The 72,089-nt window shown below is 37.5% G+C and overlaps 3 protein-coding genes and 1 long non-coding RNA gene across 6 annotated transcripts; 1 reads left to right on the plus strand and 3 right to left on the minus strand.

The window, feature by feature from the left end:
- Positions 1-2,133: 2,133 nt before the first annotated feature.
- On the minus strand, positions 2,134-2,758 carry LOC104227229 (uncharacterized). Its single transcript, XR_711063.2, has 3 exons — positions 2,708-2,758; positions 2,449-2,612; positions 2,134-2,367 (listed from the first exon to the last, which is right to left on the minus strand). It is a non-coding gene; the product is annotated as an uncharacterized lncRNA (long non-coding RNA).
- A 14,578-nt stretch (positions 2,759-17,336) lies between these two features.
- LOC104227228 (uncharacterized) lies at positions 17,337-19,173 on the plus strand. Of its 3 annotated transcripts, none has more exons than XM_070164995.1 (4): positions 17,337-17,420; positions 18,073-18,368; positions 18,462-18,602; positions 18,683-19,173. In XM_070164995.1, exons 2-4 carry the CDS (start codon positions 18,129-18,131, stop codon positions 18,785-18,787), a joined length of 486 nt encoding a protein of 161 aa, XP_070021096.1. In that variant the 5' UTR covers positions 17,337-17,420; positions 18,073-18,128; the 3' UTR covers positions 18,788-19,173. The 3 variants fall into 3 exon arrangements, with proteins under 3 accessions (XP_070021096.1, XP_009777733.1, XP_009777734.1); XM_009779431.2 differs by lacking the exon at positions 17,337-17,420 and adding an exon at positions 17,600-17,668; XM_009779432.2 differs by lacking the exon at positions 17,337-17,420 and having other exon boundaries at positions 18,716-19,173.
- A 1,201-nt stretch (positions 19,174-20,374) lies between these two features.
- LOC104227226 (metacaspase-9) lies at positions 20,375-22,454 on the minus strand. Its single transcript, XM_009779428.2, has 2 exons — positions 22,045-22,454; positions 20,375-21,075 (listed from the first exon to the last, which is right to left on the minus strand). Exons 1-2 carry the CDS (start codon positions 22,379-22,381, stop codon positions 20,471-20,473), a joined length of 942 nt encoding a protein of 313 aa, XP_009777730.1. The 5' UTR covers positions 22,382-22,454; the 3' UTR covers positions 20,375-20,470.
- Positions 22,455-24,420: 1,966 nt separating this feature from the next.
- LOC104227225 (14 kDa zinc-binding protein) lies at positions 24,421-28,669 on the minus strand. Its single transcript, XM_009779427.2, has 5 exons — positions 28,475-28,669; positions 28,311-28,368; positions 27,004-27,093; positions 24,819-24,939; positions 24,421-24,736 (listed from the first exon to the last, which is right to left on the minus strand). Exons 1-5 carry the CDS (start codon positions 28,666-28,668, stop codon positions 24,669-24,671), a joined length of 531 nt encoding a protein of 176 aa, XP_009777729.2. The 5' UTR covers position 28,669; the 3' UTR covers positions 24,421-24,668.
- Positions 28,670-72,089: the final 43,420 nt, after the last annotated feature.

Raw genomic sequence — 72,089 nt, forward strand, 5'->3', positions numbered from 1 at the left:
TGGGATCGTGTGGCACGCCGTCCACTTATATATGATATTATGGAATCGTGTGGCACGCCGTCCACTTATATATGATACTATGGGATCGTGTGGCATGCCATCCACTTATATATGATATTATGGGATCGTGTGGCACGTCGTCCACTTATATATGATATTATGGGATCGTGTGGCACGACATCCACTTATATACGATATTATGGGATCGTGTGGCACGCCGTCCACTTATATATGATATTATGGGATCGTGTGGCACGCCGTCCACGTATGATTTTACGAAATGGGATCGAGTGGTACGCCTACCACAAATTAGAGTGATTATTGGTTATTGGCCTCCGTTGCAGGTGACATATTGCGCACTGTGATAAAGATGAAATGGGAACGAGTGGTACGCCTACCACGTAGTATATGAAAGTTGGGATCGTGTGGCACGCTGTCCACTTATATATGATATTATGGGATCGTGTGGCACGTCGTCCACTATATATATATATATATATATATATATATATATATATATATATATATATATCATGGGAACCGGAGTTTCTTCTGTTTATTTCTGATATTTTATTTTTATCTGTTACTCCCCGATAGCATGTCCCCTTCTAGCTTTACTTTGTATTATCTTGTCATTGTTTTCTTGCACTTGTATATATATCTGTACAGGTTAATTATGGTAGGTCCTGTCTAGCCTCATCACTACTTCGTCGGGGTTAGGCCACGCACTTACCAGCACATGGGGTCGGTTGTGCTGATGCTACACTCTGTGCATTTTTGTGCACAGATCAGGGAGCAGCTTACGGACCACAGTAGTAGGACTTATGGGAGCTATCTTCAGTACAGGTACTCTCAAGGTAGCCTAGCTGGCGTTCGTAGGCCGAAGTCCCTTTCCATGTTTTTCGTTTGTTCATCTTGTATCAGACAAACATGATGTATTTCCTTTCAGACATTGTTTGTAGTATTCTGTAGTAGTCCGTGAGCTAGTGACACCAGACCTTGGGTAGTGATGTGTTTTAAACTTTCGCACTTTTGGTTTTCAGTTGCTTTAGATTTAAAGTCTTCCGCTTAAATTTTGTCTCGTTTATTATATTATTTGAAAGAAAGCAGGATAGGTGTTTTAAATATTTGGCTTGCCTAGCTCTGATAGTAGGCGCCATCACGACACCCGATGGTGGGAAATCCGGGTCGTGACAGTCTCAAATGGCTTAGTTAGTGCACCATTAATCATGATTGTATATGTGACAATTTCCATACAGTTCATGATCCATCTTATAAACTGCTCTAGGAATGCTAATGCATGTAATATATGCTCCGTAAAAGCCCATTCTATTGAATCATAGGATTTTTGCATATCCAATTTCATCATACATCTAGGTGATACCCTTTTTCTCCCATATCCTTTCACAAGCTCATGACTCAGAATAATATTATTTGTGATTACTCTGCCAGGAACAAAAGGATCAGCTGATGTTACTGGTGATATTGGTTTCAAACCCATAAGTAGACTGAAGTGGAAAGGAAAACAAGCAATTACAACAAGAAGACTTCAAGAAATTAGTGACAAGTCAAGGAATCCTGGTTCACAGCCCCAAGAACCATGGAAATTATAGTGTTGATAGGGCCTTATGTGTTGTTATGAAGCTGCTGGAACTTTTGTTGTTATTAATGCCTGGATCTTGGCATACTTGTACTTGTTAAAAACTAATGTTTTATTCCTAGAAATGGTACTCAAAGTGTTATGTTGGAAACGCTTGTTTTGTTATTATATTATTGGTATTCAAATGTACTATTGAAGTGATTTGTTGGAAATTATAATAGTTTTCTTCATATGCAATTGGTTTGGATGTTCTGAAGTCGTGGGCAGTGTTGCTAATACAATACCAAAATGATGTTTCATTTTAATACAATACCAAAATGATGTTTCATTATAATACCAATATGAAGTACACAACCAAACCACATCTAACTTACCCTATCTGACATCAATACCAAAATGATCTTATATTACGACAATAACTAAAATGATCTTATATTACTACAACAACTAGCTACTATGGCAACTCTATTTAATTTTTCTTCAAGTTGCCAACTTGGATTAAGCTGCTAACAAACACAACAACTACCAAAACCATAATACACCAAATGATTTTTCCACACAAGTTCTTTCTATTTTTTTTCCTTCATACTCTTCTCTTTCAAATTAGCATTATGTTTTGAATCTTCAAGCTCATCCAAATGCAGTTTAAGACGGTCGTAATTTTCTTCTAACTCTTTGATTTTGTTTACCAATCTTGGAAGAATAAACTTTGATCTTTCATCAACTATTTCGTTGTCTCTCCATTTGAAAAACTTGCAATTTGTGGCCTGAAATTTAAAGAATTCAATAACGACCCAATTAACATTAATTTTCAAGTTAATCGATAGGCTTAGAACATGAACACATACCTCACAGTGAGGACAAGACCAAAATCGTCTTCCGGAATTCCGATCTGACCAAGAAGTTTGCATTTGCAGCAAAATACCATGTTTGCATCGCACTTCAGCATTGAGCATTGGATCATCTTCGTCCATGCACAATTTATTCAACTTGGTGTTTGCCATTCCTAACCCTAAGATTTTATAGACCGAAATTGGGGAAGAAATTAAAAAATCCTTAATAGAAAAAAGAGTCAAACGGAGGAATTTACACAAAAAATTAACTTACCTCTTCAAACCAAAGAAAATTGGAAGTCAAAACCCACCTTCAAAGGTCTTGAAAATGGTTGGTATAATGGGGAAGAAGAACGTTTTATGTTTAGAAGAAGGGGTCTTCCAAATCAGCTTTGAGAACGACATGTATCCATTTTTTATAGGCTAAAGCCTTTTTATTTAATTTACTACGCGCTTGGGGAAGGTGTGTTCACGTTCCAGTCCAGCTCAGCACAAAAGGTCCAAGATATTAAGGTAAAAAATAGTTTAGGAGGGTACTAGGATTCCCGTAAAGAAAAAGTGTGTAGTTGGAACTTTGGGTATAGGTTAGGGGGGTAATTATGCATTTTCCCTTTTTGTTTTGTTTATAATGTAGTTATCTTACAAAATATAGTATCAATATTTGTATTGGTTTCTCTTTTTCTTTCTTTTTGTATGTAGTGTAGTTATCTTACAAAACATAATAAGAAATATTAATATTTATATTGGTAAAAAAATTCAAGTTAATTAAGATGTTGGCCACGTATTTACAATGCATTACCTTGAATCTTACTATAAAAAATATTATTTACCAATTTAAAATTTGAGTAGCTTAATTCAAAGTTCTAAAATATTTCTATTATTAAAAACTAGATAATCTTTCTTTCTACTTTTGTAAGGAGTTTGTACCTTTTTTTTATTTTATAAACATCAATATTGTCTAAGTGAAAATAAAATTAAAAATTCATAATAAAAATATTGTTGGGGCTCCAAAATTTAGGGCCCCCCCTGGGGCCACCCCTATTTACAGCCCCAATGTATAACCCTCCTCATCTCATTTTGCAATAACAAACAAAAAAGATACCAAAGGATGTGGGTATATACTATTACCGATTTTTGGAGTTTTTCAAATTTTTGAAATTTTTTGAAATTCAACTTCAAGTGAAATTTAAAATTTTCTTGGCCAAACACTAATTACGAAAAAAGTGAATTTTTTTTGAAAAAAAAGTAAAAAAAATTAATGGCCAAACAGGCCCTAAGTCTTTGGAAACATAGTAAGAGCAAAAAGGTGTGAGTTTTGAACAAACTAGAGAGAAAACAAAAGTGGATTTGTTTTTTCTCAAATCAATGCAAACTATTTCCTTTGAAAAATAATATCTTGGCAGAAAAATGAAGGGATATTATCATTTTATCCGCGCCAGAAACTATTTATATCTGATAGCCGAAAAAGTATTTAAAATTATATATATATATACAAAATGTACAAATTTTATATATTTTATCGACTATTATTTTTACAGCGGCTATATAGTATCGTTTTTCAAAAAATGAATGAAAAAAATATATACTTCATTAGCGAACAAAGGAATGTGTTTTTAAGTTGAGTATAATAGGGGCGGCACAACGATATTGGTGGCCCAAAGCCAAACCTCAATAAAATACCTCAAATTTATTTAATAAAATTTAATATATAATTTTTCTTTTTTATTTTTGTAAGGATGGTATATTTGTCATCTTGTACGTATCTTGATCAAATATTCATTTATCTGCTGCTCTCACCATTATAAATATTTTTGTAACTCTAATCACTAAGGCTTAGATAATATTTTTACAAAAAATATATATGACGGTTAAGATAATATTATTAGAAATTTTCACAATCTAACAATCACAATTTTATACCACATTTCATACATGTAAAATAGTTTAAGTCTATTTTGAAGTGACAAAAGGTTAACCGAAATACACAAGATTAGTTCTTCAATTGTCGTAGTCGACATCAAATTATTTACTTCATATATTTCATATTTATAACATTCGAGTTATTTATTTGAATAACCTCTACCACATTCTAAAAAAAGAAGTATAAATCTAGTATCTATTACTAATAATTTTATAATATATAATAATATGGTTTTCCCCTAGAGCCGACACTGAAGTATAGATGCGTATAGTGAGCTTATGAAACCATAGGTACCTGCTGGAATTTAAAGTTTTCGTTCTCTTTTGGGAAGTTTTCTTAACTTTGTAACGTGTTGTGGTTTTGAAAATAGTGGACAGAGCTAAGAAAATCTTTCACAAAGAAAGATGGTAAGTTTTTTGTAGTACGAACTTTTCACTACTTAATTAATGCAGGTTTAAATATTGAAGTAAAAATCACTAAAATCTTACATTTATTTGATAATTAGAAGACTATTGGAAAAAAAATTCAAATTTACCCTTGAAGAGTTCGATTTTCCTATATCTACCCTCCATTGATCTTTTATCTATAAAACCCTTAATTTTGTCCTATATTTTTTCTTCTCTGAAACGGTTGTCTACCTTGGCCCTGAAATTTCTCGTGTGAAGGAAAATATTTTATTATAAATCTCTGAAAGCTCTCTAAAATTCTCACAAATCTCTACAAATTTTCTCATATGAAATAAGCTACTAATACCCTATTTATAATAGTACGAAACATATTTCAACTAGGAACCTAAAAACTTATTTCTATATAATTCTGAATACAAATCTAGCTTTTAGAGATTTTATAATAAAATATTTTCCTTCATATTGGTATCAGAGCCAGCAATCTCCACCACCAAGTGACGTGAGACATTTTTTCCTGATATAACATCAAATACGTTTCCTTTGGCTTCTCCTCTCATGTTCACAGGAGATAACTATCAATTATGGCTGTGACGATGAAGACCTATTTACAATCTTTTGATTTGTGGAAAGCAGTTGAAGAAGATGATGAGATATCACCATTGCCGGCCAAACCAACTACAGCGTAAATCAAGAATTACAATGAGTAAAAGGTCAAAAAGTTCAAAGCAATTGCTTTAGTAGCTTTCCTCTAGAGCCGGCACTGAAGTATAGATGGGCATAGTGAGCTTCTGAAACCATGGGTACCTGCTGGAGTTAAAGTTTTCGCTCTCTTTTGAGAAGTTTTCTTAGCTTAGTAGCGTGTTTTGGTTTTGAAAATAATGGACACGGCTAAGAAAATCTTTCACAAAGAAAGACAGTAAGCTTTTTGTAGTACGAACTTTTCACTACTTAATTAATTCACGTTTAAATAGTAAGGTAGAAATCATTAAAATCTTACTTTTATTTGATAATTAGAAGATTATTGGGAGGAAAATTCAAATTCATCCCTGAAGAGTTTGATTTTTCCTATATCTGCCATTTATTAATCTTTTATCCATAAAATCCTTAATTTTGTCCCATATTTTTTCTTCTCAGAAATGATTATCTACCTTGGCTCTGAAATTTCTCGCAGGGAGATATATCGATAAACAAATGAAGAAAAGTATTTTATTATAAAATCTTTGACAGCTCTCTGCAGTTCTCACAAATCTCTACAAATTTTCTTATATAAAATAAGCTACTAATACCCCGACAACTCTAGCTTTCAGAAATTTTATAATAAAATATTTTTCTTCATATTGGTATCAGAGCCAGCAATCTCCACCACCAAGTGAAGTGAGACATTTTTTCCTGATATAGCATCAAATACGTTTTCTTTGGCTTCTCCTTCCATGTTCACAGGAGATAACTATCAATTATGGTTGTGATGATGAAGACATATTTACAATCTTCTGATTTGTGGAAAGTAGTTGAAGAAGATGATGAAACATCACCATTGTCGGTCAGTCCAATTTGTGCGTAAATCAAGAATTACAATGAGAAAAATGTTAAAAAGTTCAAATCAATTGCTTTAGTTGCTTTCTCTAGAGTCGGCTCTGAAGTATAGATGGGCATAGTGAGCTTCTCAAACCATGGTTACCTGCTAGAGTTAAAGTTTTCGCTCTCTTTTGGGAAGTTTTCTTAGCTTAGTGGCGTGTTGTGGTTTTGAAAATAGTGGACACGACTAAGAAAATCTTTCACAAAAAAAGGTGGTAAGCTTTTTTTAGTACGAACTTTTCACTACTTAATTAATGCACATTTAAATATTAAAGTAGAAATCATTAAAATCTTACTTTTATTTGATAATTAGAAGTTTATTGGGAAAAAATTCAAATTTACCCCTGAAGAGTTCGATTGCCCTATATCTTCCCTCCATTAATCTTTTATCCATAAAACCCTAAATTTTGTCCCATATTTTTGCTTCCTAAAAAATGGTTGTCTATCTTTGCTCTGAAATTTCTCGCATGGAGACATATCGATAAACAAATGAAGAAAAATATTTTATTATAAAATCTTTGAAAACTCTCTACAATTTTCACAAATCTCTACAAATTTTCTTATATAAAATAAGCTACTAATACCCCTATTTATAATAGTATAAAACCTATTTAAACTAGGAACCTGAAAACTTAATCCTATATAATTTTGACTATAAATCTAGCATTCAGAGATTTTACAATAAAGTATTTTCCTTCATATTGGTATCAGAGCCAGCAATCTATACCATCAAGTGACGTAAGACAATTTTACCTGGTATAGCACCAAATATGTTTCCTTTGGCTTCTCCTCCCATATTCACAAGAGATAACTATCAATTTTGGCTGTGAAGATAAATGTCTATTTACAATCTTTTGATTTGTGAAAAGCAGTTGAAGAAGATAATAAAGTGTCACCATTGCCGGTCAGTCCAACTTTGGCGTAAATCAAGAATTATAATGAGAAAAAGGCCAAAAAGTTCAAAACAATAAATTCTTTGTATTCCTCTGTTTCAGAAGCAATTATACAAAAATTATGACATGTGAACAAAGGAAATATGAATTTTTTTACAAAATGAATACTTGGGCAATGATCAATCAATATTGATGCAAGTTTTAAATCTTAAAGGAGAATTTGAGATTTAAAAGATGAGAGAATTGGAAGGGATTAAAGATTATGTCCATAGACTCACAACAATTGCCAATAAAAGTAGACTATTTGGTGAAAAAGTTTCCAGACAGTAGAATTATTGAAAAAGTTCTTGTGAATTTTCCTGCGAAATTTGAATCTAAGATTTCTTAACTTGAGGATTCTAAAAATGTCTCAAAAATTTCGGTTAATAATTTAGTCAATGCTTTGCAAGCTGTTGAGTAAAGGAGGGCAAATAGAGATGAAAAAATAACTGAACAAGCTTTTGTTGCGAAGATACCAAGTGAATAAACCAAAATATTAAAATTTTCACCCTGCAGCATCTATAAGAAAAACAATCATGCTGAGAAGGATTATTGGTTTAAAGGTAAACTCAAGTGATTTAAATGTTAAAGGCTCAAATATAAGCAAAAAGATTGCAAGCTTAAAGAAGTGCAAGCAAATATGGTACAAGAGGAAGATGCTCTTCTGTCAGTTGAAGACAGGTGCTTCAAAAAAATTGAGTACTGATGACAAAGTGCATCAACGAAGTTGGAGACAGGTACTTCAACAAAATTGGATGGCGGTGACAAAGTGCATCAACGAGGGTTAGAGACATGTGCTTCAATAAAAGTGGAAGTTCGAGAGAAATTCTCCAATACAACAATAACAAAAAAAGTCAGACGTATACAACAACATTGAATTACGAGAGAATATTGGAAAACTAATTCAAAGTTGTAGTAGGAAACCTTAATTGTTTAGAATTTGATATTTGCAAGTTTATTTAATTCATGTCTAAATAAGATTTGTAACCAGAATTATATATGAATAAGTTTTCATGTTCCTAGTTGAAATATGTTTCATACTATTATAAATACGTGTTTTAGTAGCTTATTTTATGTGAGAAAATTTGCGGAGATTTGTGAGAACTGTAGAGAACTTTCGGAGATTTTATAATAAAAATTTTCTTCAACAAAAAATTCAAATTTATGTCTAAACTATCAAACTGGTTTATATATAAACTATGTTATACTTTTGTATCAGAAAAGAAAAATCAGTTTCCACGTTGAATTAGACAGTAAGTTTTGATATTATTGAATTCATCTTTATAATGTTTTCACTCTCCTAAGAAAATCTTATGGAAATGTGAGCCAATACTTTCTTTTTGGGGATATTTTCCATTAATTACCATGTTTTAGTTTTTACTAGAAAGAAATGAGCCACGTACTATTTTAGAAAACAAATTAAATTAAAATATGTTTCTTTGTTTCAATCTTAACTAGCAATTCTGTACCCTCTTATGAATTAATTCAGCTTGACACTAAATGAGTTATCAATGACTACGATAACTAACTACTGTTGTGGCCAATTCTTTTCTTTTTCATTTTTGTTCATTTTAATAAGTAAAATTTTCGGCATTTATATGGCATCTTATATATCATTTGATATTAATTATATTGTTCTTAACTAAGATACTAATAACATTCAACACATGATTTAAGTAAATAAAAAAGGGACAAACCTATATATAATCTACTAAAATGTATCAATGTAACAAAAAACTTGGTGATACACGATAAATTATTTCATTTCATTAATCTGAACTAACAACAATCTTTTCAAGGAAAACCATATTTCGTCAATGAAATAAAACATACAATGACTCATAAAAAACTTAGATATGGAATGTAATATAAAATTCTATATGAAACCAAAACAATGATATGCTCCATTTACCTTCAAAGTTTACCGATAGAACGTCTATTCAAAGTCGAAAAGACATATAAGTGGCCTAGTATTGAACTAAATTACTTCTTAGGACTGCTAGAGTCTTGCTAAGCTGCTAACTGCTAATTGCAGAAGTTCGAGGATAATACTATTTTTTTCAAGAAAACGAGAAATAAATACTTCAGTGCACTTGTCCCATCCATAAAAGAGTATAACACTTCGCTATCCATTACGAAACATCTGAGATCAACATGTGTATAAGCATTCAGTATGGGCACGTGCAGAGGCAGATCTAGGATTTAAAGGTGGCGGGTGCCAAAATTTCCTTTAATGTACACCTTATAATAACTACTAATATATAGTTTGTTCGGAACGCTTGTCCGGTTCATTTTTTTTTAGTTTATTTGGACAATTCAATAAGCACTTTATTTGCAAATATAAAAATTACAAAAATTTTCCAAACCTTACTTATGGAATTTTATTGGGTATATATGTTATTATTGTCGTATGAAAATTACATCTCAGACATTAAGAAGCAAATATAATTAACATTTTAAAGAAGGAATCACACTTTTATTATTAATAATACAAGTAAAATCAATATTTTCATCAGGGAACTATATTTTTTTTGTATGCTAAAATAAATTTGCACAACTAAAATAAAATCTTTAATAAGGGAACTCCACCGATCAGAATAAGGAAAAAAAAAATATCTTCACTAGATAAATTATACCCCATAAATAAATGCAAAATTAGATAAACTATAAGATCTCAAAACTTAAAATCATAAATCTAATGCTTGCGAAATATTCATCATAATTTATTACTAAAGAGATTTAAATTGTATTTAACAATCATAGAATAACACAAATTTTCATGTTATAATAAAATAATAAATTATAAATTAATTTTGATCTCAATCTAAATATCAAGACCCAAGTTTTTTGATTTTGAAAGAAGAAAACTAAAAGATTTGAGATTAAGAGAAATGCTTATATTATGAAATTTTAAATTTTGGAGGCTCTTTTTTGAGTGTTCTTGCTAAATATCACAGATAAAGTAATAGAATAGAGGGAAAAAATAAAAATAATAAACGACAAATAGGAAACTGGGAGGTAGCCAAAAAGGAAAATGACTAGGATAAAAGAATAAAAAGCACAACAAAAAAGGAAAGTCAGACAAGGTTCAAGATAAATTCGAACTTGAATTTTACACACGAGAAAAGCTTTCAAAAAGGTCTACCAGTCATGGCACCTTTGTCTAGTTTGCGGATGGGGGTGGCAAAATCATATATTTAACCTAATTTAATTTTTTTTATACATAAATATATGATAATATTACCAACCGAGCGGGTGCCATACCATCCCACCCATAAGGGTGGATCCGCCCCTGGTCATGTGTAGTTTTTTGTCATATTGTAGTGTATTTTGTAGAATCTGCACCAAGTACTCATGCTCATGTCGATGCGATGCCAGGATTTGAAGTTTGTAAATTTTGAACTTGCTAATGAACTCATAGCTCATCTTAGTTACTAGGTTCAATTGAGATATGATTTTTTTGTCTTTGAAAACTCTACAGTTTATTTGGGAAAATAATGAAGTGATATTGATATCTCTCATTCCAGAGCATGATATTGATTTGTTACCAAAAAAATTTAAGATGAGAAGGATTAACATGTTGAAGTTTAAACACATTTCTAGAGTTACAGGCTGAGGTAATGACCAAAATAGTCCCTTATCGATGGGTGTAGATTCATTTTGGTCCTCATTATATACCATTGAATATAAATAATCTTACCTGTTTGTAAAAAGTGAATACTTTTGGTCCAAAGCAGGAAGAGAAGACCTAAAACTAACAGAAAATTGTGCTTTTTAATGGAACAACATTAGCAAAACACTTTTCCTCTTCAAATGACTCTATCCTCCCTGAGTTAAAGCTTCCTCTACTATGGGCTTAATCCATAGAGGAAGTGTTCTCTGGCTATGGGTTAGTGGCGGAGCCAGAATTTTCATTAAGAGGTGTCAAAATATATAAATGTAAACATACAAAAGAAAAATCAAGGGGAGTCAACATATAGTATATATGCATATAAAAAAAATTAAACCTATCTACACAATATATTTTTTCCACGAAGTGGTGTCAACTGACACCCCTTGCTATAACATGGCTCAGCCGCTATGGAGGGTGCACAGTATGCAACCTTCTCCTTGCATTTCTGAAAGTTTCCAAGCCTAATGCTCCAACTTCTGTCCAACTTCATGCAGAGAACCACAAAATCCAATAAACAAGCTTGTCAAATATAAAACAATTAAAAGAGAAATTCTATTGCTCCTTTTGTCTTTCCTACATTTACCCCTTATCTATTAACTTGGAGTGAATGAGAAGTGAGAACACACAAAATCTGAGGAATTTTCCAAGTTGAGAGAATTCAGATTCACATTGCTGAAAGGAAACAAAATAGAGAAAAAGAGAGCAAAAGCTAGAAAACACGGGAACTTTAGAAGATTGATTGTAGTGTCAAAGCAACAAGAAAAGCTTGGAGAATATCAATGTTATCTTTCAAATTGTATGGAGAAGAAGAGTCGTCTCTCTCTTTTTCTAATCCTTGATTTTGTTTTGTTTTCTTGTTAAGAATAGATTTAACATTTAAAAATTAGGTGACGTTAGTTGTAGGTTCTCTCTCCTTCGACCAAAGGCATTCACTTTTCCCAAACATTAAGGGCTACTTATGTTCAGTGGTATATATTACAACAACATACTCAGTGAAATCCCACGAGTGGGAGGAAAGGGCTACCCTTCATTTTCCCTCTCTATGTGCCACTAGTGAAGGTTGCGAAGGCGCCTATTAGGGATACAGCATGAGTTACTGACCCTTTTTTAAGTTACAAGCTTCAAGCTTCAGGAGAGAAGAAAGAAATGGCATAACATATCTTTGCTTACTTCGTCTGTCTTTTCTATCTTAAATGCTATTACGGTCAATAGTTGAAATCCAAATGATGAGCATATTATTTCACAAAGGTTTCAAGAATTCAATTTCATAGAGATACTAAAACACAATAGTTTTGCCTGTTAAAGAATGCATAAACTCCTAGATTCTGCAAGATTGGTTCTTCGATTTTATAAGTTTATTTCTTCTGTCTAAAATCCAATTGCCACTGAAATTGTGAAGGTTATATTATATAACTTGATATACCAAGTCTTTAGGCTCCATTTGACAAACGGATGAGATAATCGTTATTTCCTCTATGGATTATATAATAAGCGCTACACCTAAAACACTGCCTGCATTAGGGGCAGAGCTATTTCGGCGGAAGGGGTTCCACCCCTTCGCTAAGAAATTAGTATTTGGGTCAAGAACTTTTGTTATGTATGTCAAAACTTTTGAATCCCTTTTGCACAAGGGAAGCTTCTATTGTACTGGTAAATGAAATTCAAAAAATGTTATTTGATTGCGGGCTTGATGCGTAGGTGTCACGCTTTAGCATATTTTCTAATCCTTTTAGTGATATTTCTGCCTCCATCACTGCCTGTATAACAGACTAGATGTAAGCAATGTGAAGTTATAATGTAAATGAGCAACTGTTTTCTTTGTCCTTAATGTGATTAAGTTGCTCGGCTTGCTTCTGACCTCAAACCATTTCTACAAGAACCTAAAAAGACAGGATTACCAATCAAAACATGACAGTGCAACAACAACCACCCAGTAAAATCCCACACATGTGGTCTAAGGAGGTAGTGTTTATGCAGACCTTACCCCTACTCGAGGTTGTTCAAAACATGACTGTGCAGATCAAGGAAATGGCATACGAGAGAGACTCTCATTACCAGAGCTGCCTTGAGTTAAAATCATAAGTCAAATACCAGCAAACATGTTTTTGCTTAAAATAAAATTTTGTAGTATAAATTACAGTTAACGGATTCCCTCAAGAATCAAGGTTATTAATTGTAAACCTTCATTTCCATTACTGTTACAATTTACATCCATAATGAAGAGGGAAAGGTGAAAACCTTTTTAAAAACATAGGATTCGAATTTTTGAGCCTCATGGATTCTACTTACTTTTTTTTTCTTCAATTTAACCATCTACAAGTAACCAAAGTTCACTGGTCCGACAAATCCAAATCTACACCGAATAGGCTCACTAAGAGGGTAAACCGTTTCTTACTTAAAAGTTCTCCAATCTGAGAACTCAAACTCGAAACCTTTGATTAAGGGTGAAGGGATTCAACCAGCCCACCACTCCTCGGTGGCATGGATGCGACGTACTTGATTGGTAAGTTGGGATGACATGAATTTTTAAGGGAAAAACGAAAGGACAAGAAGAAGAAATGTCTGGCTGATTCTTTTAAGAAGTTACAAACTCATACTGGAAAAGTTTACAAGGAGGAATCTTATAGAATGAGTCAATGAAATATAATGGACTCAAGGTTGGAAATGACAATTGTATTCATTTATGGCTAGAAACTAGATGTATGGTGCACGAAATCAATTCCGAAAGATGAGTTTCCCCGGTTATGCCCCATCATCAAGGATAGGGAGCTAACAATAGATGATCCCTTCTGATCCAAAATTTAAAAAATAGGATCTCTTAGAGGAGACAGTTGACAAACGTCTTGGAGCTAATAATGGATTTTCTCAGTCAAATCACATCAGGTTTTAGTCTTAACATTAATTATACAGAGAAGTATGGTTTTCCTGGTCTTTCTCTCTTCTCCTGTTTTCTCCTTTTTGGTAGAATGGGTTATAGTGGGACGATGCAATGCTGCTTGGAAGCAAATAATAGGGTTTTATAGGTCATAATACAGCAATATTTAGGTGTGGTTTCTCGTTGTGTGCTAATGGATGGGGTAGCTCGTGCATGCAGTCCTAGTGACAGATCTTTTACATCATTAGCGGTATAAATTGGCTTTTGTGTACAACTGAGAGGCTTACCTCACCAACACCTCCCAACCCCACCCAAGAGAAAACCCACAAGGGCGAGAGTTTTATAAGAGGGCAGAAGATTGATACAAGAAATTGTTAAAATCCACAAGGGTAATTTTCCAACACAACAATGGGCCAAGCGTTAACACATTACGTACACCCAAGATCATATTAGGCATTATCAAATGCAATCCCTGATAAAGAAAAATGAAACCAAAGCAAAAAAGTGGCAGACACACTCAAAACTTAAACTTACTGCATATACAGATATTTTATATTTGGTGACTCATCAACACATTATAGTCTATACTCTATATCCACTTACCATAAGCATGTTGTTTATGTAAGCAATGTGTATTAAAAAAATAGAAGATGCAGAGTAAAAGTTACCTTCATTATTTAAAGATTTCTTAAGCCTGCAAAACTCCACCCTGCTGGTTCCATCAATTCTGTTCCTAACCGATGCTTGAAAGGTCTTTATTGCATCACAAGCGTCAGTGTCAATATCAATATCCTTGGCTTGCAAGGTGAAATAATACCACGCCCCAGCAGCAAATGATGTGCTTACCTTCACAATATCCGCGGACTCACACTTTTTAGCTTAAAAGGAAGACAACCAAAATCATTTACAATCAATATTAGCTTGATATCATAATCACATTAAACCAAAAAGAATAAGGCAAAAACTTACATTCTGTGAATTAAAAATTACAATTGCCAAGTTGCACAGCTCAGTATATTTCTGTTGTTTCTTTTGATCAGTTTGGTAACTCCGTATTGGCACAATTGAGGAACTAAAAGAAGCACCTGGATAGACAGAGATATTGGAACCCTATTGCACAACCCAACACCAAACAATTAAAAGTAATGTTAATGAATAACAAAGTAAAGCACACAAAAATAGTATAAGTAGCTACATCCAACTCCCTGTAATACTGGTCTCAGCCTTGGGGTCCACCTTGGTACCGTTCAGAAGGTCAAAATCAGAATCATCAGAGTCATACATAACCAAGAAGGATACACAACATTCTCTCTGATTTTCTTAGTAAAAGTAAAACATATGTCACCAATACCAAACTTCTAACTAGAAGCATAACACCATAAGATTCCATATCGAGCTCTTGCTAAAAACAGTAGAACACATGTTAACATTCTTAATAATAGCTATGAACACAGAAGATTGAAATGAGCCCAAACAGATGGATGAAATCAGGTTACTGTGCAGCTTCCACATCAACACTGGAGTGAGGAGGTCCTCCATCACCTGCCAAAAAGAAATAGCCAAGATAACACAGGAAGGTAAAGCAAAGTTGGCTCATATATTAAATGCATCATTTTTCTCATTATCACTTGTCCATATAGAAAATTATAACGCAATTCCAACCCTCACAAGGTTGAAAACCATGAACAGGAAAATGTATGCATTATTTTGGCACAAGATACAAGTTGCAATGAAGATGGAGTAAGATATTTTATATGCAGCTCAGATTGTGGGAACTTGCCAAAGCCACATAACCACAAGTGCATCGACAGTCCACATGCACCTAGACCTAAATATAAAAAATCTCAAATTCATAGATCAAAAGCTAGCCAAGTGTTAAAACTAAAGACTCTGCAATAGACCAAACAGGTCAGAATGCCTTTGGGCCTTCACAATATTGACCCAAAACAAACAAACCACCGAGCAAAAATCAAATAGAAAGTAGGGTTGATGGTTAAAATCTCCTGATTTCGAACCAAACACATCAAGAGACATGTGCATCCAAACTAGGATGTTTATACTTATGTGGTAACTCATCAAAGAAGTCTTCTGCTAGACCTCCCAATTGTTTTGGGTCCAGTTATAACCTACAAGAGTTTCAAACCCTCCTCAAGCAGGAGACAATAGCCAAAGGCATCAGCAAACTCTTAGTAAAATTAGCAGCTGTATGGAAACAAAGATGAAATATATTTGTCTCTCTAGTAAGAACATTTGGATATTTCGAACTTCGCAACATATCCTAGCAAAGGCGACAGGTTGATAGTTTCTTCATTAGTGGATTACTGAACATTGGCAATTCCTAGCTCCTCTCAACGTAATGCATTTGACAACCTGTGAAGAATGTTCCGTTACAATTTAGTAACACTAATGGATGGTGAGGAGAGAGCTGGCAGTGGAAACTTGAGAGACAGAAAATTCTAATTTCAAAAGTTTCTGAACTGAAGAGTAGATTTTGAAATTAGCCCGTCATGATTCGTTAGGGATGATTGAGCTTAATGACCTCAGATAATCCTTCTATTATGTGGTAGAAGTGGGAGGGATGAGGGAGGGAGGAACAATCTGCTAATTAGATTGTGCTGCCTTATGTATGCCTAATATGCCCTTGTTCTATGTTCCTGATGTTCTCAGAATCTTGTGAAGGATTCATTAAGAAGAGGTTTGCTACTTCAACTTTTGGTTGCTCCTTTGGTTTGTATAATCTCTTAAATGCGCCTAAAAGAGGAATTGATAAAGAATCATAATGTAGCTCACGCCTATGAAGTACTACTAAACAGGTAGGCTATGTTTCTATTAACTTTCCACCGAGTTACCTGCAAATATAGAAGTCATGCTTTGAAACATTTGTACTTCAACATTCGAAGAATAATTATCAAGGGTTCAGCTATAAACATGGTTCGGAGTTGTCATTCATCACTCAAATTTGTGATGAATAAATTCTTTAAATTAAGACAGAAAGTTATTCCATATGATTTAAGTTGAGAGCTCTACCCTAAACAGGCTCGAGTTACTTAAACTATATTCCAGTTACAAAGAAACATTAGAAAAAGGATTGGCACTTGACGCTAGTATGTTATATGGTTTATGTTTAAAAGGAAAAGGTAAAAGACTGTACAATTCCGAACTTTAAATTAATATTGATATTCTTCTTTCTGCCCATGTGTAATTTTAGCAGCTATATCAAAGTATCATTTTCTAAGACAACAATAGGGTAGGCGTGAACAAATTGGTTACACCCTATATCATATCAGGCATACACCCTGATAAAGCAAAATGTAACCAAAAAAAAAAAGAAACAAAAAGAAGTGGCAGAAACGTTCAAAACTTAGTGCATATGCAGAGCTTTAAACGGGATGACTAATCAACACATATATCTACTTACCATAAGCATGATGCTTATATAAAGCAATGTATATAACAAGATAAAAGATGCAGAGTACAAAGTTAACCTTTATCAATTAACGATTTCTTAAGCCTGCAAAATTCTACACTCGGGGTTCCACCAATTTCGTCCCACACCAATGCTTGAAACATCTTTATTGTATCATCAGTATTCCTGGCTTGAAAGGTGAAATAAAGCCACATCCCACCTGCATATGATGCGTTTAGTCGTTTACCTTCACAATCTCCACAAACTCATACTTTTTGTCCTAAAAACGAAGAAAGCCAAAAGAAATCAATTCAATATTAGCTTGATATAATAATCACCTTAAACCAAAATAAATAAGGCAGACACTCACATTCTGTGTATAGAAAATTCCCAATTGCCAGGTTGCACATATTAGTGTATTCCTGTTTTCGCTCTGAGTCAGTAAGGTAACTCCGAATTGGCACAATTGTGGAATTAAAAGAAGCACCCGGATAGACGATAATATCAAAACCCCATTGCTTTTATTTTTATATTGTTTCTCTTTATACTTTTTTTTTTATTTAGTATATTTCTTTTTCCTTTTTTTATCTTTTATCAGAGGGTTTCAAAACATTTATTTTGATCGAGTACAACTGTTTGAGTGTGAAACTTGTACTCCGGCTATTTTGCCAAATATATTTTATAGGTGTGGCTATTATATTTCAGTTGAGTCATATTAATGTTTAGTGGAATATAAATCACTAAAAAATAGACTCTTATATCTAATTAATAAGAAGGCCAGCCAAACAGATGTATGTTGGAACCCTTTTTATTTATTTATTTATTTATTTAATTTTTTTTTTTGAAATAGATGGATTTAAATCGTGAAAAGGATTCTCCGGCTGAGGCAAAATCAATTCGGCTGCAATGGCGGAGCGGGAGATCCCTTGTAAATCTTGCGAATTTCCTTCTCGCGGGAGGGAACGAGAACTGGTAGAGGAAGAGGAGTGTATGGATGAAGAAGAAGTTGATGATTCAAATGATTCCGACGAAAGCGACGGCGCTATAATCTACGACTCCGACGATTCTGATTTTGACATTGTGGACGGTCCCAATGCGGATCGCAAGGTCTGGAACCAGTATTATCGGGAGTGGAATGAGAGCGAGGTTGGTACTTATGCTATTATTGTGTGCTTTGTTTGTTATTATCGCCGCCTTCTACTTGTCGTTGATGTTACTTCATAATTGTTTGTGTGTTAGGGTTTTGATATCTCCGTCCACCCAGGTGCTTCTTTTATGGCTCCAATTGCGCAACTACGGAGTTACCTGAAGAATCCAAAAGAAAAACAGATATACACTGAGCTGTGCAACTTGGCAATTGGAATTTTCAATTCTCAGAATGTAAGTGTTTGCTTTACTCTTTTGATCATATCAAAGCTAATATTGATTGTAATTGAGTTTGTTGCGTGTCTTCATTTTAGGCTAAAAATTATGAGTTGGTGGAAATTGTGAAGGTAAACCATCATTTGCTGCTGGGACGTGGTTTTATTTCACTTTTCAAGCCAGGGATACTGATGATGCGGTAAAGATATTTCAAGCATTGGTGTGGGACGGAATTAATGGAACCAGAAATGTGGAATTTGTAGGCTTAACAAATTCATTAAGTAATATAAAGGTAAACTTTGACAAGAGAGGGTTGCTCAAGTAGTAAGCACCCTCTGTCTCCAACCTTGAGGTTCTATGTTCGAGTCACCAATGGAGTAAAGTGGGGAGTTTCTGGGGAGAGGTGTAAAAAAATACAAATAAAATATATGTAAATAACACATTAAACAAAAAGTAATAAAGGTAAACTTTGTACTCTGCATCTGCCATCTTGTTATATATTGCTTATATAAGCCTCATGCTTATGGTAAGTACATATATGTGTTGATCACCCTTTTGAAAGCTTTATATATGCAGCATGTTTTGAATATTTCCCACTTGTTTTTTTTTAGTTTCATTTTGCTTTATCAGGGATTGGGATTGATATCCCTAATATTATCTAGGGTGTATGCGATGTGTCACACCTGCCCCATTGTTTGCTGCTAATTAAGTTAAAACATACTCCTACAACGATAATAAATATATGAGCAATCAGATCAGAATTGACATCCAATTTGTTATCTCCTTGGTTTTATACAGTATGCAAAAGCATTTAACTAAGTAAAGGAATAACTTTCTCACCCCAAATAATGACAAGGAGAATCTGCAGAATATTGTTATTGACATTGAAGAGGTGATGAAAGTTCTAGGTTTTGAAGAACTGGTTAGGAAGTGAAATCACAGGGAAGGTTGGGGGTTTTGTTTTTAAAAAGGAATTTTCGGGATTAAATAAAAATATTAGGGATAAAATAATACAATTGTTGGTGAAAACAAAAGTGTGTTAAGCTAAAAGGTCATAAATTGGAGCGGACCAACTTATGACTTATGACTTATTTTGGCTTATAAGCACTTCTAATATTTACCAAATTCTTAGATAAGCTTAATAAAAAGCTTATAAGCTTGTTTGACCAGCTTATAAGGTTACCCAAACACCCTCTAAATGTCAAGAAACTTTCACACTTCCTATGATCCGTTATTCACAGAATTTAGCTGTAGTTCTTTTTGATATAACAATTACTCTTACTAAATTCTCTAAGTTCTGTAGGTCTTTGGTTACCAGTTACCTTTTGGAGAATGTCATTTGAGCTATTTGCCTTTTTCTCTGCAGCTTTAATTCATGCTTGTGGAGCCAAACTTGGGTAAAATTGTTTGTTGCCTCGTGTCTATTTCTTCTAGTTTGTTTTTCATATAATTCTTTGTTAATTCTTCGTTTTCTTTTCTCAAGTCATTTTATCATTCTATGACTTTTCGTCTTTAAGAATTTCAAGTGCTCTGAGCATCTCTTATATTTGCAACATTTTTAAGTGCATTAGACTACTTGTTTTATCCCTACACTTCAATCTATATAGCTAAAAGTCCACGTTTGAAACCAAAATTGTTGAGTTACTCTTAAAGGATGATGAGAAATAATGTTCTACATTGGTTAAGTAAGAATATTCAATCGAAAGGTATTAACATAAATTTCTGATTGAGGAACCACCACAATAGCTCCTTTGAATCATGATAAACTACAACACCTTAGTGAAGTAGTATTTGCTTGAGAGATGAAAGGAAGTTCTATTAATTTATTGATCATTTATTTCATTAATTGTCATCATTTCATTCCAAATATAGCATTAGAAGTAGTTTTAGCCTTGGCTCAAGAAAACTGCTTCAGCATTCTCATCGCTGCAATATAGACAAGGATGTTGAGTCTCAATATGTTCATCATTTTTCAGAACATCCCTTGACATTAAGACCAGCTCTTTGTTACTAAGAGGTCCAGAATGTTTCTTCAACACAGCTATAACTGCATGGCTAAATGCCCCATAAGCTTGGTTTTCATTTTCACTTCCTCCTACATCTTGACATTCCTCATTAGCTTGACAACCACTTAATAAAATGCCCTCATCTTGTTTAAGAGGCTTCAACAAATCCAACTCCATTTGGGGCAAACAAAATAGAAGACTAGCTTCATTTCCGAAGAGTTGTAACATATGTGTTCCAATATCTGAGGTATTTATGTTTGTTAAGGATGTGAGATGTTCCAAGACAGTTTCATGAGGAATGAATTTAGGCTTGCAAGATTGTGATGATTGAATGGTTTTTCCCTCTACTTGGTTTATCGGCTTATGGGATGGTCCAATTTGCTCTTTCTCTTTGTCAATTAGGCCTCCGCTATGGCAAGAATCTGAAACGATAGTGATGGTTGCTCCTTCTGGTACGCGATTCACTATTTTTCGAATGTCTATATCTGCCAAATACACGTTTTTAAAGGTTACCAAGAATGTAAAATCATGAAATGTCTATACATACACTGTCAAGGTAAAGAGATGACATTATTATTATTATTATTATTTATTTATTGATAACCGTTGTGTCCGGGCCAGCTTGCGCGCATCTCGACTAATTCCACGGGATACCTGTCACCTCCCACCAGCAACAGGACCAGCAACAGGTACCAGGTAACTCTATCCACCAAGGCTTGGATAGATGGGAAGAAATCACCTGGTGTGCCTCCGCTGGGATTTGAACCTGAGACCTCGTGGTTCTCACCCACTTCATTGACCACTAGGCCACACCCTTGGGTGCAAGAGATTACATTATTATTGTAATATATTGTAACAAGTTATCTTAATATAGATAATGTTATCTTTTACCTCCGCCTCTTCACCATTGCCTTCTCTGGGGGAAAGAAATTACGGAAAAGGGCCAAATATACCTCTGTACTATCAGAAAAGGTTTAAATGTGGCCCTTATTATACTTTGAGTCCAAATATACCTCTATCGTTATACTTTTAGTTCAGATATACCCCTTTTCCGTTAAGTTTGTCCAAAGTAGACATCCAATCCGATGTAGCACTGACATTTGATGAGGTGGATGCCACATGGCTTGCCACCTCAGCACCCCTAACCCATTTTATCCCTCCCTTCTATTATTTTTCCACCACTAAAATTACCTTCCTTCCAACACTATTGCCACCATTGCTGCTACCATGAAAAATATCAGTGCCATGTATAATTGGATGTCCACCTTAAACAAACTTAATAGAAGAGGATTATATTTGAATTAATAGTATTACGGTGTATTTGAACCAAAAGTATAACGAAGGGTATATTTAAACATATTCTCATAGTACAGGGGTATATTTGACCCTTTGCCGAAGAAGTAATTCTACTTTCTTCATCAAGTTTATAGATTAGACAAGATCAAGAAACTTACTAGTGATATAATTGAAGTCAAGTGGAATGATGGCTTCGTCTTGTTTCTTCTTTCCAATCAATGTTCCATGGCCACTAAAATGGAAGTACAAAACATCTCCTGTTTCAGCTTGATCAACCATCTTGTTAAGTGCTTTCTTGATATTAACTCCAGTAGGCATCACTGGCCTTCCTGGTTTATCCATTAACAGTTCAATGCGCTGTGAATCGAACCCGAATCGATTCACGAGCACATCTCTCATGGCTATAACATCATTATGGCATCCATGTAACCTGTAATGTGTGTTTTCATAGTTGCAGCCAACTAGAACTGCCAGTTTTTTACCAACTTTCTCCATTTTTTTTGACAAGTAATTAATGAATACAAGAACTCTCTCAGTTTGTAGATTTCTCAATGTTGAAGTGGTCTTTTGTGGGTTGGTTCAAGTGCAAATTTATACTGGAAGTTTCATTATTATTGCTTGAAAGTTTCATTTCTTGAAGTCATTAATTGCTTATGTGTTTGCCATTTCTGAGTTTGTACTTTAAGAAATTAGAGGTGGCAATGACATTTTGTTCACGCGATTGGTTTTTTTCCTCCCTCTTAAATTAAAGTTTTGTAGGAAGATTTCTCCGCTCTCATCGAAAATAATATTTTATTATTGAGTATAAAACTACCGTTAGCGCAAATGGTAAAGGCAACCCTGTGATAAGAATGTCATGAGTTTAAGCTGTACAAACAAACTCGTGGAAAAATGTAAGTCAAGGTTGCATATAATTGACTCGTTAGTCGTCGTTATGGTCCGGCTTTTACTCTGACTCCACGGATAGCAAGATTTTAATTCGCTAGGCTCAGTGGCGGAGCCACATAGCTCCAGATACTCCACGGATAGCAAGATTTTAATTCGCTAGGCTCAGTGGCGGAGCCACATAGCTCTAGATGGTGCCAATTGACACCCCTTTGCCAGAAAATTATACTGTTTAGATAGGTAAAGAATATTTCTTTGCGCGTATATACTATGTACTGAATCCTCTTGACTTTTTCGTGTATTTACTTCTTACATTTTGATTTCCCTTAATGAAAAAACAGACTTTTGCTATTGACTAGGCTGCCTTTGAGTAACGTAACACTATTAATTGACACAAAACAAAAGTTATTTATTATGATAAGATAATGAAAAATTATATGGTGATCAATTGGGAGAAGGTGACATAATCGAGTTTCAACCTCTTGGGACATAGCTTATGGTATAGAGAATAAATTGAATATTTGGAATGGTCCTAGTTTGTAGCAAATGAAGGTTTGCCAACTTTGTTACGTATTGATGGGGACATGAAACTGCACGTTTTCTTTCACGTAACATCTACATCAACAAGAAATTCTCAGAGATCGCTCAAGCAGTTTCCTAACCAGCATCTTCATATATTAAAACCTCTATCAATTACTTGATGTGTACATCATATGATAAATACGCGACACAAACTCAACGAATAGACAGCTTATGAGGATTAATTGTTTTTATTTAAAAACTGAGATATAATTAGATAAATCTCCACGCTATATCCTATTTTCACTTTTAATATTTCATTTAGTTTTTGGCTTCTAAGTCTTGATTAGGAAATGTGTTGCTTCAGAGCAATGAAACACAGAGGAGACTCAGGAAAGTTATTCAAGGCTTCAATTAGGAAGTTACGAAGGTAATGCGTTTTTAATTTCATATTCAAGTTAACACTTTTTTTTTGGTTGCACTAACGTGGGCAGTTTTATAAAATCTTATTTTCCTTTTTGTTTTTATTTTATAGTAGTCATCATTTATTTTATTTGATTATGTTAAAGGAGAGTAAAAGGTAGAATGAAGGATTGTTTACAAAACATTATTCTCAGTAATAAACTAGTGTGTGGAAAAGTTCCAGCTAACTAATGGTAAGCTCTCAATTTCCTGTAGTTTTAGCAATCTTATAAGAGCATATGTTTTGTCCAATGAACAACGAGCCAAAGAAGAACGAAACGCAAGGGTATTCCTTTGTTGTTGTACAAACTAACTTACGCACACCTCAACTAATTAACCAGATATCTACCACCTCCTACTAGCACAAGCACTGAATAACTCTGCCGACTAAAACTTAGGGTACGGAGAAAAAATAAATATCCAAGTGGTTATTTGACTCCACTAACAAGGTACGGTCTGTACTCTGTAGTAACCATCATACCAGTATCTGGTCCTTAGATGGCCATAAGCAGATCAAATGGAGAATACGCTATACTTTGAAAAGCCCATGCTTAGCTTTCTAATTTACCTAGTGAAGCCCAGCTTAAAGAAACGTAATTTTCCCTCTATCTCATTTTTGTGCATTCCGCTAGTGTCTCACTCCAACGTGATGAGCTTTTTACACAATATTTATCTCACACCATCTGAACCACATAAATTATTAGGAATTATGTAAGAGTTTCCGAGAAATCTCTCTTATTGATGATCAACATAATAGTCAGAATGAGTCCTATTTGTCTTCATAGGAGCATAGGACGAGCTTGGTTCTTCAAACGCTCGCTACACATAGATGATAGTGTTTTCAGTAAATGCTACACATAGATGATCGGATGAAGTATGGATACTCCATGAGATCTGGAATTCATCTCGGCTTCCTTTAGCCGGGTGGCCAGTTCATCTGTCGTCCCCCGAGAAGGTGAAGGTGAAGATGATAAACAGATTGGCCTGACAAAACAATCTTCATGTTAATATACACTTAAATGCAACTCTAACTGGAAACAAGGAGAGCAGGAAGCAAGATACAGACATCCGCTAGGCCCATCATTGATCACAAGTCTGAACCCATTCTCGAGCAGACCTTCCTGTTTAGCAACAAGCTTTGCGGTGTAAAGAAGTTGACCAAGAATTTCACAGTGCTTTTCTTCAGCCTGAAAAAAAAAACAGGTGATGAAACAAGAAAGAGAATATACCAAACAGGGACCAACCAACCGTTTGTGAAGAATTGAGGACAATATTTTAGATATGGAAGCAAAACTAGATTGATTAAAAGAAAGAGGCTTTTGCATATTACAAAGCAGCATAGAGCCATACTAATCAAATCTTTCAAGAGGTCCAACTATGAAGCGTAAGGACTAAAGACGTTCTCCTATGTACCCAAGACATTTGCTAATTCAGGTAAACCAAATGTAAAACGACTATAAAGTTTTACAGTTTCCTGGTCCAACATCTTCAAGCTCATAACATGACCAAGTCGACACAACTTTGGAATTCAAATACAATTTCCCCCCTCATTTTTATCATATTGAGGTCCCATTTTACTCTCATTATCAGGGTGCTAAGGTACTAATTAATTCAATGATCAATAAGATCACGCTAGAGTGGAAAATAAAAACTATAATGAAGTACAAGGATATAAGCTCCATATATTGATTAAGGCTCAAAACATCCCAAAAAACTAAGCAAATAAGCATACAGTTCCAGGGAAAGATAAAGGAACTATTTGATTGTTTTTAGTTTTTGATAAGATAAAGTAATTTGATATTGTGGGAAAATTCCCGTACACAAGAAGTATACTAAAGGGTAAAGAGCCTACACAAAAATATAGTTCTCTACACAATACATTCAATCTTCTATAAATTGGTGAACCAAAAAGAAACGAGAAACAAGAGGCAATATCTCAAATGTGCTGAATCACTTCCAACTTCAAAAAAAGTACCATAAGCCTCTCTATCAGTAGGACCCACATGAGACGAGTGGTGCGGACCCTGCATCTTCTCTTGCTTCTTCAATATTAGATTTTTTTTTAAAGTCAAAGTAAGTTTCTCATGATTAATTAAATCAAATAATTTTGTCTGCCTTAACTTATGTAATTTAATATCATATTATCTAATTTTACTTCTGCTCTTTCCTTTTATTCGTTACTCTTACTGTCTTACTTGATTGGGTGTGGAATTAGCTGCATACTGCCCATACAGGTTAGAGAGAAAGAAAGGACAAAGAGAGCAAAAGACGGATAGACAGCTTCTATGAATGCTCGAGTTTTGTGACAAGCATTATAAAAAGAAATATTCTCTTTTCCCGTTAAATAAACAAAAACTGAAGAGATAAAAGAAAGAAGAAATAAAGGACAAAGATAACCCCCTCAGCCACCGAATAGCAGCTCCAGGGAATGCTGAGAGTCTTAACCAGCTCAGTGCTAAAGATAATTTCTAAATCTTGTATCTCCTTTTTCTCGTTTCCAATAATTTGTTCGATGAGATATAACAAGGATCATCATATAACTACATGAAAAGAGTAAATATTTAGCCTTCAAAGCAATAAATTCAGTGAAGCAACTATGAGCAACATACAAAATATAGTGCCTATTAATTAGACAAAAAGAAACTTCCCAAATTCCATCTAATGATTCAGGGACAAAACCCCAAACTGGTAAGCAAAAGGGTGACAGAGATCACATGATAAAATAAGCATCTCGGATGTGGAATTAAATTTTTTAGTGCGAAAGCAAGAAAGAAAGAAAGAAGGATAGGAAGAGAACAAGAAACAAGCAAGAATGAATGAATTGATGAACATAGAGAGAAACAACTTAATGAAAGAAAAAAGAACACAGAAAGAAACAAGCAAGGAGATCATTCTCTCCCAAAAGAGTAGCTACAAGGAATTTTGCGAGTCTGCAAGAAGCAATGTGCTAAAACTAGTTTCTAATTCTTATTCTTCTTTTCCATTTTTACAACTTTATTTGATCAGATATAGTAAAGATCATTATGTTAAGTGCAGTCACATAAACCAAACTACACCATTAATCTCTAAACCAATAAACTAACGAAGCTCGCCTCAAAGTGTCACCATTTTTTACTTCACTTCAAGCATTGCACCTCATATACTCTGAGGCACAAATGCAGGGTACTATTGTGCTTCTTGTGTGCAACTTTTCAACACTATGAGCTCCCTACAGAAAGCTTATTCATACTCATTCAATAGTAGAAAGATACCTTGGAAAGTCCTGTCAAGCCATCCCTGACCTTGGGAATAAGCAAAATGTGCACCGGGGCTTGGGGATTTGTGTCTCTGAAAGCTAAAACCTGACATGAAAATTATTGACTTAAATATAAAATACAATACATCAAAAAAGGCCGCATGAAAGCTTAAAGGAATACACATAGTGATGTACAAAATCAAAACACTCATACCATATACGGTGGATAGAGTACTGCCAGGGCAGTAGAAAAAGCAAAACACTCTTCATCAAGTAACTTAAACTTTTATTAAAATAACAGGAGGTCAGCAGCAAAGTACACGATCTTTTCCAACATCCAAAGAAAGGTTGGACGCTGCTTAAAAAAGCAATAGCACATTTCAGTTCCGCATGTAATATAAAAGATGAGTTAAAACAATCACCCAGAAATGAAATACACTTCACATCTCATGGACATTTGGATTAGAAAAACACAATTTTAGTGCCCATCTTATAAAATCTCTCCAGGTGTAAGTGAAGTGGCCTACTTTCATGGTATTAAGGAAAACTATACCCACTCCTCAGAATCTAGAATTTACGAACTCCCTAGACATATTCCAAGACCATCTGCATGCATTTGCTGATTTGCAGAAGTTTATATCAGGAAATATTTTTACTATATCACACTGTCTCAATCATATTCTCAGAGTATCTTCCTCGCACAAGACAAACAAGAATGTCCAAGAGGTTACATTTTCCCTGTTAGCAACCGCTCCTCTTATTAGTGGAAGTGGAGCTGCAATTAACCTTTCTTCTCCACTCAACAAAGAACAGGAAGGATAAAAAAACTCAGGAAAACGAATAATTGGAGCAGGATATAGCATTCAACTATGGATGTGTTTTGGCACAAAGGAAAATGATTTCCAGTGTTTGGTCACTTCAAATTGGGATAAATGCTAGTATGTAATGAAAATAATTTCTACCAGAAGGAGGAAATTCACTTGTGTCACTTGTTGACGGCAGTCGTTTTCTTTTACAAATATCACACCTCTTCCACCATATCACTTACTTCAATCTACACCTTACACATTGCTAACAACCTTTAATACTCAAAAATCCCACCAAAACACATCCGTATACCCGATGTTGCTTCTTGTAGTATCACCATTCACTTACTTTTATACCTATCATAATATTTTCAAAATTATCTTTTTTCCCTAATAACAAGCGGCATCAGCTCTAACTTGCGTATACTTCACTATTCCACCAAATACCTAAATAACAGCTAAACATAGAGGCACAGACACACACACACACAAAACTGAGCCAAGTGGCAGTATATACCTTGTCATCCTCGTAGACAATGTTTGCTGGGATTTCCTTGTTAATGATCTTGTCAAATCTGAAAAAAACAAAAATCAATTAAAATAAACTCAACTATTTTACACAAAAGCTAATTAACCATCCAAATAAACAGAAAATAGGAAAATAGAGAGAGAGATGAATACATGGTAGGAGAATCTGAAGGAACGGCGAGAAGAGCAGCTTCTTTCTCGGAAGCCATGGCAGCAGGCTTCTTCTTCTGGTGAGCAGTAAAGTGTGCAGTCAATATTTGGAGTCGGCTCCTATTGGGGTTTTCTTCACTCATATCGTAAAGCTTCTTTTTGTTTGTGGGTATATCAACTTTATTAGTCAAACACATCAGCACTATCGTTTTCTCGTAATTGTGATTAGGTATACCAAGTTTTCATTTTTACAATTACGTTTCCTTTCCCATAATAATAACCACCAAATATATATAATTTTTTACATATTAACGTATAATTTACATAAAAGTTACATAATTAGTATATATTTTTTATATATTTAACTAGCGATTGTAATTATTTTTGAGTAGAAGGCCAAATAAAAATATGTTACTTTAATGTACTTGTGTATCAACTAAACTAGCATCATTGAAATCAGGAGATTTATTATCTATGTTAGTACATATTGTTTACCTCGAAAATACGAGTAACAATTAAATTTGATTTGTGATTTTAAAGATATGTGATTTAGTTCAATACTAATTAATAACCAAGAAATCTAAAATATAAATGAAAGGAATAAGTAAAACCAAACCAGAATGTAGGCTAGTCTCGACCTCGAGCCAAAGTGACCTCGAGATGGATTAAAAACAATAAAGCGAGAATAATAAAACTAAAGGACAATTATGATGAATAACGAGCAAGAAAGTAAGAGAGTATATTCTTTGCCAATGATCGATGATGTTTACAAATGATTGGGGTCCCCTTTATATAATAGCGGAACCCTAAATTAAATAAGGTACATTTCTATTTACAGTAAAGAATCTTATTGGGACAGCTGTCTAACCACCCAGTACGTATTCGTAAAAATTATTCTGGGATTTACGTCATGATCTTGGAGACGTGGCAGGAATCTTGCTCATTCTATTACAAATCCATAACGGCATTATCTTGAGGCCAGTCATATTAGGCTCCGACATTCCCCGAACACTTAATTCTTCGAGCCTTGTACTCTATCATCGAGCTCAAGCTTGGTCCATCGAGCTCGAACTCAATCTATCCTGAATTCGGGCTTAAGGCGACCTCTCGAATCGAAAAAAATCGGACATACCCGATTTCGACCGTATACACATACGACTTTTTTAATCCTTCTTTTGCACTGCCATTTCCATTTCCCTTTCTCTTTTTCACAAACTCCATTAATATTTCTTCACTTATATTTTGCTGCATTTCTCCAAGACCGAGACTTTAAACTAAATGGAATTGAACTATAACAATAAAAATATCAATCAGAATAATGAGAAGTTAGCAACAAAGAAATGCACGGGTAGGAAAACAAAGATAGTACACATCAATACGTACTGACGTACAAAGAATTGCTACAACAACACCAGTTCGCCTTAACATTTAGCTGCTAAACTTTCGTTTTCTTTTTTGCCTGACAAAAATTATAAACTCGACATAACTTTAAGATACACAACAAAATCTAATTAAGTCTAATGATGAACATGAACGTGAAAACAGTTTGTTGGTGAAATTATAAGTAATTACAGTTGAAAAATAAATAAATATTATTCAGGCTGAGATGCAAATATCTCGGTCTCTCTAAAGAGATTCAAGTTCACTGCGGTAACATCTTCACCGGTCCAGCAGTAATACTCTTGACTTGTCCCCTCCAAGATACAACAACCCGACAACGTCGTATGAATCGAACAAACTCTGGACAAGTTGTTGAGTCCAAAGCTCCACCAAAATGAACACCTTCCTTCAACAAAAATAATATTCTCTTTTGTAGAGAATAAGTTGAAGACTTAGATTTTCTCCTTCTCTTATTAACTCTTTTTTTCACAACACCAACCACACCTTTTTCATGTACACCATAGCACTTTTCTCATACTCACTATCATATTTTTCATTTACAACACAAGTAAGAAACATCACTATTTATAGGTGTAGAATTTCTTCTATAGAATAAATATCAAAGTAGTGGGATAATAAAATTATAGAACATGGGTTAGTGGTTATAAAATATAAGCTTTAGTGGGTAATAAGTGGTAGATCATGGCATTAGTGGTTTCAAGAGTTACACCAAAATAATGACCACTTTCGTCAATTTATAACCACTATCTCACAAGAAATAATGCACTTTAATATTATAATTTTAATATTAAAATATACTAGCACCAACATTCCCCCACTCATTTTAATATTAAAATAAGAGAATTTACCAGTTGAAGGGAGACTATTATGTATAATGAAGGTGTGGTCTACATTGAACCTCCACTTAGAACAACAACTATCTCTACTCTAGAGTCAGTAGTGGTCTCAGACTTGAACTATGACTGTTTTAGGGAAATAAAGTATCACTGCTTACACATAATAATCTAGGTGTTGACATGAGCTTTATTAGCCAGCACATTACGCCCTTGTGCTATCCCTATTTTCATGAGTGTTTTTTAGAACAAGCCCAATTCTTACAGGAAGCGGCCTACTTCCACACTCACATAGGTGAAATCTGTCAAGGGTGCTCCTGTAACTATAACACCCCACTCATACGAGCTACAAATTTTCATTAAGAGTTAATAAAACTCAACCTCGCAAATTATTACAGGATAAATGCACTTACATCATAGGGATGGAACATAATAAAAATAGTGCATTTCAAACCAAGTCATCATATGATTCGTTCTTCCCATTGAACCTGGTTATAAGATCTCTAGTCCCAGGTTGGGTTTCCTCACATATGACTTATGAGTTTATGGGTTTCAATCTCATCCCCCTCGATGTACTCCAGACCCTTTCTCTTGCTAAGGCCTTAGTCATTGGATCTGTAAGATTATCACAAGATCTAACATAATCAACATTAATGGTACCACTTGTCAAATATGATCTCACAGTACTGCGTTTTCTCCTTATAGGTATGGATTTACCGTTGTAATAACGGTTTTGTACTCTATCAATAGCAGCGGTGCTATCACAATAAATTAAAATATGAAGAATTGGTGTTTCAAAATAAGGAATTTGAAATAATAAATCTCTCAACCAATTCACTTCCTCACTAGTTGAAGCTAACGCAATTAGCTCAGCCTTCATGGTAGAGTTAGCAATTATTATTTGCTTTTTTGATTTCCAACAAATAGCACCACCTCCCAAAGTAAAAATATAACCTGTAGTAGAACATGAATCACCAGATAAAGTGTTCCAATCTACATCAGAAAAGCCTTCGAGTATAGCAGAATATTTTTTTATAAAATAAGCCATAGATTTTTGTACCAAGTAATACCTCATAACTCTTGCTATGGCATGCCAGAGTTCATTACCTGACTTGCTTGTAAACTTGCTAAGTACTTATACTGTGTATGCAATCGCAAATCAAGTGTAATCAGTCACATATTCTCAAGCTTCCAATTAAGCTAGCATATTCCTTTTGATTTATCACATCATTATCACTTTGTACAGGAAATAACACTTGAATCAAAAGGAGTTACAACATGCTTGCAATCAATAAAATTATTTTTTTCAAAATTTTCTAACATAATGTGACTGGTCAAGGAAAATTCCATCACATATTTTAGTAATTTTCATTCCAAGACTGAAATTTGCCTCACCCTAATCTTTCATATCAAAATGGCTACTAAGCATTCTTTTAATTTCTCCAATAACATTCTTGTTAAAGCTAAATATTAATTAATCATCAATATAGCGGCAAATAATTACATGTGAATTATTCCAAGACTTATGTTAGATGCACTCATCATATTAAGTTTTTTATTTAATCAATTTTCACTCATGCATGAATATTCAAAATTTTCATGCAAGAAGTTTTTATCATTATTTACCCCCACTATTTCTAGAATATGAAAATTGAAATTTTAAATAATATAATCGCATACTCATAAAAATATAAGGTAATTTTTTTTACCTTTGCTTCGCTTGAGTTAACCATATAATATATTTTTTTACTTTTAATCTCCTAAAGAGAATGAACTTCTATCTTGATATCCGCTATTTTTTCAACTGCATAAAGGAGATATCTATTTTGGTGAAATTACAAGTAATTATTTATTTTTCTTCATATTGTTTTTCAACGGTAATTACTTGTAAATAAATATTATTGAGGCTGAGGCGCTAATATCTCGCTCTGTTTAAGGAGATTCAAGCCGACTGCGGTAGCATCTTCACCAGTCCAGCAGTAATACTCTTGACTTGTCCCCTCCAAGGTACAACAGTCCGGCAACGTCGTATGATTCGAAAAAACTCTGGACAAGTTGTTGAGTCCAAAGCTCCACCAAAATGAATACTTTCCTTCAACAAAAATAATATTATTTTTTTTTAGAAAATAAGTTGGAGACTTAGATTTTCTCCTTCTCTTAACTCTCTTTTTCACAATACCAACCACACCTTTTTCATGTACACCATAACACTTTTCTCATACTCACTACCATACTTTTTATCTACAATACAAGGAAGAAACATCATTATTTATAGGTGTAGAATTTCTTCTATAGAATAAATATCAAAGTAGTGGGACAATAAAATTGTAGAACATGAGTTGGTGGTTACAAAATATAAGCTTTAGTAAGTAATAAGTGGTAGATCATGACATTAATAGTTTCAAGAGTTACACCAAAATAATGATCACTTTCTTGCCAATTTATAATCACTATCTCACAAGAAATAATGCACACTAATATTATAATTTTAATATTAAAATGCACTAACACCAACACAGTTTGTCATTATCATCCATTGATCACCAATTCCTCTGTCACGACCCGGAATTCCCACCGTCGGGACCGTGATGACACCTAATATCGCACTCGCTAGCCAAGCCAACGTTAGTGTTTTATTCACCTTTTTCCTTTACCTTTCATGGATTAAAATTATCAAAGCTAAATCAAGCTGAAATAAATGCGAAAGTACATAATTAACTAGTTATCTACATACTATTAACAATACCAAAACTGTTACTACCTAGAAACTGGTGTCACAATCCAGGAACATACTATGAATATCTACAAGCATTAGTCAGAAGGAAATTATATCTGTTTCGAATGAAAAGAAAAACATGAATGTAGAACATAGGAGGGGATGTCAGGGCGTGCAGACTCCAACATGACTAGGTTGGGTCTCCTAGATGAAATTCCTGCAACCGACCTCTCGATCAGCCACAACTAGCTTCAAAATCTGCACAGAAAATGCAGTATCAGTACAACCGACCCCATGTAATGGTAAGTGCCGAGCCTAACCTTGACGAGGTAGTGACGAGGCTACGGCGGGGCAGATACAATATAACCCGTATACAATGTGTAGTAAAGTAGAAAGAAATATAGAACAAAATGAAATAGTAACTTGCAAGGAAAGAATACCGAATCTCGGTATCTTATCAGTAATCAGTTATAACCAATCCTTAAATGTAAAGCCAAATTACAGAATAACTTGCACAGTAGGAAACAGATACATAAACACATAAGTTGATGCAGCGCGCATCCGGATCCCACCATATAATCAGTATTAATATGGATATTCACCCTTATTACTCCTTATCAATCCACCCTTATTCCTCATGTTGCAGCGTGCAACCCGATCCCACCGTACAATAGTAATTCACCCTTATTTTTCCTCAACATACCACCCTCATTACTCCTATTGCGCCGTGCAACCCGATCCCACCAGACAATAACATTTCACCTTTATTCCTCCTCAATATATCACCCTTATTCCTCCTATTGCAACACGCAATCCGATCCCACCATATCAGTACCAATCACAAAATAAGAACAGGAATTTCACAATTTAACTCAAAGCCTCCATAATATTTAAGCCTCAAACCAAAGCAAACAAAAGCTTATACAATTATGAAACTTCACTCAATTAATTCTACACAGCGAGACCAACCAAATTATACCATAAAACATCGATAAACCAGCTTAAACCAATAATGAAATACAATGAAACTACGGAATAGTTAATATCTTCAATAAAGGAAACAACGTCTAGCAAGAAGCAATTAAACATGGAGACATCAATAAGCATGTAGCAATTTAAGATATGAAGACTATATATCAAGGACGGGGAAAGAAACAGGCTAAACAGATAATTTGGCGGTGCATAGGTACTCGTCACCTCACCTATACACCACACACATGGATTTTCACATAGCAATTAAGTCGGGGATTCCTAATCCCTCAAGTCAAAATTAGACACAACACTTACTTCGATCCAACGGCCAAATCAACGCTTAATTACCGCTTTTCCTCTAGTTTCTACCTCCAAACCTCTCGTATCTAGTCATAATTAACTTAATAACATCAATTATCGCTAAAGAAATCAATTCCAATGCATAATCATAAATTTCTCAACATTTTCCCCAAAAAGTCAAAAATCGACCCCGGGTCCACTTGGTCAAAACCCGATATTCGGACCAAAACCCGATATTCGGACCCGATTACCCATTCACCCCGAGCCCGAATATACAATTGGTTTTGGAATCCGACCTCAATTTGAAGTCTAAATCCCCAAATTTCGAAATCAGTTTCTACCCAAAAATTCCCAATTCTACCATGAAAATCCTAGATTCTAGGTTGAAATCTTGTTATAAGAAGTGAAAGATTGAAAGAAATGAGTTAAGAACTATTTACCTATGATTTGGGGAAGAAATGGCCTTTGGAAAATCGCCTCTTGAGGTTTAGGTTTTGAAAATTTGGGAAATGAATCAAAAATCTCGTCTAAGTCCCTTTACACAGCTGCAGATGTCGCATTTGCGACCTGAGCTTCGCAATTGCGAAGCTCACAAATGTGAAGGTACCATCGCAAATGCGAGAACCCTCATACCTCTGCTGCCTTCGCGCTTGCGAAACTCGCAAATGTGAAGGTACCATCACAAATGCGAGAACCATCACACCTCTGCTGCCTTCGCAATTGCAAAGAAATGTTCGCAATTACAAACATGAACTACCGCAAATACAACAAAATGATCGCATTTGCGATTACTGCCCCTCCCAGCTTTACTTCGCAATTGCGAAGACTATATGGCCCAGCTTCTAATCGCAATTGCGATGAAAGCCTCGCTAATGCGGAACCTGCAGGGTTCGCAATTGCGATACCTGATCTCGCATTTGCGAGATCAGAGGCCTGCAACAAGTTCAACTATACCAGCAAATTTTTGTAAGTTCCAAAACACCCTGTAGCCTATCCGAAACTCACCCGAACCCTCGGGACTCCAAACCAAACATGCACACAAGCCTTAAAACATTATACGAACTTGCCCGTGAGTTCAAATTGCCAATATAACACCTAGAACTACGAATTTAGCACCAAATCACATGAAATTCTCGAGAACACTTTGAAATTCCTATTTTCACAACCGGATGCCCGAATCACGTCAAATAAACTCTATTTTTCACCAAATTTTATAGACATGACTTAAATATTATATTAAACATGTATTGGGCGTCGGAATCAAAATATGGGCCCGATACTAATGAGATCAAGCATTAATCATTTTCTTTAAATCATTAGATTTTCAATCTTACAATTTTCATCAAAAATTCATTACTCAGGCTAGGGACCTCCGAATCCGATTCTGAGCATACGTCCAGGTCTCATATTTTACTACGGACCCACCGGGACTGTCAAAATATGAGTCCGGGTCTGTTTACTCAAAATATTGACTGAAGTCAACTAAATTATCTTTTAAAGGCAAAATTATAGGTTTTCTCAAATTTCCACATAAAATCTTTCCGAAAACGCGCCCGGACTATGCACGTAAATCGAGGAGAACAAAAATGAGGTTTCGAAGACCTTGGAACATGGAATCGAGTTCTAATACATAATATTACCCTTTGGGTCATCACATTCTCCACCTCTAAAACAATCGTTCGTCCTCGAACGGACATAGAAAAGTACCTGAGCCGGCGAAAAGATGGGGATATCTGATCCGCATATTGGACTTGGACTCCTAGGTAGCTACCTCAACAAGCTGACCTCTCCACTGCACACGAACCAAAGGATAACTCTTCGATCTCAACTGACAAACCTATCGGTCTAGAATAGCCACCGGCTCCTCCTCGTAGGTCAAATCATTGTCCAACAGGACAATACTGAAATCTAACACGTGGGATGGATCACCGTGATACTTCTGAAGCATGGACATATGAAATACTGGATGCACCGCTGATAAACCTGGTGGCAACGCAAGTTTGTAAGCCACCTCTCCCACTCGATCAAGAATCTCAAAAGGCCCGATGAACCTAGGGCTTAACTTGCCCTTCTTCCTAAATCTCATTACACCCTTCATGGGTGACACCCGAAGCAACCCTCTCTCCGACCATGAATGCCACATCACGAACTTTACGGTCGGCATAACTCTTTTGCCTGGACTGAGGTGTACGAAGTCTATCCTGAATGATCTTAACCTTATCCAAGGCATCCTGCACTAAATTTGTACCCAATAACCGAGCCTCCCCCGGCTCAAACCATCCAACCGGCGATCGACTCCTTCTACTATACAAAACCTCATAGGGATCCATCTTGATGCTCGACTGATAACTATTGTTGTAGGCAAAGTCCGCTAATGACAAGAACTAATCCCAAGTACCTCCAAAGTAAATAACACAGGCGCGGAGCATATCCTCCAAGATCTGAATGGTACGCTCGGACTGTCTGTCCATGTGAGGATGAAATATTGTGCTTAACTCGGCTTGCGTACCGAACTCACGATGTACTGCCCTCCAGAAATGAGAGTTAAACTGCGTACCTCGATCAAAAATGATAGACACAGACACACCATGATGACGAACGATCTTACGGATTTAAATCTCTGCCAACCACTCCGAAAAATAGGAAACTACCACAAGAATGAGATGCGCTTACTTGGTCAGTCTATCCACAATAACCCTAAATGCATCGAACTTCCTCTTAGTCCGTGGGAGTCCAACAATAAAATCCATAGTGATATGCTCCCACTTCCACTTAGGAATCTCTATCTTCTGAAGCAAACCACAAGGTCTCTGATGCTCGTACTTTACTTGCTGACAATTTATACACTGAGCTACATATGCAACAATATCCTTCTTTATCCTCCTTCACCAATAATGCTGCCGCAAGTCTTGATACATCTTAGCGGCATCCGGATGAATAGAATATCAGGAATTGTGGGCCTCCTCTAGAATCAACTCACGAAGCCCATCTACAATAGGCACACAAACACAACCCTGCATCATCAAAACTCCATCATCTCTAACCGTAAGCTGCTTGGCATCACCGTGCCGCACTATGTCCCTAAGGATAAGTAAATGAGGGTCATCATACTGCCGCTCCTCGATACACTCAAACAAGGAAGACTAAGTGACTATGCAAGCTAAAACACGATTGGGCTCAGAAACATCCAACCTCACGAACGGATTAGCCAAAGCTTGAACATATAATGCAAGCGGTCTCTCACCGACTAGAATATATGCAAGGATACCCATACTAGCTGACTTCCTACTCAAAGCATCAGCCACAACATTGGCCTTCCCGAGATGATACAAGATGGTGATAGTATAGTCTTTCAATAGTTCCAACCACCTTCTCTGCCTCAAATTGAGCTCCTTCTGCTTGAACAAATACTGTAAACTCTTATGATCCGTGAACACCTCACACGACACACATATAGATAAATGCCTCCAAATCTTCAACGCGTGAATAATGGCTGCTAGCTCCAAGTCATGAACTGGATAATTCTTCTTGTAAATCTTCAACTACCGTGAAGCATATGCAATTACCTTGCCACCCTGCATCAATACCACACCAAGTCCAATACGAGATGCGTCACAATATACTGTATAAGGCTTTGAACCTGTGGGAAACACCAACACCGGCGTCGTAGTCAAGACTGTCTTGAGAGCTTTTGAAAGCTCGCCTCACACTTGTCCGATTTGAACGGGGCACCCTTCTAGGTCAACCTGGTCATCGGGGCTGCTATAGATGAAAAACCCTCTACAAACCTATAACCCACCAATCCAAAGAAACTCTGGATCTTTGTAGCTGATATAGGTCTAGGCCAGTCCTTGACTGCCTCAATCTTCTTATGATCCACCTAAATACCTTCTGCTGATACGACGTGACCCAAGAAAGCAACTAAACTTAACCAAAACTCACATTTCAAAAACTTAGCATATAACTGGCTATCCCTTAGGGTCTGAAGTACGATCCGAAGATGCTGCTCATGCTCCTCTCGACGGCGGGAGTAGATCAAGATATCATCAATAAAAACAATCACGAAGGAATCCAGATACGGCTTGAACACCCGGTTCATAAAATCCATAAATGATGTTGGGGCATTCGTCAACCCAAATGACATCACTAGAAACTCATAATGCCCATACCGAGTCCGAAAAACTATCTTAGGGACATCAGATGCCCTAATCCTCAACTGATGGTAACCAGACCTCAAATCAATCTTTGAAAACACCTTGGCACCCTGAAGCTGATCAAATAAGTCATCAATCCTCAACAATGGATACTTGTTCTTGATGATGACTTTGTTCAACTACCGATAATCTATACACATCCTCATTAACCCATCCTTCTTCTTTACAAAAAATGTCGGCGCACCCCAAGGTGAGACACTAGGTCTAATAAAGCCCTTATCAAGCAAATCTTGCACCTGCTCTTTCAATTCTTTCAAATCTGGTGGGGCCATGCGGTATGGCAGAATAGAAATAGGCTGAGTGCCCGGAGCCAAATCAATGCAAAAGTTAATATCCCTGTCGGGTGGCATCCCCGATAGGTCTATAGGAAAAACCTCTGGGAACTCCCGAACAACTGGTACAGAATCCATGGAAGGAACCTCTGCACTAGAATCAAGAACATAAGCCAAATAAGCCAAATACCCCTTCTCGACCATACGCCGAGCCTTCATATAAGAAATAAACCCGTTGATAGAAGGACCAGGAGTCCCTCTCCACTCTAATCGAGGCAACCCCAGTGATGCTAAGGTCACTGTCTTGGAGTGATAGTCCAATATAGCATGATAAGGTGACATCCAATCCATTCCCAAAATGATCGAAATCAACCATACCAAGAAGTAGGAGATCTACGCTAGTCTTAAGACCCCCAAATATAACCACACACGAGTGATAGAAATGATATATAACAATAGAATACCCCGCCGGTGTGGACACATATACGGGAACACTCAAAGAATCACGAGGCACAACCAAATATGAAGCAAAATAAGAAGATACATAAGAGTATATAGACCCCAGATCAAATAGAACTGAAATATCTCTACTGTAAACCGAAATAGTACCTATGATAACAACATCGGAGGAATTAGCCTTAGGCTTTGCTGGAAAAGCATAACATCAGGGCTGGGCCCCACCACTCTGAACCATATCCCTGAGACGACCTCCTTCTGGCTGGCCTCCACCTCTAGTGGCTTGGCCTGACCTCTACATCTAGTGGGCTGACCTCTACCTCTGGCTCCCTGACCCCTACCTCTAGCTGGCTGAGCGGGAAGTGCTTGGATCATGGAACGGGAGCCCTGCTGCTATGGCTGAACACTCACTAATCTTGGGCAGGTCCTCCAGATATACCCATACTCACCACACTCGAAACACCCATCCTGATATTGCGGCTGAGGAAAATGAGACTTACCCTGATGAGTCGACTGACCGTGATAATAACTCTAAAGAGGAGGTGCTACAATAGGAGCTGGTGGTGTACTATAAGCTGGCTGCCCTTAAGGAGGTACATAAGGACCACGACCCCCTGAAGCACTATTATGTCTGAAGTGCTGAATGAAATGGCTTGGGAGGATGGCCTCTACCAAAAGTACCCTAGCCTCCAGATGAAGACCCACTAAATCCACCGGAGTGACGAGGCCTCTTGTGAGACCCCTGACCACTCCCCTGAGCTAGAACCATCTCAGCTCGTCTGTTTATATTGGCTGCATCCTGGAAAGAAATCTCACTCCATGTCTTCTTAGCCATCTGTAATCTGATAGGCTGAGCGAGTCCCTCAATAAACCTCCTCGCCCTTTATCTCTTGATAGGAAGTATAAGAAGAACATGATGGGCCAAATCAACAAACTTAGTCTCGTACTAAGTGATAGTCATAAAACCCTGCTGAAGGCACTCGAACTGCCTCCGATAGTCCTCTCTCTGAGTGATTGAAAGATACTTCTCTAGAAATAGCTGAGAGAACTGGTCCCAAGTAAGAGTTGGCGACCTAGCTGGTATGGCCAAACAAAAATCCCTCCACCATTTCTTGGCAGAACCTGACAGACGAAAGGTAGCAAAGTCGACCCCATTGGTCTCCACTATCCCCATGTTTCGTAATACCTCGTGACAATTGTCCAGATAGTCTTGGAGATCCTCTATAGATGTACTGCCATACTTAGTGGTGAAAAGCTTGGTATACCTATCCAGTCTCCACAAAGCCTCAGAAGACATAGCTGATCCATCATCGGTCTGTGTTGCAACACCCGGCGGAACTACCCCAACTGGCTGAGCTGCTGGAGTCTGAAACTGTGGAGCCATCTGCTCCGGAGTGTGAGTAGCAGGAGTCTGTACTCCTCCCCCAGCCCGAGAGATGACTGGTGCTACAAGAAATGTGCCAGCCTGAGTAATACTCTTCATAAGGCCCACTAGACGAACCTAAGCATCCTAAAGTATCGGGGTAGCGATGAAACCCTCTAGAACCTGAGCTAGCCCTGCTGGAACGGTCTGGGCCGGAGCCTCCTCATCAAACTCTACCCGAGGCTCCGCCGCTGGTGTTGCTGCTCGAGCTCTAGGCTGAGCCCTACCTCATCCTCTGCCCCTCGTAAGAGCTGCCACTAGGGGCTCGGGCTGCTGATCAGCTGATGAAGCGGTACGTGTTCTCGCCATCTACGAAGGAACAAGAGTAGAGAGTTCAATTAGCATTGAGAGGTCAAATCGCACGACAGAGAATAATAGAAGTGAAATTGTTCCTAACTCTGTAGCCTCTGGGGGATAAGCACAAATGTCTCCCTACCGATCCCTCAGACTCTACTAAGCTTGTCAGTGAATTGCGAGACCTAGGCAACCTAGTGCTTTGATACCAACTTATCACGACCCGAAATTCCCACCATTGGGACTGTGATGGCGCCTAACATCGCACTCGCTAGACAAGCCAACGTTAGAGTTTTATTCACCTTTTTCCTTTACCTTTCATGGATTAAAATTATCAAAGCTAAATCAAGCTGAAATAAATGCGGAAGTACATAATTAACCAGTTATCTATCTACTATTAACAATACCGAAACTGTTACTACCCAAAAACTAGTGTCACAATCTACGAACATACTATGAATATCTACAAGCATTAGTCTGAAAGAAATTACATCTGTTTCGAAAGAAAAGAAAAACAGGATTGTAGAATATAGGAGGGGACGCCAGGGCGTGCGGACGCCAGCAGGACTACCTTGGGTCTCCTAGATGAAATTTCTGCAACCGACCTCTCGATCAGCCACAACCACCCCGTGTACTGGTTAGTGTCGAGCCTAACCTCGATGAGGTAGTGACGAGGCTACGGCGGGGCAAATACAATATAACCTGTATACAATGTGTAGTAAAGCAGAAAGAAATATAAAATAAAATGAAATAGTAACTTGCAAGGAAAGAATACAGAATCCCGTTATCTCATCAGTAATTAGCTATAGCTGATACTTAAATGTAAAGCCAAATTATAGAATAACTTGCACAGTAGGAGACAGATACATAAACATATTGTTGAAACCCAATTTTACCTTATATATTTTTAATACATATATATACTTTCAAAATAGCACATATGCAGTCATAAGAATGCATAAGCATTTTTATAATTTTTCTATAATTTTTAAAAGCCCCTAATTGACTTATTTCTTCTCTTTTATTTATAAAATTTCCAATAATTATCCTTCAAATTATTTTTATGGTGATTTAGTCATCTAAATTCTTTATTTATACCAAAATATTGTTTAAATATTTTTAGTACATTTTTTTATAATTGCATTTACATTTTAGGCTAAATTGCATATCTTTGCAATAATAGCCCTACTAATGCATAATTATATTATTAATGCATAAAATGATCTTTTATATTTTTAAAATGTTAAAAAACTATTTTAAATCATTTTAGTACATGAAAGTATTTTTTATAAATCATTTATTAGTTTTATAAATTATATTAGGATTAAAAGTAGCTATTTAAAATCTAGCCTATTTTATTTCAATTTCAGCCCCCAACCTCACCCAATTACCAGCCCATTTCATTTAAACTACCCAGGCCTAGTACCTATCCGCCTAACCTGATACGGCCCCAAAAACCCTTTAATCTCGGCCATTGATCATAGAGATAAACAGCCACAAACAACCATTCCTAACATAAACCCAAAAGACCCCCCAAACCCTATCATTTCTATACTACCCGCCGCTCTGAAACCCCTCTCTGCTCTCAAATGCTCTCAACCTAACCCTAATCCAATCTCACTGACTCTCATCTATGGCTATCTCTGGTGGTTTCTCACCACTTCCCAGGCCTCCAATGGCCTCACGTTATTCTTGCCATCTCCAGGGCCCTCAAGGGACCAGGGCTAGTGACTTGTATCTATGGTTCCTCCTTCCCCCATTTTAGGCTATTCCAGTGTAATTCCGAGTAAGATCGTCCTATATTGACTACAATCTATGGGTTTCTCAGTATGTTTCTTTAGCTCGTACCGTTCTCTTCGAAACCCTAATTTCTTTTTCTAAACCTCTTAGATATGTACAGATCTGAGGTTATTTAGGTTTGTTTTATTTGAGTTTTACAACAACCTTAAGATTCTTTACAAGAATCGTATGCTTTTCAAGTGATTTTCATCTTTTCCTAAAACTAGGGTTTCCGAAATTTCTTTTTAAAAATTGTTTGATGATTTATGTTTAATCTTCTGCTTCTCATATATTTTGACTGATTTTGTAAGTCTACTACAACCTTAGCCCGTTTGTACCAAAAGCCCTAATTTTTGGGGTTTTTCGTTTGGTTTTTGAGTATTAGTACATCTGATTGTGTTCTTTCTTTGGGTTCTTATGATTTCTCGTGATTTTCTTGCCCTAGTATGCTTCTACTGAGTTTCTTAGTTTGAACTTTCACTGATTTTATGTTCTTGCCTTCGTCCTGACTATTCATGTTAAGACCTGTAACATTCTCTTTGAATCAGTGTCGTTCTAACTATTTGTTTTGTTAAAGTTATGTGGAATCCTGACTATTCATGTTCTACCTTATTTTATATGTTAAACATCCTGACTCTTTCATGACTTTCTCCTTGATTGTTCTGAACTCCTTATTTCTTTGTTTGATTTGAACACTTTCCCTTAAACTTTCGATTCTTACCTCTCTACTCGATTTGATTGAATTGATTGCCTTAATTAATTTTCCTTTGCCTTGTTTGTATTTTGCTGATTCTTACTGATTTGTTTCCTTAATTAAGACTTTTGTTCATTTACCCCTAATTACCTACTCTATACCTAAACCTTACTTGATTCTTTCCTTAAATACTTCGTATGCTTTTATCATTGGTTTAGTTGTCCCTTGATTAAGGGAAGGACCTGCTGATTTACATGTGACTTCCCTGATTTGCTACTTCATTGATCTCTTACCTTATTTGTTAAGCTTTTGATTACTATATAAACCCCCTCTTATTTTAAGTTCTAAACAACGAACACTAGTTCATCTACACTATTATACTCTCAAAAGCTCTCTACTATCTTATGTTCCTTGCAATTCTTATTAGTCTAGCCGGCTGTAAGCCAAGGCTGGCTACTAGCATCATCTCTACTCTGTATTCTGTATACTCCCCTTAATTGGTATGTTCTGATTCAATTCACATTCCAAACTATGTGTTCTCTTTGTTGTTGTAGTTCATCAATTTGTGATTTCCAGTTCTATGTGCCATTGTACTTAATATGCAATCAACATTCCTAGATTACTGTATCACAAAGCATGTTTAAGATTATAGCTATTATGTTGTTGACATGACAATCCTGCTTTAAATAATTGGTTCACTAGCATGTCCCAAACTGCATTGTGTGCTTATGATTTCACCCAGCATGACCAAATCCTGCATGTTCTGTACATAATTAGTATTTCTAAAACTTTGAATGTTTTCATGAAATGTTTGTCTAGTCTAGTTTGTTCTATTTCACTAATGAGATCCTATTTGTGTCTCAAACCTATGTGTTCTCAACTTAACTTTGAAACTACAATCTGTGTATTTGATTGCCATCACTAAGGGGCATTCTAGGTGTTCCCCTGCCTCTTTCCCTTGTGTGGGGTCTGTTCTGAAACTGTGTGTTCTCTGACTTACTTTCTGATTGTTATAAAAATGCTCTTCCTATTTTCTCAAACTACTCCTACTCTAACTATGTTCTGATTTTTCATAAAATTCTTTCTATTACTAAGACCTTCTTTCTCTATTTACCAAACTCTTTCAAAGTCATTATGCACTCTCACATTACTATTAGAATATTAGGTTCTGCCCCTTTGACATGTGTACTGCCTTGAGATCTCTCTGAACTCTGGCATGTCAGAGCTGGCCTTTCCACACTGCACCTAAATCAGTTATTGTTTGAGAAAAGGGTCTAGGTGTGAGCACTGCCCGAGATCCTTGAGGTCCTTAGGGAACTCTGACATACCTAGACATGAATTTGTCTATAGAACTTTGGCATTTGAGGCTATTGGAGGCTTGGGAAGTCACTTGGGCCTGCTTCAGGCTCCCTATAGTTAACTTCTTCTTTTCTTTATTTGTTTATGTAATTTATTCAGTTGGTCTGTAATAATTATTTGTAAACAACATTGGGGTGATTAGTGAAAAGGGTGGGTAGTTATATATATGTGGATATCATGCCTATAGGGTTAAAATTAGCCTTATAATTAGATATCATGCCTATATGGTTCAAATCAGCCTTATAATTAGATATAATGCCTATAGAGTATAAGTAATTGAAGTCCAGTTTTTGTTACAACATGTATTCACATTCATCTTCTTAGATATCATGCATATAAGTTCAAGAGTCAGCTTTATAACTAGAGATCATGCCTATAGGGATTAAAATCAGATCTAATAGAAACCATGCCTATAGAACTTAAAAAATCAATTTAGTTAAACAAATCAGTTTAATTCATGTTTGAATTGGTTTAGTTAACTGTCCATTTCTTTAAATGAGTTTTCAAACACTGCCTTAAATTAATGCCGCTAGAAAGCATGTCTATAGGATCTCAAGTTGTCCATTTTTTAAAAAGTTGTTCACTGTTTTACTGCATTCCTGATCAACATAGATACCATGCTTTTAGGACGTCACTCTTATGCGTTTAGGCAAGCCTCTAGGGCGATTCAAATTCTGCAGCTATAAAACTGTGCTTTGTTATTTGAGACTGTTTAGATTTAACAGGTCTAAAATTAGTAGGCAAGCTAATAGGTCTTTGACACTTGGTCCTAATTCATGCTGTATACTTCTTGCTCACCTAGATATCATGTTCTAAGTTTTGTTAAATACCTGAAACAATTGTTCGAGACGTGCATTTGTTTGTTTTGCCCGTGGAGGTAAAAATGTGAGACATTACTTGTTCATTCTTTATATGCAGTCCTAACTGTTTTGATTGGCACTTAGACTTTTCTCCTTTAAATAACTTAGGCGGGTCTAGAACTGTCCAAAAGTGGAGGTCCTAAAATACCTCCAGGGCCACAATGAAGGGACGGTGGTGCATGCATAGAACATCTTCAAGGCTATTAGAACGCTTTAGGCTTATGACCAAGGGGAGGGAATTGGGTAGTAAGGATATGACAACTACGCACTAATGTCACGTGTAGCCCCTCATTGAGGAGTTTTTATCGGACATTGTGTGGGGTGATCCTATAGGCTAACCCACCTAGGACCCCTCTTTCCATAACTCTTAGACGTTTTAAACAAATTTACTTCTCTTTATGTATATGTTCAAACCTTTTCCCTTGTTTTCATTATTTGAACCATACGTGTACTTAGAACTCTGGCGGTCCCGGGCCTCACGGTCCCAAGCTTCGTGGGCTCAACGGGTGGAACCAGCCCGTGACGGGCCTAATCCCATATGGTCCTGGGCTAAACGGGCCGGGCTCGTGGGCTTAGCGGGCGTAACAGGCTTTTTTATTTCCGGGCTTTTTTTTTTAATTTTTTTTTGTTTAAGGCAATTTCTTGTAAACCATATCATGGCTATATAAAAAATATATATGTAGAAATCTAATTATTAAAGTGCTTGACGAAAAAGTAAAATAACAAAACAGTAGTAAAACTAAATTGCCATGCATAATAAATTAATAAGAAAGTACAACATGAAGCATAAATACGTCTAATAATTTTAAAATAACACAAATTGTTGAAATATCTTAAAGACGAATTTGCGGATAAATACCATCAACACAATACGTTATATGCCTCCTTAAAATGCCTGTGGTACACCCTGAACGAAAATTTAAGACTCTTCCACAGTTCTTGCATTTTAATATTTGGCCTTCTTCATTTTCTTCAAGCACTTCATAGTAGTGCGAAACAAATAAGCGCACTCTTTCCGAACGAGGCATGATGTAACTTGAAAATTAAGATTGAGACTTGAAGTCTTGAAAATTGGAGATTGAGAGATTTTAGATTGAGAAATGAGTATTGAGTATTGAAATTAAGAAGAGGGAGGGGGGGTATTTATAGTGTTAGATAAAGTTAGTTTTGTAAATTAAAAAAAAACGGCTATTTGTGCAATATGGCCGTTGGTGGTCATTGGGGGTGGGGCCCTCATTTTGAATTTTGAAAAATCTTGTTTTGTAGTATATATAGTATACTAGTATAGTATACTATATATAGTATGTTATGTATATATATTTTCTTATAATGTTTTGTAATATATATATATATATATATATATATATATAATTTCTTATAATGTTTTGTAATATATATAGAGATTTTCTTGTAGTATATATTGTATGTTATGTATATATATTACCTTATATATTTTCTTGTAGTATATATTGTATGTTATGTATATATATTACCTTATATATTTTCTTGTAGTATATATTGTATGTTATGTATATATATATATATATTTTCTTGTAGTATATATTGTATGTTATGTATATATATTATAGCTTATAAATAATTGCAAGTTAAAGACAAAAAAATATTGCAAAAAGATATTCAAGGGCATGTATTATAATTTTTATTACCAAAAATGGCATATCTTTCTTAGTCTTCCTTCCCCCAATGGAATGAGCACAACAAGGTACTAATACCACCATTAAAAGGGAAAAAAACTAAAAGAAGATATGCCAAAGTACAAGTTACACCATAATCTACATTGTATCTCTAACAAATTTTATAAATCCTTCAAGGTTCGGAGGCGGTTGCGTTGGTGGTGGTGGAAAAGAAGCTTGTTCATCACCACTTCCGGGCGAAGCAGCATCCTCCGCAAGTTCCGCCATCATTTCTTCATAAGCTTCATCTATCGCCGGTTGTGATTCCGCAATTCCAAAGTTTCTTCTTTCCGAGCGGATCCAATCTCTGAACAGTACAGATTTTTCCAAGCTCTCCCTCATTGACGCTCTATGATCACCTATTTGAAGTCTTGCTTGACTGAAAGCGCTCTCTGATGCAACAGTTGAAGCTTGAATAGATAAAATATCCCGAGCCCTCCTTGCAAGAACCGGAAAATGTTTTTCCCTTGCCTTCCACCATTCCAAAAGATCAAAAGTGCCGTCTGGATTTTCCTTTTCAAGTCCCTGCGACAAATAAACTTGAAACTCATTTAGATGTGAAGTTTCATCATAATTATCACCTTGAGAACCCCTGAACTCCGTCCAAGATTTAAGTGCTTTTAAACCCGCAGCTCTTTTAGACGATTGTGAACTAGACGAAGTAGGGGTTGAAATATTTGGCCTAGCATGCTCTAAGGCAAGTTGATAATCATTATAAATTGTTTGAGCATTGAGGCTTTTGCATCTGCAAGTGTAGCAAATTCCTCATTTAAAGCCTTATAAATATTTGAGTATAAAAAATGAGGACCTCCTAATTTCATTGTAGGATTTAACATTGCAGCAACACCATAAATAGGAGGGATAGGGAAACAATATTTTTTAAACTTTTCTTTCATTGCATTTATAGCAAGTTGATAAATTTCCCCACCCTCTGAAAATTCAACAAACAAATCACATAGTACTGCAATATAAATTAAACAGTTTGAAATAGTAGGATAATATTGCCTAGAAAATGCATTTGTAGCAATTTGAAAATGTTCTAAAAAATCTATAAGAATTTTAACATTCGTCCAATCTTGAGTAGTAAGCATTTCATCATCATCCTCACCACCTACCCGAGCATTAAACGTTGCATTAATTGGGTTTCTATATTCATATGCAACTACTAAACTTTCGTACATATAATTCCATCTAGTCGGGCAAGGTTTAGGAACCTTTCTTTCTCTAAGGCCATATTCATCACATTTTTTAAAATATTCTCTTAGTCTACTTCTACGGTTTGAATAAAACAGCCAATTAAGAACCATTCTAACCTTTTCAATTTCTAAATTTAAAATTCGCATATCATCACCGACAATTAAATAATAAATATGACAAATACATCTAACATGGAATATATTTCTAAATGCGGGATTTAGTGTTGTTGTAAGTATGCCTATAGCACTAGTGTTACTAGAAGCATTATCCATAGAAATTGCCATTATTTTATCTCTAAAGCAAAAATATCTACAAATATCTGCAACAGTGTTAGCTATAAACTTACCTGTGTGACATGAATTAATTATTCTATACGCAATAATGCGTTTTTGCATTGTCCACTCCTCATCTATCCAATGACTTGTAACAGTTAGATAATCACAATCATTACCACTTCTACCAATATCAGTAGTAATAGAAATTCGATTACTTATATGAGTAAATAAATACCGCAAATATTGTTCATATTCATGTTTATATTTATAAATATCGCTCTTAACTGTTGTGCGAGGCCAACCTTTATAAGTAGGATTAAAAACTCTTCTAATATAATGCACCCAATTAGGATTAGAGGGAAAAGAATAGGGTAAGCACATAGCGGTAACCATCTTTGCTAATTCTTCACGATCTCTATTTGGATCGTAATATAAAATACATCCGGTCACAGTGTTAATTCCTGGTTGAACTAGATTTGAACCTGTACTAGGGTTAACATCAGAATCTACATGTGTTCCCACTAGCTGCGCTTTCATTTGTAAATATCTAGCTTTATCTATAGGGTGTGTTTTTATGTGCCTAGTCAAACTACCCGTGCCGCTACGGTCTCCAGTATATTTATGCGCCAGTAATTTCCCACATGTTTTACACTTAGCCTTATTTTGTTCTCTTACTTGAGTAAAACAATTCCAAACTAATGATATTTCTAGGCGTTTAGAAGGTTGTATATTAAAACTAGGGGTTTCTACAGGTGGGTCAGGCGGTACATCAGTTGGGTTATTAAAAGGGCTAGTAGGTGTATCATCTAAATCCGGTTGGGTTTCATCTTCATCCTCATTTCAAAGATAGTTTCATTAGGATAAAGAGCATTCATAGTTTCATCATCTAAATTTTCACCTGGTGCAACATTATGGCAAAATTGACTATCGGAAAATTGAAAACAGGGGTTATCACTATCAAGAATAATAGGAGCAGCAGGACGTCTACCAGGTCTGGGTCGGGGAGCCGGGGGAAGGGTAGTAGGTTGGCCACTACTTTCACCAATTTTAGCTTTACCCTTACCACCAAAAATATTTTTCAAAGAAAATGCCATATTAATTATAATTATACTAAATAAAACTAACAAAACTATAATATTAAAACTTAAGAGTTGGAACGCGTTTACCGAATTGCCGAATAACTTCTTGAAAATTGAAAATCGTTGAAGACTTGAATACTTCAATCACCAACTTCACAATTTTTCACGAAATTTCAACAATAAAATAAGTAATTATAGTAGAGAGATTGAGGGAGATTGATGAATTTGTGAGTAAAAATGAAAGAATGAGGGGTATTTATAGTTGAGAATTGAGAAAAAGTGTAATTATATAAAGTTTGGGGGCCAAATGGCTATTTTCTAAACATCCAAACGGTCAAAATTGCAGCCCAAACGGCTACTTTTTAAATTTTGACCGTTGGATTTTTTTTTTTTTTTTAAAATAAAAACTAGCCGTTAGGCCCGGCCCAGGCCCGCCAGCCGATCCCGGGCTTAGCGGTCCCGGGCTCGTATGCTTTCTAGGAAGAACCGACCCGCCACAGGCTTTAAAGAACCGTTAAGACCGGCCCACCAGGATCGGCCCACCGGGCCCGTTAGGCCCGTTAGGACCGCGGGCCCGGTCTGGTCCGGTTCAGGCCCGGCCCACAGTGCACCATTACCCTCAAGGTTATTTCGAGCCCTTACCCTCAATCTCTGGTAATGCAAACTAGTTACAAGAGTTAATTGCTCTAGGTGCCCTAACGCACCATAATCCGTTAGGTGACGACTCTTCAAATACCCGATTCCCAAAAGGAAACGAGTTGTTCCCACATGAGTGTCGAAACTCGAACTTCCCCGCGAAGGGAAAAAAGAGGGCGCGACACACATAAACTGATGCGGCACGCATCCCGATCCCACCATATAATCACTATCAATATGAATATTCACCCTTATTACTACTTATCAATCCACCCTTATTCCTCCTGCTGTGGCGTGAAACCCGATCCCACCGTACAATAGTAATTCACCCTTATTTCTCCTCAACATACCACCCTCATTACTCCTGTTGCGCCTGCAACCCGATCCCACCAGACAATAACATTTCACCTTTATTCCTCCTCAATATATCACCCTTATTCCTTCTATTGCGGTGCACAATCCGATCCCACCATATCATTACCAATCACAAAATAAGAATAGGAATTTCACAATTTAACACAAACCCTCCACAATATTTAAGCCTCAAACCAAAGCAAATAGAAGGCTATACAATTATGAAACTTTACTCAATTTATACTACACTACGAGACCAACCAAATTATACCATAAAACACCGATAAACCAGCTTAAACCAATACTGAAATACAATGAAACTACAGAATAGTTAATATCTTCAATAAAGGAAACAACGTCTAGCAAGAAGCAATTAAACATGGAGACACCAATAAGCATGTAGCAATTTAAGACAGGAAGACTATATATCAAGGACGGGGAAAGAAACACGTTAAACAGATAATTTGGCGGCGCATAGGTACTCGTCACCTCACCTATACGCCACACACATAGATTTTCACATAGCAATTAAGTCGGGGATTTCTAATCCCTCAAGTCAAAGTTAGACACAACACTTACCTCGATCCAACGACCAACTGAATGCTCAATTACCAATTTTCCTCTAGTTTCCACCTCCGAACCACTCATATCTAGTCATAATTAACTTAATCACATCAATTGTCGCTAAAGAAATCAATGCCAATGCATAATTATAAGTTTCCCAACATTTTCCCCAAAAAGTCAAAAACCGACCCCGGGCCTACTTGGTCAAAACCTGAAATTCGAATAAAAAACTGATTACCCATTCACCCCCGAGCCCGGATATTCAATTGGTTTTGGAATCCGACCTTAATTTGAGATCTAAATCCCCAAATTTCGAAATCCCTAGTTTCTACCCAAAAATCCACAATTCCACCATGAAAATCCTAGATTCTAGGTTGAAATCTCGTTATAAGAAGTGAAATATCTACATAAATGAGTTAAGAATCATTTACCTATGATTTGGGGAATAAATGGCCTTTGGAAAATCACCTCTTGAGGTTTAGGTTTTGAAAATTTGGGAAATGAATCAAAAATCCTGTCTAAGTCCCTTTTACACAGCTGCAGATGTCGCATTTGCGACCTGAGCTTCGTAATTGCGAAGCTCGCAAATGCGAGAACCCTCACACCTCTGCTGTTGCGAAGAAATGTTCGCAATTGCGAACATGAACAAAATGATCGCAATTGCAATCACTGCCCCTCTTAGCTTTACTTTGCAAATGCGAAGAAATCTTCACAATTGCGAAGACTGTATGGCCCATCTTCTAATCGCAATTGTGATGAGATCCTCGCAAATGCGGAACCTACAGGTTTGCAATTGCGATACTTGATCTCGCATTTGCGAGATCAGAGGCCTGCAATACGTTCAACCATACCAGCAAATTTTTCTATGTTCTAAACACCTCGTAGCCTATCTGAAACTCACCCGAGCTCTCGGGGCTCCAAACCATACATGCACACAAGCCTTAATACATTATACGAACTTGTCCGTGTGATTAAATCGCCAAATTAACACCTAGAATTATGAATTTAGCACCAAATCACATGAAATTCTCAAGAACACTTAGAAATACCTATTCTCACCTTAAAAATGAGGTTTTGAAGACCTCAGAATATGGAATCGAGTTCTAAAACATAAGATGACCCTTTGGGTCATCACATCCTTCATTTTATTTCTCTTTACAAAACCATGCACCTCTTTATAATTTTATTCTCTCGTATGATCTTCAAATTGGATTTTGAGAAATCATCACTGCATGGCTATTTGGTTAAAATAATGTCCCTATTCCATACAAGCTACCTGATATAGACTTTTTTAGTAATCTTATATCATCTTATAGCCAAAACCCTAAAATTCTATTCTTTTTTTTCCATCTTTCAGCCGCTATTTCTCTCTCTTTCTCTTTCTTTACCCTAAAATCTGATAACAATTAAATTTATATGCGGTTTTATGGATATATGGTTTGATTCAACACAAATAATCAAGAATATTAGATAAACGAGTTAAAGATAAAATAAACGATCAAACCACTTGTAATGTTATGGCCTAGCCTGAACTTAAATTGGACAGTGACCTCGTCCTCGATTGGACCCTTGGTTTGAGTCCTGTTGTAAATGAAGAACAAAACGGTTAAATAAAAACTTTAGCAACAACTAAAAGACAGAGAAATAAACTTGTATTGCTTTGATTTTTATGTTACATTATGTGTTACAAAAGAAAAATTTCCCCTTTATATAGTAGGAAAGTTTCATCCCTAGTATAAGTCTAAAAGGGTAAAAATCTTCCTTTCTCGTTAATTACTAATCCATAACTGACATCGAGCTAGATACGCACTGTGGTATTCGGTTAGGTATGAATATCACAGCCCTCTATTCGTCGTGTGTAATAGTTACCATGTTTCCCAAGGTCTTAGAACTCGTTCTGGGTCCAGGGCGCGTCGCTTTATCATACCCGATGATGATCATCGTTCACCTTTCATGGATCTTGATATGAAGGGCTCTCAGCCTCGATTTTAATCTCATGCGCCTATGCCCTTCTTCCATTTTCTTCATTGGAAAATTGGGGTAGGCATGATCCCCGATTTTAACCCTATACAGATAGTCCCTTCATCTTCCAGAGTGTAGGTTTATCGAAATAACGGGAAGCGATAGATGAACCCCCAGTTTTTTTCTTCGTACGTTACAAATGAGATGACGGGTAAATTGAAAAATTCCATCAGTTGTGTTGTTCTGACTTCGGACACGTGTCAATCACTGGCTGGCTGCCTTAGAATGTGAAACATCGCACATTGATTGTTTTTCCCCTATAAAAGCTTCGACCTTTTTCACTTCTTCCACTTTCCGATTCTAGATTTTTCCCTCGAGCTCCCTAACGGCTTTTACTTCTCCAAATCTTCATACATTGCTATTTGAACCTTCATATCTTTATCTTCAATCCTTATACATTTTCTTTAAACCTTCAACCCAGATGTTCATACCTTCACACAACATTCAAATCTTCATATTTTTCTTCAAACCTTTATATTTCCCAGATTACAATGGCAAAAACCTCCAAGTCAGTGCCTTTGTAGGCTGCTCCTTCATCTTCCCACCTGGCCACAGATGCCGAGGTGGCCATTCCCGAAGTGGCTCAGGAGCCCCCCATGAAGAGCTTCGTACCTAGCGACTGCTCTATCGGGAACGACTTCAATGCCAAGAAGATCTCTAGTCAACAGAACAGAGGCGAGTAAGCATGGAGATATATATGTTCCATCACTAAAGAAACTCTACCCATAGTCCGAGCAGACTGTAAATGCAAGGGTAAGGATCTGGTTGTCCCCAGGCCCAATAATGATATTACTACTCACGTGAAGGGTATATAAGTGTTTACACTTACCCCTTCACACTCGCCCCAATAGACCCCATAGTCCTTGCTTTCTGCAAAAGGTATACGAGATGTGCCTTGGGAAAATTCACTCGTCCTTTTGGAGGATCGTGATCCTCTTACACCATTTCGTGAATAATACCAAAGCCCCTCGGTTCACCCTCGACCATCTACTCTGCCTATACAGTCCCTAAATATTCTGAGGGAGGTTGATCAAGCTCGTTCGCCGAGCAAGCCAGGCTCCTTTCTCAAGCATCGATAAGAACCGAGACCGAGACTGGTAGAGGAGGTTTGTTCGGGTGAAAATCAAAAACCTAATCCCTCCTGAGTTTTTGCCATTCCTTAAGAAGTGGAACACATCTCATAAGTATTGTCTTTCTTGAGTATTCTCTCTCTCATTGCCTGTGTCTGTTGTCGTGGAGTTGTTGCCCAAGTTCCTAATGCAATTCCCTGCTACTTGGAGAGGATTGAGGGGATCTGCAAGCAGATGCCATACTCCAAGCGCGCACGCGCAAGCTTTCGAAGAGAAAATGGGAGACTCGTTCTCATGGTGAGTTTCTTTCCTGAATAATTACTACGATGCTCTTAACTTACACAATGCTAACCCTTTCTGTTTTCTTACAGGTTTTCCTAAGACCACCGAACTTAGGCCATTGGATGAGGACGAGGATCCGCCCTCACTAGCCTAACCCTCCATTTCGAGGCATCCGGGGGCTGCCGCGAATGAGGAGAAGAAGAAAAAAAAAATCCTTGGGTTCCCTAGACACCAAGGCAAAGAAGAAGGTGAACATACGGATCCAAAAGCCCAAAAAGAGCACCAAGTCTAGGGTGTCCCCGATTTCCTCTACCGGCTCGAAGATGAGCCCGAGGACGATGACCTTTTTATCGTCATGGGTCTACCCTTAATGAGGGGGAGCAGGCGATGACAGAGAAAGAGGACCATCAGGTCGATCCGCCTCAAACTCGAGAACTAGAGGGAGAGACGGAGGCCACAACCCTACGAGAAGCTGCTCTAGTCCCAAAGGAGGTAGTAGTTGTCATCGACATCATGGAGACACCCTCCTATACCAAGTCCATGCTCTAAGAGGCCCAAACGGGCAAAGAGAAGTCAAGCGAGGTGGCACAGGGCCTAGACGACACCCTCAACACGTTCTTTGACGGTATGGATATGGCCGCACTAGAAGATTTTTTCGGGTTTATTCACCTGGAGGACCAGAAGAAGGATGTGCCATCAGGATCGAACAGGACGAGTTCGAGCACAAAACTAGTGAAGCAATTTCCTGCTCTGAGCGTGGACCCCAAGCGCAAGAGAATGGTCATTTTTACAATCCCGGAGGATGCCCGGGTCTTGTCTGCTCCGGTAGGTGTAGCCAGCTACCTTCGATGCTAGGTGATCGAGGAGGATCATGCAAAACGGAATGGACTAGGTACATTGAGCCTCTTTAACAAGGTGCAACATGCACTGAATCAGGTAAGGCATCAACCCTTTGTACCCTTTGTGAATCTCACTTTGGTTTTTGATATGCTCTACTAACTTCATTGTTTTCCAGGCTTTAGTGCTTCATCATGAAAGCTTCCTTCGGTACCGCTTGGAAATTAGCCAGCTTGAGTTCGAGCTCAAAGAGCAGGTCCTAAAAAAGGACATGTACATGGCTCTTAGTGAGTAGCAGGACGAGGACCTTAAAGACCTCCCTATTCTCCAGGCCAAGTTGGAAAAAGCTTAGAAGGAGGCCTCGACCCTGAAATGGGAATGCACCGACTTTGTTGAGAAGGCAAAGATCTTTGAAGCTAAAAACGAGCAGCTAATCGTGGTGACTAACAACACAACTTCGCAGGTCCAAGAGAAGATAGCTCCGATCAATCAGCTTTGGGCTAAAATGGATGAGATCAAGGCCACGACCAAAGTGTGGTAGGGCAAGATGGACCTACAGGATTTGGAGAAGGAATTTGGGAACGCGAAGCTGGCATCAATCGAGAACCAACTCTGGGTGGCAAAGGACAAAGCCGATAAGTGGTCTCGGCAAAATGATTATCTCCGGGCACAACTGAGGTCCAAATTGGATGAAACCTCTGTCCATGCCGAGGAAATGGTGTCCCAGTATAAGTCCGATGTGGAGGTAGCCAATATCTGCTTAAATAAGAAGACTGAGTACATCAAGCGTCTATCCCGGAGAGAGACCCTCGAAGAGATCCATGCCCGAGGTTTTGACCTATCGACCAAGATTGAAAAGCTAAGAGGCTCGAAGTCGAGGCAAAGGAGCTCTACGAGCCTGATCCCGAAGGTTTTGAGGGTTCCGAGGGCTCCGACAGTTCTGGCGACGAGTCAGCCCCGGTGAAGACCAGACATAGATTCCTTAGTACTTTTCCAATTTTTCCTTATGTATTTTTTTTGTTTATTTTGAGGTTGTTCTATCATGCCTTTGTAAATATATTTTGGAGTATATAAAATTTACCCTTTTCTAGCAATACCGTGTCTTTAACTTTCCAGCATCTATTTGCGTATTGTTTTTAATGCCTTAGCATATAATAAGATATGGTTCTGGAGCATCCATTTTTCGGAAGTTCGAACAGAGCCTGACTTCGATGCAACTTTGGATTACTTGTGGCTTCGAACCTCGATGAGACCGAAGGTTTTTGAGATGCTTAAGCATTTTTAGATGATGTTTTTGCCGAGGATAACCTTTTAGTAGGTTTCGATTTTTTGTAGGGGCCTTACTTTCTGGTTACTGACTTCAGACATTTTTGATCCATTTTTAGGGTGTCCGTAACCTTTTATATTCGGGCATCGCCTAGTGGTTTTGGTGCCTCTGAGATTCGCTAGCCCCAATCGTCCGCATTTTCATTGGGCGATAGTCCCTGAGTAAGGGTAGCCCATGGGCTTGACAGTCCCCGAGTAGGTATAGCCCATAGGCTTTAGGATCCAGGATCGAAGAAGCAAAATACGCAGTAACAAAGTGTAAGGGAAATATAAATTTCTTTTATTGTTTAATATGTAAGGTACATGATCAAATGCGCTTAAAACTTGTGCCGTGGCTAGAATGGATTATGTGGGCACGGTTCATATGGCCGTTTGACCCTATCAATGAATCCTAACCACCAAGACTTAACTTTTAGCACATAATTGTTTTCTTCCCTTGCTAAAGATCTTAACCCGGAGGTGATGGCCCCCAGTATTCGAGGTCAAACTCGTGAGGGCTCAGATACTATTGATCTGTTGCAAATAACCATCGATTCAGGTTTAAAACTGGTCTTCAAATCTAAGGTAGAACGTCTTATAGCTGCCTCGTTAAAAACCTTGCCAAAAAACCCACTTTGGGACAAAACCGGTTCAAGGGAAAAAGAGTGCAACACGTGCTTTTAGACCTAATAGTCGCATTTGTCCTTGGCTAATTACCTGCATATGTTAGTCCGACTTATAACTTGATTAAAAAGTAATTGAGTTCATACCTTAGCAGTAGTAGCTCTTTAAGTGTGTCACATTCTAGTTGTTTGGTAGTTATATGTCGCTTCCCACTTCGAGTTTATATAAGCCTTTGTTGGTAATTCTAACAACTCAATACGATCCTTTCCAATTTGGGCCCAGTTTTTGTTCATTCGGGTTCCTGGTGTGTAATGTTATCTTTCTCCACACCAAGTCCCCGACTTGAAAGTGTCGGAGGCTGGCTCTTCGATTGTTATACCTTTCTATTTTCTGCTTCTGGGCAGCCAACCAGATCAGGGCAGCCTCCCGTCTTTCATCTAATAGTTCCAGACTTGTGATCATGGCCCGCCGTTTGGCTCTTCAATCACATACTAGAACCTGAGGATCGTTCTCCCACCTCGAGTGGTATTAAGGCTTCGGCTCTATAGACCTAAGAAAATAGGGTTGCCTTGGTGCTCGATTTCGAAGTTGTACGGTATGCCTACAGGACTTCCTGCAGGATCTCCTTCCATTTCCATTTCGAACCAGTCAACCTCTTTTTCAGGTTTTGGAGTATAGTCTTGTTCGTTGATTCTACCTATTCGTTCCCACTAGGATAATAAGGCGTTGATAGTATCTTTTTGATCTTGTGATCATAAAAAAACTTATTCACCTTGCTACCGATGAATTGTTTTCCGTTGTCGCAAACAATCTCAGTCGGTATCCCAAATCGACAGATTATGTGGTCTCAGATTAAGTTAATGACTTCTTTCTCTCGGACCTTTTCGAACGCTTGAGCCTCAACCCATTTGGAGAAATAATCAGTCATGAATAGTATGAATTAAGCATTATCGGGTGCCCATTGCAGGGGACCGACGATGTCTATCCCCCACTTCATAAATGGCCATGGGGACAAGATCGAGTGGAGCATTTATCTCGGTTGATAGATTATTGAGGCATGTCTTTGGCACACGTCGCATTTTCGTATGAAGTCCTTCGCATCCTTCTCCATTTCGGTCCAGTAGTAGTCGGCCCTAATTAGTTTCTGAACCAAGGATTCTGCCCCTGAATGACTCCCGCAAGTGCCTTCGTGAACATCTCTCATGGCGTATTCGGTTTCCAGGTCCTAAGCATCTGGCTAGTGGGACAAAGAAGGTCCTCCTGAACAATGCCCCTTCGACCAAGCTAAATTTGGCAGCTTTGGTGTGCAGGGCTCTCGATTCTTTAGGATCCGTAGGAAATTTTCCTACCTTCAAGTAGTCTATGTATTTGTTTCTCTAATCCCAAGTTAAACTCGTTGAGTTCACTTGGCGTGGCCTTCTTCTATCACTGAGTTCATTAGCTCAATTATTGCTCCCGAACTGAATTCATCGGAATCGACCAATGACCCCAAATTAGCCAGTACATCGGCCTTACTGTTTTGATCTCGGGGTACATGCTAGGTCAATTCCCTGAATTGGTGTAGGGTTACCTGTAATTTGTCTAAGTACCTTCACATCCGTCCTTCCTTTACATCGAACGCTCCGTTAACTTGATTTACAACGATGAGGGAGTCACACTTAATTTCGATCACTTCGTCCCCAAGGCTTTTAGCTAATTCTAGACCTGCAATCATGGCCTTATACTTGGCCTCATTGTTAGTCAGTTTCACAGTTCTAATAGATTGCCTAATTACATTTCTCGTATGTGGTTTTAATACGACACCGAGCCCAGACCCCTTCGCGTTAGAGGCACTACCCATAAAAAGGGTCCAGATTCCCGAAGTGGTCCCCGAGGTTTACAGTAATTCCCTTTCGACTTTAGGTATCAAGGTTGGTGTAAAGTCGGTCATGAAGTCTGCCAAAATATGAGATTTTATGGTAGTTCAGGGTCGATACTCGATATCGTACCTGCTAATTTTCACGGCCCATTTGGACAACCGGCTCGAGAGCTCGGTCTTGTGCTTGATATTACTTAGCGGGTAAGAGGTCATGACATATATGGGGTGGCATTGAAAGTACGACTTTAGCTTCCTAGAGGTGCATAGCAAAGCGAGCGCCAATTTTTCTAGGTGAGGATACCTTGATTCGGCCTCGCCTAAAGTTCTACTAACATAGTAAATAGGAAATTACGTACCTTTTTTCTCCCGAACTAAGACTCTACTTACCGCTACCTCAAAAACCACCAAGTGGAGGTACAATTGTTCGTCTGCCTTCGAAGTGTGCAGTAGCGAGGGACTCGATAGGTGTTGTTTGAGTTCTTCCAAAGCTTGCTAGCATTCTGGGGTCCAGGAAAAGTTGTTCTTCTTCTTTAACAGTGAGAAGAATCAATGGCTTTTTTCTACGGACCTCGAGATGAACCGGCCCAAGGCGGCTATACGCCCAGTTAGTCTTTGAATGACCTTGACGTTGTCCACCACACTGATGTCTTCTATGGACTTTATTTCATCAGGGTTGATCTCGATTCTCCGATTGGATAACATAAACCCGAGGAATTTGCCCGATCCGACCCCAAATGCCACTTCTTCGGGTTTAGCTTCTTGTTGTATTTCTTTAGTATGTCGAAGGTCTCCTGCAGATGTTTCAAATGGTCCTCTATTCGCAAGGACTTGACCAATATATCGTCAATATAAACTTCCATTGATTTTTCTATTTGTTCTTCAAACACTCGGTTTACAAGGCGTTGGTAGGTGGCACCGGCGTTCTTTAATGCAAATGGCATTATGTTATAACAGTAGGTGCTGAATTTAGTGATGGAAGAAGTCTTTTCTATATCGTCTGGGTCCATCCGAATTGTTTTGTACCCGGAGTAGGCATCGAGAAAGCTGAGTATCTCGTGCCCGTCCGTTGCGTCGATCATTCGATCAATGTTAGGCAAAGAGAGAATCTTTAGAGCATGCTTTGTTTAGGTCTCTGTAATCTACACACATTCTTAACTTATTTCCTTTTTTAGGCACTACCACTACGTTAGCCAACCAGTCTGAGTATTTAACTTCCCAGATGGATCCTATTTTCAGAAGTTTGGATACCTCATCCTTGATGAACGCATATTTGATCGCGGACTGTGGCCTCCTCTTTTGCTTAACCAGGCTGAAATTTGGATCCAAACTTAGCTTGTGAGTGGTTACCTCCGGTGGAATCCCTGTTATGTCAAGATGGGACCAAGCGAAACAATCTATGTTAGCTTTAAGAAAATCAATAAGTTTTTTCCTAAGTTCGGGGATTAATGACGAGTGCCTGGCGTATATATAATTTAAACTCGTACTCTATCAAATAGTAGTATAAAAAGATGTCGAACCCACAGTGATTGGTTTATCTATTCTACAGACATTTCTTGTTTTAATTACTATTTGAGAAAATCAGAAACTAAAAATGCACGAATGGAGCAATAGAAAAATATTTTATTTTTCACAAATATAATAAAAAGATGTTGGGATCATAACTTCACTTAATATTTCTATTATATAATAGATAAATTATCCTTCAATTTATATTTCTCACAAACGTATAAATGTCTCTCACGATTATATTTATATATTATTACTTAAGTTGAACAATTAATTGCACTCCTCTCGGTTACAAATTAATCGTCAAAATAGTAATATTAAAGAGCCAAAAATATATGCTTAAATTGAAACATTCTCTTTTTTTAGTAAGTCCCTTTCGGTTACCCTACTTGTTATCACTGATACTACAATATTCGCCTCTTTTGATTACAAATAAGTGTAGAATCAATTTTTACATATAAGAGCTAGATATTATTAAATAAAAGTTAACATCTATCAATACCAAAACTAACTTTATTACTTCTTATGCCTCTCTCGATTACAGAATTAGTAAGAAGTTAATATATAGTATGAGATAGATAGATGTTAACAAATTAAATAACACCTAACTATCAAGCAAATAAAATTTAAATGAAAAGCTTCAGCTTAAGCATGTGAAGTTGAGGAATAATATCTACTATTATATAAAAATATTAAGATCCATCATTCTCCCAACACAAGAAAAGTTACTCCATAATGGAGTTAATACTGACAATGAAAATATTCTTGCCCATTAAATAAGAAAATAGAAAGAAATATTCAAGAAGAATATTTTTCCCTATTTAATTATAAACAGGAACTAGAGTAATTTCCGACAATACAATTTATTCGGAACTAGAGATGAAGCCAGTGTAACGACTAAAAGAAGAAAAAGAATGACGAAACTAAAGAAGAAAAAGAAAGGAAACAACTTTCTGTCTAAAACTTGATTTCGATACTACACTTCCAAGTTTTTTTTCGCTCCTTTTATTTCACGGTTGATGCCTCTTTTTATAGGCAAGCCATGATAAAGTTTTCAATACACTTTTCGATATGAACTTGTCATGGCTGGTTGTGGCCTTGTTATGCTTGGTTATGAGCTTATGTTGTAGGTTAGTTATGGATCAGTTATAGTTTGTTGTAGCCGGTTGTGAATCGGTTGTCCTTTGTCAAGGTAGATCACATTTATACAATGTCTTTCTTTAGCATCATGTTTTACTCTGCTTTAGCTTGTCCGTTTTCTACTTTTTCCTCTATAATCTTCTCGCTCTCGGAACAAGCCTTCTTTAACCTTTCCTGCATGATTTAGACAAAAGTATGGAAGAAATATGATAGTTTTTTGTATTTTTACAAAGAAATTATATGTTTAAAAATCAAGTAAAATGCACTTATTAGTTAACCCCCTGCCCAAGTATACCTTCGGATCCGGTAGGTGTTAGATTAATTTGACTTGCTCCAACTCTTCGCCCGTCAATTTGGTGGTGTCAGTATCATCAGGGGCTATGAATGATCTTGGGACACCGTAGTCGTCCTCCTCGTCTGCACCTCATTCCTCCAATTTAGCCGAGACCGACATTAGTGATTGCTATAATTTCTTCTTTTCTGGTCGGCTCCATGTTCCTTTATGTCGAAACCGCGGGCACTGGGATCACCTCGTTGACAGCGAACATCTCCTTTGCAGGCCGATTGTTTTCTGTAAGCCGTCTTGACTTCCCCCGGTGTAGGGAATTTCAAGGCCTGATGTTAAGGTCAAGGCATGTCGTGAACCCATGACCTTCCGAATAGGGCATTATATCTTATTCCCCCTCGACCACATAGAATTTCTTTCTTGGATTGTCCTGGAGGTGTTTACTAGCAAGGTTATCTCCCCTTTAGTGGTCTCACATGCCATGTTAAACTCGTTCAACACCCGAATTTCGGGCAGGATTTGGTCCTGTAACCCCAATTGCTCTACGACCATTGATCTAATAATGTTAGCTGAGCTACCTGGATCAATCAACACACATTTAACTCGAGACTTAATGATAAGTACGGATATTACCAGCGCATCATTGTGAGGTTGCACGATGCCCTCGACATTCTTGTCGTTGAACGAAATAGTTCCCTCGGGGACATAATCCTGGGTGCATTTTTCCCTTGTGATAGATACTTTAGTGCGCTTTATCAATTGTCTTTAGGGACATTGAATCCCTCGATGATCATGTTGATGACGTGTTGAGGCTCCTCTTGTTCGACTTATTTGTTGGCGTCCCTACTCCTGAAGTGGTTCTTGGCTCGATCACTCAGAAATTCTCAGAGTTACCCGTAGTTGAATAACCGGGCAACTTCTTCTCTCAACTATAGACAATCCTCGTTCCTGTGACCATGAGTGCCATGATACTTACATATCAAGTTAGGATCTCTTTGGGTAGGGTCGGACTGCAATGGTCGGGATCACTTGGTCTTTTTGATGTTCCATATGGCTGACACGATGCTAGCAACATTAACATTGAAGTTATAATATGATAATCTCGGTGCTTCCCTACTCTCGAGCGGCCTATTGAAACCATTTTTGCTCATTACACCTCGGCTATTGGGCCCTCAATTATCTCTCTTCTCGTTCCTTATTGTGTGACACCTGGACCTATTTCCCCTTCTGTCTCCATTGTATCATTGGTATCGATCCCGAACCGGCCTTATCTTATTATCAACGGATCTCTTAGACCTATCATTGGCCCTAATGGGATAAACAAACCCATAATAAGCTCCGGGTTGGTCGTCTTCGACCCTGATCTTTGCCTGGTACCTGTTGTGGACATCGGCCCAGGTCACTGCCGGTACTCTACCAAATTTATTTTTAGTTGTTAAGAGGCCAAGGAGCTTCGGGGGTTAATCCCTTGAGTGAATGTATGAACGGACCAATCATCTACAACCAGAGGAAGGTCCATCTGTTCCATATGGAACCTTGACACGGACTCCCTAAGTATCTCATTGTCTCTTTGTTTAACCTTGAAAAAGCCTGACTTTATGGTCTCGACCTTGATGGCCCTGACATGGGATTTTATGAAAGCATCTGCAAGCATAGCAAATGAGTCAATGGAATTTGGGGGTAAGTTGTGATATAATATAATTGCTCCTTTGGACAAAGTCTACCCAAACTTCTTCAGTAATACCGACTCGATCTCATTGTCTTCCAAGTCGTTCCCCTTGATTGCGCAAGTATAGGAGGTCACGTGCTCGTTTGGTTCTGTGGTTTCTTTGTATTTGGGGATATCGGGCATACAAAACCTCTTTGGGATTGGCTTCGGTGCCGCGCTCGGAGGAAAAGGCTTCTGGATAAATTTCTTGGAATCTTGTCCCTTCAATATTGGGGGTGCTCCCGGGATTTGATCGCCCGTTGAATTGTATGTTTCCACCTTCTTATCATTAGCCTCAATTTTTTTCTCACCTAACTATACCCGCTTCATTAATGCTTCAAGCATTTTCATGATATCAGGATTGACCCCGGGCTCGGCTTCACCTGGTCTCTTGGTGATTTGTTTGTTTCTTCGGGTGCTTTCCCGGAATTGTTCGGGCTCGACCCTATTGGGGGGCATGGTTTTGACTCTACAGCTGCACTATTTCTGCCTATTGATCCTGCAATATTTCAAAGACTAGTCATAGGCTTACCCCATTACCTTCGCATTCGGGCGCTTCTCGAGCTGTTGGTCGGGCCCCCTCGCGAAAACTTTTTTCAAGATCAATTGGCAAATTGACGTCAATGGACACCTCTGAGTTAGCATCGACCGGATCAGCAGTTGGACACCATTAGGATCATCAATAAGAGGCACCTCATTGCTTGGCACCAAATTATTATTTTCGCCATGATGGCCTGAATCAGTGTCAACGTTCAAGTGGGCAGCCTGAGAGTTCGACATTTTTTAGCTAACTTGAAATTAAGACATTAAAGAACAAGCATAAAATATGGTGTGTTATGGAGATTTATATCAAATCACCACTATTATCCTTAGCCCAACGGTGGCCGTCAAACTGTTTACCCTAGAATCGGACAACAATTAAATTTATACGCGATTTTAAGGATATGTGGTTTAATTCAACACAAATAATCAAGAATATTAGATAAACGAGTTAAAGACAAAATAAATGATCAAATTAGTTATAATGTTATGGCCTAGCCCGAACATAGATTGAACAGTGACCTCGTCCTCGATTGGACCCTTGGTTCGAGCCTAGTTGTGAATGAAGAACAGAACGGTTAAATAAGAACTTTAGCAATAGTAAAAAGGTAGAGAAATAAACTTATATTGCTTTGCTTTTCGTGTTGCAAAAGAAAATTTTTTAATTTATACAGTAGGAGAGTTTCATCCCTAGTATAAGTCTAAGAAAGGTAAAAATATTCCTTAAACGTTAATTACCGATCCATAACCGACATTAGCGAGATCCATACCGCGATATCCGGTTATGTGCGAATATCACACCCCTCTATCCGTCATCTGTAACTGTTTACCGTGTTTTCCGAGATCTTATAACTTGTTCTAGGCCTGAGGCGCATTGCTTTATCATACCCGATAATGAGAACATCATTCACCTTTCGTGGATCTCGATACGAAGGGCTCCCAGCCTCGATTTCAATCTCATGCGCCCTTTCCCTTCTTCCGTTTTCTTCACCGGGAAATCGGGGTATGCATGATCCCCGATTTTACCCATGTACAGATAGTCCCTTCTTCAACCTACTAGTGACTTTCATCTTTACCCTCTCTTCTTATCTTCTCCTTTCTTCATTTCCTCCCTTTTCCTTTTTTTCTTTTCTTCTCTTCTATTATAGCGACACCAGCACACCGTCATTTTTTTCACTTAGATGCAAAAATATCTATCTTCTTTGAGTAATTTCTGGCCAAATTCTGGTGGTGATTGTCGCGTTCTTCGCTTTTTGTCCACTTTCATATATGGTATTGCATGAAACGTTTTTGCATGAATTTTACAAGAAGATGAGAGATGGAGAAAATAAAATAGCCACTGCTGGAGAAAAGGTTTTTTTGGCCAAGTTTGTTGTCCTCCATTACCGTTAGTGCTCCTTTATTTATACATTGTAATCAGTGTACAATATATGTATAATCAGTGTGTACACATTATACATTGATAATAGGATTATTATACATTTATTATACACATATTGTACAAAACTAGACATGAAATATTACAGTGACTACGGTGAGTATTGACAATATTGTATATATGTGTATATATTATGTATTCACATTTATATGAAAGGTGTATCTACACTGATATAATGCATATACACTATTATACACATTTAATGTTCATACAATTTTGTGTATAAAGTGTATATATAGTGCATAAAGTACATATGCAGTGCATATAAAATTTATAATATGTATTTAAAGTGTATAATCTTTCTCAAAGAAATACTCTTACTCTTCTTTCTTTATTTCTCTTTTAGATCTTTTTTCTTTATATGATGACCCGAAAGGTCATCTTATGTTTTAGAACTCAATTATGCACTTTTAAGCCTTAAAAATCTCTTCTTTACCATCCTCGATTTGCGTGCACAGTTCGGGCGTGTTTCCGGAAAGCTTTTATGTTAAAAGTTGATAAAAATAAGAATTTTTGCCTAAAACTTCATTTGAGTTGCCTTCGATCAATATTTTTGGTAAACATAGCCAAATTCGTGTTTGACGATTCCGGTGGGTCCATAGCGTGATTTGGGACTTGGGCATATGCCCGGAATCGAAATCGAAAGTCCTTAGCCCGAGATATCAGACTTTGTCGAGATTTGAAAGTTAAAGTCTTAATGAAATGGAAATGTTTGACCAAGTTTGACTTTTTGGATATTGGGGCTGTATTTTGGTTCCGAAACCCAGTATAGGTCCAATACTATATATATGACTTGTTTGTGAAATTTGGTGAGAAACAGAGTTAGTTTGACATGATTCAGACGTCCGGTTGAGAAATTAGAAGTTTCAAAGTTTTCTTGAAATTTTCATTTGATTTGTTGCTAAATTCGTAGTTCTAGGTGTTAGTTTAGCGATTTGATCGCACAAGCAAGTTCGTATGATGTTTTTAGACTAGTGTGCACTTTTGGTTTAGAGCCCCGAGTGTTCGGGTGAGTTTCAGATAGGCTACGGAGTGAAAATAGGACTTAGAACATTGTTGGTGTTTCAGTTGCTTGTGTAGGCCTCTGATCTCGCAAATGCAAGATCAGGTATCGCATTTGCTACCTTTGTATTTACCACATTTGTGAGCTATTTCTTGCATTTGCGAGGAGTAGCTGGGCCAAACAGTCTTCGTAATTGCGAAGACTTCTTCGTATTTGAGAAGTAAAGTTGGGAAGGGCAGTGATCGTAAATGCAATCATAGAATGTTCATGAATTGTGACTCCAGATCTGCATAGTTGTGCATAGACATTAAGATTGTTATGGATTTCCGCACTTTTTTTAACTTATTATGGTTTAATTGTTGTTAATCACTGAAAGGTTTAAGAATTGGCTTAATGATCTCTAATGTTGGCTTGCCTAGCAAGTAAAATGTTAGGCGCCATCTGTAACGACTCGGCCGATCGTTTTAAGAATTTATGCCCCGATCCCCTATTAACTGCTTTCCCCGTGTTTGTTTCTGCTGTTGTGAGTTGTCGGGGTGAATTATTGGGAGTTTCAGAGAGTTTTGGGACACTTAGTCCCTAAATGAGAGCTTAAGTTTTGGAAATTTGACCGTAGTCGAAACAGTGTGAAGACGACATCGAAATGGAATTTCGATGGTTCCGTTAGCTCCATTGGGTGATTTTGGGTTTAGGAGCGTGTTCTGATGATGTTTTGGAGGTCCGTAGCTAATTTAGGCTTGAAATGCCGAAAGTTGAATTTTTGAAGTTTCCAGTTTGATAGTGAAATTTTGATCCGAGGGTCGGAATGAAATTTTGAAAGTTGGAGTAGCTTTGTAGTGTTGAATGTGACGTGTGTGCAAAATTTCAGGTCATTCGGACGAGGTTTGATAGACTTTTTGATCGAAAGCATGTTTTGAGAGTTTTGAAGTTCTTAGGCTTGGATCCGATGCTAAATTGGTGTTTTGATGTTGTTTTGGGCATTCCGAAGATTGGAATAAGTTTGAATGATATTTTAGGATTGGTTGGCATGTTTGGTTGAGGTCCCGTGGGCCTCGGGTGTGTTTTGGATGCTCAACGGGGCATTTTGGAACTTGTTGGAATTGCATAAAACTGCAGCAGCCCAGTTCTAGTTTCCTTCTTCACGTTCGCGAGTAGGGACTGGTGTTCATGAATAGGAGCTGGGGCTGGGGGAGTTTTTGTGCCTTGCGTTCGCGAAGAGTCTCCCGCGTTCGCGAAGCTGGGAGGTTTTATACCTACGCGTTCGCGATAGTGTTCCCGCGTTCGTGTAGGACGGGGAGGTTTTGCATCGCATTCGCGACCTGCGTATTGCATTCGCGATGAAGGAATCTGGACCCAAGCAAATTTGTGCTTCGCAAACGCAATAGTCCATCTGCGACCCTTCTTCATTATTCCACCAGTTTTGAACGGGATTGAAGCTTTTAAGGGTGATTTTTGAGGAAACCAAAAGGGAATCACTTGGAGGTAACATTTTTGGCTTTATAACTCGTTTATATGTGATTAAAGATCTAATTAGTGGTGAAAAAATTTGAGAAAAATGGGTAATTAGGATTTGAGATTAAGAAACCTTAAAATGGGTATTCGAGAGGTCAGTTGAGCTCCGATTTCAGTGTTCTTGTTATGTATAGACTCGTGAGATTATGAGGATTCTGAAAATGTAAATTTCACCCGATTCCAAGACATGGGCCATGGGGGGCATTTTGGTTATTTTACCTAATTTCGCGTATTAGTTATAATTTATTTGTAGAATCAGTTACTTGAAGTGTTATTTACATTATGCAATTGAATTGAATAGATTTGGGCCATTTGGAGTTGAGTACTCGTGGCAAGAACGTGGTTTCGGGTTGACTTTTGAGCCGGTTCGAGGTAAGTGGCTTGCCTAACCTTGTGTGGTGGACATTCCCCTTAGGATTTGGTATTATGGTAATCGAAATGCCTTGTACGTGAGGTGATGAGTGCGTTCTTATGCTAATTGTTGAAAAATTCTATTTTCACTTAAGTAGCTTTAATTGTATTTTCCCTTTCCTGGTTTCTCTACTTGAAATTTAAATCTGCTGTTAGCTTAGAAAAACATGTTTAATTTACTTAATTGCTTATTTGCTTAAACTGCCGAAATTGTATTATATGAAGCATATTAGGTTAGAATTACCTGTGTTTACTTGGTACGAAATTTAGCTTAATTGAGTATTCATTGTGTTGTTGTTGTGTGTTTTACTTTGGGACTACGGGATAGCATCCCGGGAGATCCCCTGCACGTAGTTATGATTTGAGTTGAGGTGCGGGATGTCGAGAGATCCCTAGCACGTATATTAAGGATACCAAGAGATCCCTAGCATATATTGAGGATACCAAGAGATCCTCGGGATACCAAGAGATCCCTAGCATGTATTGAGCGTATTAAGAGATCCTCGGGATACTTAGAGATCCCCGGTTATTATTTTTGTGAAGAGTGGCACTCCTGGTGATTGTTTTTGCCTCTGTTTCAGTTGTAGTTGTCCTTATTATCCTGTATTAATTCTTACTGTTATCTTTCAACTGTACTTCTTTATCTTATACTGTCGCAACTTATATTTCATTTAATCTCAGTAGGGCCCTGACCTTCCTCGTCACTACCCGACCGAGGTTAGGCTTGGCACTTACTGAGTACCGCTGTGGTGTACTCATGCCCTTTCTGTGCATGTTTTTCATGTGCAGATCCAGGTACCTCCACTCAGACTCATCACGCTTGAGACGAGGCGCTTATAGAGACTCCGAGGTATATCTGCCGCGTTTGCAGACCGAAGAGTCCCTTTCTATTCCCCCTTTTAAGTATTAGCCCTTTTGTATTTTTCCTTTCCTTTGTTAGATATTCTGAAGTTAGATACTTGTAGACATTCAAAGGTTTGTGATCATGAGATTCCGGGTTTTGGGAAATGTATTCAGATTTCGAGAGTTGTTATTGTGTATGCCGAGCGACACTTTTAAACACTATTTTATTTCACTATTTTGTTTTTATTATTTCTTCCGCAAATTTGGTTTATTTTCTACATTGTTAGGCTTACCTAGTGGTAGAGAGTAGGTGCCGTCACAATGGTTCACGGAGGGAGAACCGGGGTCGTGACAAGTTGGTATCAGAGCTTTAGGTTCATATGAGTCATAAATCATAAGACGGTTTATTAGAGTCTCACGGATCGGTACGGAGACGTCTGTACTTATCTGCGAGAGGCTATGTAACCGTTAGGAAAATTCCACTTCATTTGATTTCCTTGTCGTGCGAGATTTTGACATCACAATTCTAAACTTCCATTTTCTATTCTCTCACAGATGGTAAGGATACATGCTACCAGAGATGATCAGGCACCCGTGCCCCCTACTACAGCTGTCGGAGGCCGGGGCCGGCGTAGAGGCTGAGGACGCGCATGCGATGCAGCCAGAGCACCAGCGCGAGCTGCCATCGAGGTACCACCAGTAGTTCCAGCCGGAGTCTAGGCACCTGATACGCCTACTGCTACTACTATTCCAGCAATTCAGGAGACTCTAGCGCAGTTCATGAGCATGTACACCACTTTGGCTCAAGCAGGGTTGCTTCCCCTTGCTGCAGCTACATCCTAGGTCGGGGGAGGAGCGCAGACTCCTACCACCCGCACTCCTGAGCAGCGAGTGCATGTGGATCAGGTTCCAGAGATTATTCCTGTACCGCTTGCAGCCCCAGGCCAGCACAAGGATAGGGCAGCGGTTTCAGAGAATGAGCAGCGGGGACTTGAGAGGTTCAAAAAGTATGATCCTCATGTATTCGGTGGGTTAGCTTCAGATGATGCCCTGGGATTTCTGGAGGAATGTCACCGTATCCTCCGCACTATGGGTATATCAGGATCGAGTGGAATTTCTTTCACTGCCTTCCAGCTTCGAGGAGCCGCCTATGAGTGGTGCACACCTATGAGTTAGACAGTCCGGATGAGGCAGCTTCACTGACTTGGACTCGATTTTCAGATATGTTCCTGAGGGAGTTTGTTCTACAGAGCCTCAGGGATGCATGACGCGCAGAGTTTGAGCATTTGTGCCAGGGTGCTATGACTTTCTCGGAGTATGCTGCTCGTTACACCAGTTTGGCTAGACATGCCCCAGTCTTGGTTTCTACTGTTCGCGAGAGGGTTCGCCGGTTTATTGAGGGGCTTATTTCCAGCATCAGGTCTAGCATGGCTCGTGAATTGGAGATGGATATTTCTTATCAGCAGGTGGTGAGCATTTCTAGGAGGATTGAGGGTATGCATGCTAATGAGAGAGAGGAGAGGGAGGCCAAGAGGTCTCGAGAGTCGGTCCATTATTCTGGTGCCCGTGCCCCAGCTGCAGGTTGTCATGGTAGGGGTTATATGAGTTGCCCTATTCATTCAGCTCTTCCAGCAGTCAGTGGTATTCCAGCTCCTCTTAGGCCTCAAGAGCCTTATTATGCACCTTCGGTATCTAGCGCGCCTCCTACGCGGGGTGCTTTCAGAGGTCAGTCCAGCAGACCTGGCTCGAGTTAGTCACAACCACCACGTCCTCCCAGAGCTTATTTTGAGTGTGGTGACACACGACATGTGGTGAGAGATTGCCCTAGACTTGGGAGGAGTGCGCCTCTACAGACTTCTCA

This window comes from Nicotiana sylvestris, chromosome 12 (genome assembly GCF_000393655.2).
Source record: "Nicotiana sylvestris chromosome 12, ASM39365v2, whole genome shotgun sequence".
NCBI classification, from domain to species: domain Eukaryota; kingdom Viridiplantae; phylum Streptophyta; class Magnoliopsida; order Solanales; family Solanaceae; genus Nicotiana; species Nicotiana sylvestris.

Coding starts and splice junctions, on each gene's coding strand:
- LOC104227228 (XM_070164995.1), top strand. CDS start 18,129: ATGGCGGAGCGGGAGATCCCTTGTAAATCTTGCGAATTTCCTTCTCGC. Junction 18,369..18,461: donor GGGAGTGGAATGAGAGCGAG/GTTGGTACTTAT, acceptor TTTGTGTGTTAG/GGTTTTGATATCTCCGTCCA. Junction 18,603..18,682: donor GAATTTTCAATTCTCAGAAT/GTAAGTGTTTGC, acceptor TCTTCATTTTAG/GCTAAAAATTATGAGTTGGT.
- LOC104227226 (XM_009779428.2), bottom strand. CDS start 22,381: ATGGAGAAAGTTGGTAAAAAACTGGCAGTTCTAGTTGGCTGCAACTAT. Junction 21,076..22,044: donor TGACTTCAATTATATCACTA/GTAAGTTTCTTG, acceptor TGTATTTGGCAG/ATATAGACATTCGAAAAATA.
- LOC104227225 (XM_009779427.2), bottom strand. CDS start 28,668: ATGTGTTTGACTAATAAAGTTGATATACCCACAAACAAAAAGAAGCTT. Junction 27,094..28,310: donor TTGTCTACGAGGATGACAAG/GTATATACTGCC, acceptor TTTTCATGTCAG/GTTTTAGCTTTCAGAGACAC. Junction 24,940..27,003: donor GCTTGACAGGACTTTCCAAG/GTATCTTTCTAC, acceptor TTTTTTTTTCAG/GCTGAAGAAAAGCACTGTGA.